Raw genomic sequence first — 72,089 nt, forward strand, 5'->3', positions numbered from 1 at the left:
GCCACAATAAACAAAACCAAAACAGAGGTGCTCCCAAGGGCTCTAGAGAACCCAGATACTATAGGCAAGGTACACAACCCCATAAAATCAGTACCCCACATGTGCACCTTATGATAATCTATTTCCCCAATGTAGCAGTGTTAGACTCCTTCATATTACACTATGCATTTTTCTACCCCTCTTATTTGAACCTACAATTAGCAGTATATTCATTAAATATATATCCCAGAGCCTTAAATCATCAGTCTGTTCACATGCCATTTGAGCCATGAATCTCAGAAAATTTGCAGCCAACACCTACCCTCCAGTTTATTGGATTCACCCAGGTCAACTAATGAAATCAGGATGATGGATAATCCTCATCCCCCCCACCCCAAAAGTATCTAGAACTGCAAGCAAAACAGTTCCTTCCATCTGCCTAATAAGATCTAACACCCCTCTCATTTAAAAGAGAGTTGACATCACCATCCCAAAATTCTCATGTTTTAGAAATTAACAAAATTGAGAGGGCTAGAGCCATGGACCAAAATAGACTATTATTGTTGTAATATAAGAACTTACAACATTGATATAAAGATAGCAGTGACTTGAAGTTCTGTATGGAGAATAATTTGAGTATAGGGCATTTTTGTATATAATAATTTGAGTATAGGGCATTTTTAGGACATTGGTATTGTTGTTCATGATATTGCAGTCATGGATACAGGGCATGGTACATTTCATCAGATCCTACAAAACTGTACAATCAAAAGTGTTAACTGTAATATAAACTATAACCTTAATTATTAGCAATTTTTTAAAGTTTGTCCATCAAGTGTAACAAATATACCACAATAACGTAAGATGCTATGAAAAGGTAAAATTGTGGGAATGTGTGGTAGTGAGGTATATGGGAATCACCTATATATTCAATGTAACTACTGCGCAACCTAAAATTTTTCTATAAAGTTTATTATAAGGGAAAAAGTATGATAGCACCATCATTGATTTTACATTTGATGGATTTTATTTTGTCTGTTAAGCTGCTTTTCAAAAATAAGAAAGAGCACATGAATGGAATAGCCATGCTCAACATCCATATATCAAACTTACCATGATTGCTGGATCCACCAAAGAGGGCACAGAAGCCCAACACAAATGCAAGAATGAGCCAAAACATGAGGACTCACTCTAGAAGATGCCTAGGATAGAGACACTAAGCATTCATGTTATTCCTGAAAATGTATCCAGGCCATACAGCATGGTGTGTTGGGCCATATCAGTTGGGGCTTAGGCCCTGCATGAGTAGCAACTTGACCACATTGGTCTTCATGTCAGTCACGGGTTCCAGTGGTGTCTCACCACTTTAGACACATTCTCCAGCTATGAGACAGCAATTAATGTGCATCATTTGGATGCTAGGACCACTGTTGGAGAAACAACTAGGCTATGTAATCTCAAAAACAAGATTCCAAACAGATAAATGTCTCATTTACCACACATGATACCCAAAAAAGTACATGCTCCTATTGCCTGATATTGGCTGAAATGTTTATGATTTTAAAGTAAACGGGGTGGTAAAACATTGGAGCAGATGAATCAGGGAACAACTCCACAAAGTTCTTCAGGAAAAACAATTTATTGGCTGGGGCCCTTGTATTTAAAGTTATTTGGACATTTGAATACTGCATTCTGGTGGAAGAGAAGTATGGCACTGCAACATATGTGGGCAAATACTGAGCTCTGAGGTGGTGGAGGTGAAGGTGGACGAGGCAATGCCATTGGAAAGGAATCCTAATCTCAGTGTACCAAACTGAGAACACAATCCCTGGTGGTGATTTGTGATTTAGGCAGTAGTTACTGCAAGGACCTCCCAATTCAAATCTGGAGTTGACGTAGGTGCCTCCCTCCTATGGTATACCATTGCCACATGTGAAGCAGCAACAGAATGCCACCACACTTGGTTCCTCTGGATGCATCTGGGACTTCTGGCCTTTTAGTACAGGTGGCAGTATCATTGGTTCTACCAAATTTGTTCAGGAGATGACTCCCCCTGCCCCAGATTTGATGATTAAGGCAGGAAGGTATGGGTTAAACAGAGATAAATGGGTCCCTGAGAAATTGTGGTTCCTGAGCTCTGACTGACATCCTGGGTGTCCATGTATTGCCAATCCTCTCCTCAAATTATTAGGCAAGAGTATGCTGATGCCCAAGAGTTAAGGGGAGAGGTGTTAAATGATATTATCTCTTTCTCTCCCCAGGTTATATCACAGTGATGGACAACACCCTCATCCACTGGCACCAATGATAAGACTTTTCTGGAGTCACAAACCTAAGCAGCTCTGTAAGTTGTCAGCATTTAGTCATCTCTTCAAACTTTCAAGCCAAACTGTCAAATTGGTGGACCACAGTGGCCTACTGATTGTACAAACTAGGGTCTCAAGGAAACCTCCCTCTATAGATAAGCAGGTTAGACTTCACTGGCCATAGATGCCATTTGAAGACAAAGAGATCCCCATACAGAATGCCCCAACCATGGAGGAGAAATGCTTCCTATAGCGAAACCCTGAATTTCACCAGGACATCCCTGGAAGAAGTTCCTAATGACTACTGTAACAAAATGGCATAGTTTGACCATGAGAATTGTTTCTTTTGAGCCCACCCATATTTAAAGTTACTATGGTCAACAAAACTATTGCAGGACATAACAAAGTGGTCCAATATACAATGACTGGTGCCCACAGAAGATGCAGTGGAGAATGTAATATGCTGAAGAAACAAGGACACACCTTAAGGCCATCTCCAGCTCTCAACTACCCATAAACCTACACTGGACCAAACAGTTGTCCTATGTGGAAGATGAGCCATGATGTAATTTTTTCCCATGCTCTTTTGAACCCTTTGTGTTATGCAGATAATAAAGTGTTCATTTACTAAAAGTTACTGTGCTGTGCCTGACCCTGTATTTGGTGAAGCAATGTAAAGCAACTTGCTCCACAGAGTGCATGGGGAAATATGAAGTAAAGTGGGTTTTTTGTCTATTCTTTTCATGGCTCTTGCATTCCTTTTGTACAGGAGCATCTTGGACAAAACAGCACTGGTGTCTTTGTGGGCTACACAGAAGTTTCACCATGCCCTACTAACCTGGGTTAGAGTTAATGGCCTGTAGGTAGAGACCTAGGGCATGCTCTTTACATCCTTTGGAAGAAGGGTGAACATAAATTGCACTTTGAGAATCCCCTCATAAATTCCAGGAAGTTGGCTGGCTGGACTATGCTGAAACCAATGAGGGTGGAATTTCCACTACCTGATGTAAACTCTGCTGGGTCATGACTTCTTATTGTCTCTTCTCTTTCTGGACCCAGGTATATCTTCAATCAGGGCACACAGATTTATTGTGACTAGTGATAGGCTGGCCATTATTCAGCAGATTATTAGAACTGAAGATGGAGATCCAGAGGCAAAAATGAAATAACAAGGTTTTACAGAGGATATGGGATATGAAAATAGGTATGGAGAGAAGCCTAAGGATTTTCCCTCTTATTTTCTTAACTTTACAACAATGGTACCACTACAACCCTTACCAAAGAGACTGAATGGAGGAGCATTGGCTGTTTTGCATCTAAGCCATTCCGCCAACAAACTCTTAGACAGTTGGAGTTAAGGGAGGAAGTAGGGGGTGGGAAGGAAGTCTCTGAGCAGCTGTAGTCCCCACTTAACTGAATACTTTAAGAAGTCAAATTAGCATATTTACCACTCTGGGTGCCCTCCCTCTGAATGCAAACCAATACATGGAATAGTGAGAAGGAAGCTGTTATTGTGATCAGACAACTGGGTTTAGGTCCTAGATATTCAACCCCTGTTTAGTGATTTAGCCCTTCACCAGATTCTCAGTTTGTGATGAGACACTGATTTTATTAGAAAGTACCCTCCTGAGTTTTTGTCAAGATGGTTCTAGTCCACACCTCTGATATTCCCCTCAGAAGCACTAATGAATAGGTCTATCATGCCCTTATTGCTCCACACTGAGAGTGTGGCCACTGAGGTAAGGGAAAAAGATGCTAGATTTGTGGGCAGTAGGATCATGCCTGTTAATCCAGCAAGTCCTGAGGTAAGCAGGATGGGTCAGCAGCAGTCATTTCTTGGGACCTTCAATTACCAACCAATGTTCTTTTAGCTACAAGAGCAAAGGGACTCTATGCCTAACAGTCTAGCATCTTTATCAACTGTCAGTGGTCACATTGTTAGTGTGGAGCAGGGGGTGTGTGATATACCTATTCATTAGTGTTTCCCAAGGGAATCCCTGGGGTGAGAATCATCTTATCACCATATCTGTGATCTCCAACGGAGAACTGTGGGAAAAAAATATTAACTAGAATCAGGGTAATTGGCTCAATGGGAATAATCTTCCCCTCACTGATCCCCTCCTCTCAATCCCTGTATATGGACAGAGAAGGGGGAAAAATTGGAGATCTCCTGCTTCTATCTTGACTGCTGCTGACCCATCCTGCTTATCTCAGGACTTGCTGGGTTAACAGGCATGATCCTACTACCCACAAATCTAGCATCTTTTTCCCTTACCTTAGTGGCCACACTCTTAGTGTGGAGCAGGAAGGGCATGACAGACCCGTTCATTAGTGCTTCTGACTGAGGAGTTTGAACCCTGGGAGAGACCTCTTTGCCAATATATAACCAAATTGAAAATAGCCTACAGTTGGGGTCAAGAGTCCCAATAATCCCACAGGGACTCTAGTCTATATGCCTCAGTGCATGCACTATTTAGGTGCATCAAACAAGCTTTGCAGCGCTTTTGGATACAGGCACCCATGACACTATCATTCCAGGAGATCCAGAAAGGAGGCACTGTGATGTTTTGAGCATTTCACAAGGGTATGGAGATGGAAGGTTACTGCTGTCTTGTGGTTTAGTCCCTCTGGCCTTTGATCACATCTGTGTTGATACTTCCCACTATGAAATACATTGTCACAATCGACATCCTACAACATTGCCCATCCTAATGGTGACTACAAGTATATGTACCCTCATCCTAAATAATTCTGGCCAATGGTTGGGGAAAAGAGATAGATCCTGCATCCAGAGTGTTCCCACAATCTTGCATTGTCCAACAGTGGCAATACAGTCTTGCTGTCGAGAAAAGGACATCAAACAACTCATAAAAAGAACTCCCATCAGCAGTTGTCCTCTACTCCATGATCTCTGCCTATAATAACCTGGTATATGGCCAGTAGAAAAGATGAGTGGAGCACAGTGGCTAATTATAGACTACTGGTGCTTAATGCAGAAGTTCCCCCTTTGGGACCTGTGGTCCCAGACTTTGTGATTCAAATGGAAGACATAATGTCTTCCACTGGTGTTTGGTAAGTAGTTGACCTGGTAAATGCCTTTTTTTGTCATCCAACTCCAGGAAGACATGGATCAAGTTATCTTCCAATGTCAAGGCCTATTTTAATGTCTTCACTCTTGTGTCATATGAGTATTTATACTTGCCCACTATATGTCCTGTTATTAGGGTTCTGTAGGGAACAGAATAAAAAAGAGATATCTGTCAACAGTAAGAGATTTTATCAGGGTGTTATCACACAGACCAGGGGTTGTACAAGTCCAGGTTCCACAGGCGGGGTACAACTAGGGTCTCCAATAAAAGTCAAATGAATGTTCTTGATGAGTTCTGGGAGACACTGGCTGTCCAAATATGAGATGGGAAATTGTCTCTCAATGCTGGAATCACTTCCCCTTTTAAGGCATTCAACTGATTGCGTTAAGCAATACTCAGTGCTGATGGCAATCTCCCTGACTGATGTAATTGTAATCAGCTATCTACGATTTACCACTGCAAAAAAGTTAATGGTTACTAAAGTCCATAAATGCCCTTGCATTACATTCAGCCCAGGGCTTCCTTAACCAAAAAATTGGGCACAATTACCTGGCTGAGATGACACAATAGTCTAATCATCACATGCCCCCAAAGGGTGGGTCAGGATTTGAGAAAGCTACCCATGTCCAAGTAACTCTAAGTGTCCCATCATATTGAGAAAATAATGTTAGTGGGCCTATGTGATGAAGAAATTGCCTAGATATTGCATGTTTCACTAAATGGGCCTCAGAATTTGGTTGGGCCATAAATTCCAACAAGATACAAGGCCCTGCCCAGAAGACACTTTCTTAGGTAGTGGCCAGAGTTCAGCACAGGATCCCTGACCCAATGCAAAAGAAATTACTGTTCCTAAAGTAACTCAACACGAAAAATGAAGCTGTATTAGTCAGCCAAAGAGGTGCTGATGCAAAACACCAGAAATTTGCTGGATGTTATAAAGGGTATTTATTTGGGGTAGGAGCTTACAGATACCAAGCCATAAAGCATAAGTTACTTCCTTTACCAAAGTCTATTTGGAGCAAGATGGCTGCCAACGTCTACGAGGGCTCAGGCTTCCTGGGTTCCTACATTCCTGGGGCTTGCTTTTATTTGGGTTCAAGTTTCCTTTCTTCTTGGGGATGGCTTCTCTTTTTTCTGTGTGCTGACTTCCCGGGGCTTCAGCTTAAGTCTTCAGCATCAAACTCCAATGCTGAAATCAGCTCACTGATAGGTTGGCTCGAAGGGAAGGCAATGAAGAACTTTATGAAATACAGGGACAGAAAGAAAGAAACAAGAGAGGGAACAAAGCTGGGACCAGGGGACTCACAGCTTCTGGAACTAAGAGCATTGATCCTAGTTTCAACCTTGTTATTTAGTGAAAACTACCAAGCAGCTGTTTGCTATTAGAACTGAAACAACATCTACAATAACAGGGAACAACTGCAACATCTACAACAGGTTTAACATTTACAATAAGGAACAGGTAAGCCAGTTTCCCACAACATTTCCCCCTTTTTGTTTTTGCAAAGTCTACACAAATGATGTTTCACTGATTAACAAAGCTTCCTGCATGACATTTTCACTTTTTGAATGTGGTTTGAATAATACTCATTAAATTTTTTTCTCAATATATTCAGTCACAGGATTGTTCAAACTTAGGAGATTTACATCAAGGTACATTTATATATCACTTACAGTTCATCAAATCACTTAAGTACACACTATGTTTCATTATTAAAGTTCTGATTAGTATTATTCAAGCATTTTATACATAATCCATAACTGCAACAACAAACAGTAAGACTTCCAACTAGTAGACATTTAATGAATAGACTTTCATTTCTCATGGGCTTAATACTCCCAACTTGCAAGGCTATATAGGCCAGTAATTGATCAAAAATGATCTCATTTTCCCGAGTTTGTATAATATTCTTAGCATCTTCACTGGACCTGGGGCCACATCCAATTCACAGGCTAAGTCAGTATCCACCTTCTCCCTCTTTTTATTTTTTAAAGCAGGCTGCTTGAGGCCCTCCTACTCCCATGAAGGACCTTTCCTAATTAACACAACTCAGTGAGGGATAAACAATTTTTAGTATTTCAACAATATTACAAATTCTATTAACATGAGAAAACATTGTACTTTATCAAATACAGCAGAGAGTATAGGTTTTGTCTTACCCCACCAAACATTTCAGGGATCTTACAGCTTGTCCCAATTGTTTGCCTCTTCCAGGCCTTAAAATACCATTGTCTCTGATGTTTCTTAGTAGGGTTACTGCCAGAGGTTTCTTCTATGCAGCCAGATTCATTGCCATCAGGCCAGGGTAGAAAGCCTTGAAGAACAGCAAAAGTCCACTGCTGACCTTTTCGCACAGTTTCTGCACTTTTTGTATTCATTTAGCCTTGTTTTACTTTTACAGAACACATTATTTCACTGAATGGCTACCACAATACTTTTACAACTTGCTATATGCATATTAGTTCTGTCTCACATAACTCCATTTCTGAATTTATAAAACTATTTAAAAAATACACCTTATAACATTTCAGTTAGCATTCCCTCAAACTTTTAACCTTTGTCAATATTCACTTAACTTTGACATCTTTCATTTTATCCTTCCTTTCTTTTTTCTTCTTTTCTTTTTCCCTTTTTCTTTTTCCTTCCTTTTTCTTTCTTTTTTCTTTTCTTTTTCTCTTTTCCTTCCTTTTTTGCTTGTCCTTTCTTTTTTCTTCCTTTTTCACACACACTGAAACAATTAAAATATACACAGACACTGAACAGACAAGCAAACACAAAAGCAGTTCCAAATCTGTTAATCTAGAATTTCTTCATTGCTTCCTCTTATAATTCTACATTTCTTTTCCAGTTTTCCTCTTCTCAATTTCTTTCTTAATCTCTTTCTGTCCCCAAGCCATACTTGCTTTATGCCGTGCTTGAACAAGTTCTGTAGTTTAGATAGATTGATGTAAAGCCATTCTAGTCTTCGGAATGAGACCCAGCTGTGCAGTTTCCAGGGTCTGATTCTCCATCTGCATGACCAGAGGTTCTGGGTTCCACAGGAACTTTTGTTGTCTCTTGGTGATCATAGTATGGCTTTATTCGATGAGCTGGTGCCCACAATGGATGTCTCCGTCTCCTAGGGAAATACAAGTAAACCTCAAGGACTTTGAAAGCTTTCCAAACCACTTGGGGCTCTACACCATAATAGGGTGGCTTGAAGGGAGGGCAATGCAGAACTTTACGAAATAAAGGCACAGAGGGAAAGACACAAGACACGACAAAGCTGGGACCAGGGGACTCACAGCTTCTGGAACTGATAGTGTCGACCCTAGTTTCCACCTCGTATTTATTGGAAACTACTGAGAAGCTGTTTCCTATTAGAACTACAAGATCATCTACAATAATAGGGAACAACAGCAACATCTACAACAGAACAGGAATAACATTTACAACATGGAACAGGTAAGCAAGTTTCCCACAACACTCCAACATCAAACCTCCAACATCAGAAACAACAAATTGTGTTCTTTTCCTTGGCTTTTATCTGAGTCCTCAACCCTTGGGTGGGGACTCAATGCCTAATCATAACTCAATCATGCCCAGGTACAGATCAGATTACAAAGATAATCCAATATTTCTTTTTGGAATTCATCAATTTATCAAACTGCTACATACCACCCTCTGAATTCCAAAAAGACATTACAATATTCAAAAAAACATTAAATCAGTTACAATGCAAGTTCTAAATCATATCACAATCAATATAAAGAAATATAGTTTGTCTTGGGGCAAAGTCCATTTGCTATAGAACTCTGAAACTTACAAAACAATTCATCTGCTTCCAATATGCAAATAGACAGAGGATAAACACTTTCACTAAAACAAGGAGAAATTGGGAGGGAAACATGAGTCATGAGTCCTGTCCAGTTCAGGAAACCTGCAGGGTAACCTCCATTCAATTTCAGTCTGAGAGTCATTCTTAAGATGATGGTTTCTTCTCCTCGGGGCCATATGGGGACCCTTTCCACAGCCTTGCCTAATGGCCTTTTTCTTGGTTCCACACTCATCAAGCATTTGGGTGTTAATCAAGTCCCAGACCTCTTCCTCCAAGAGTGTTGGGGTGATTGCAACACCTTACCCAATCTTTGACTTAGAATCTTAACACCCCTAGCACAGTGATGTGGAGACAACATTCCCCCTAACCTTTGGCATACAGGCTCAACCCTCTCAGAGCAATGAGCTGACCACCTGGCTTCCTTAACATTTGGGGGACAGGTCCACCCCTTTCAAACCTGTGGGGTGCAGACCATAACTGCCCTAATCCTTAGGGAATGTACTCCATCTGTACCCTGTACCCTGTACCCTGTGGCAGCAAAACTCTCCCAGAACATCAGGTGGGAACATCACCCTCTTCATGTGCTGGGGCAAACTCACCCTCTCTGTACACATGGGTGGGATTCCTCTAGGCCCAAGGTGACGTCCTAATTCTAGATCTCAGCTTCCATGGTTTTCCTCAAAGCTCTTTCTCCTTCAATCTCTCCTTTCCATGTCCCTTTTATTCCAGGCTGACAGTGGTTTTGTTCATACAGCTTTCTCAAAAAGTCTGTTGGCTTGGCATGCAGGAAGCAGTGGTTCAAGCCATCAGACAGTAAGACTTTCCACAAGTCTTTCTGACATAACTGCATCTTCAATCCTGATTTACAAGTTCCAAATTTAATTAAGTCCTCCAATGGGGCACTTTCATTGGGAAGCTTGATCTCCAGAGGCCTGGAATTTCTAGAATCAGTTTCTGTTTTCTTTGTGCCCAACAGTTCCATCGTCAGCATATCTCTCTCATCTAGCATTTTGCTATAAGCTGCAAGCAGAAACCAAGCCACATTCTCCAGGTTTACTTTGGAAATTTCTTCAGCTAAATGCCCAGGCTCACCATTTTCAAATTGTCTTTCACAAAACATGAGGAGTTAATCTTGCTAAGTTCTCTGCAATTTTAAAACATGGATCGCCTTTCCTCCAGTTTCCAATAATTATTTCATCATTTACTTCTTAGGCATCATAAAAGTCTCTTTAGCACCCATATGCTATCAACAGTCTCTTCAAAGCAGTGTAGGTCTTTTCTTCCAAGCATCTCACAATTCCTCAAAAAAATACTCCTTTACCCATTTATAAAAACCATTCCAGCATTTCAGTAATTACAAAAGCACTTCCCCACTGGTACCAAATTCTGCATTAGTCAGCCAAAGGGGTGCTGATGCAAAACACCAAAAAATCTGCTGGGCATTATAAAGAGTATTTATTTGGAGTAGGAGCTTACAGATACCAGGCCATAATGCATAAGTTACTTCCCTCACCAAAGTCTATTTGGAGCAAGATGGCAGCCAACGTCTGCAAGGGTTCAGGCTTCCTGGGTTCCTATGTTCCTGGGGCTTGCTTTCCTCTGGTTTCAAGTTTCCTTTCTTCCTAGGGCTGGCTTCTCTTTCCTCTGTATGCTGACTTCCTGGGACTCCAGCTTAAGTCTTCAGCATCAAACTCCAACATCAAAACTCCATCAGAAACCCCCAACTCTGTTCTTTGCCATGCCTTTTATCTGAGTCCCCACCCACCAAGGGGTGGGGACTCAACTCCCTAATTATAACTCAATCATGCCCACGTACAGATCAGATTACAGATATAATCCAGTATTTCTTTTTGGAATTCATCAACATCAAACTGCTACAGAAGTCCAGCAGGTTATTGGCTACATACTTATTGGTGCCAATAGTGCCAACATATTCCACATTTTCATATCCTTTTGTCACCTCTATATCAGGTAATTCAGAAAGCAGAGTCATTCCTTTTTGGGTCACAAATTTCCCAGACACATCAAAGTTCTACTCATCAAAAATAAACTTCTGGTGTGCTATCAAACCTTGGTCTAAATAGAAAGGATTACAAAGAGCTCTCAGGTCTTCCTTAGGCTAGGAATCCCCATTATAACCTGAGTGCTGTGTATTCAGAGTACTTCCAAAGGCAGTGCCCAAAGACAGACTAAATTCAGCACTATGATTGCCAAGGAAACCAGGAAATACACATTTGCATGAGTGGGTGACAGAGGTGCTTTAGTTTGATAAGTGCTGCCAAGGAAATTTACAGGAAATATGTTGGCTCTAAAAATGTGAATTTATTAGTTTAAAATTTTATAATTCTGAAGCTGTGAAAATGTCCAAAGCAAACCATCATTGGAGATGATGTCTTAGTAAATTTCAGCTGCGGGTGAACCTGGTGTCCTCCCATGTGGCAAGACAAAATAGAAGCCTTACTGGTCTCGGTCTCTCTGACTTTGCCTCCAGCTTACTTTCACCCCAAGTTCAGCTATGAGCAACCAGGCATATGGCTTGTCTCATCCCTCTCCTTAGGCCCTTGTCTCTTTCAGCCTCTCACTGTCCTCTTTCTATACCTCTGTACTCTTTTGATTCCAGGTTCTTGGGGTTACTCTGTCTCTGAGCTTTTTCTGCATGTACCCTGTTTTCAGTTCTCTATTTATAAAGGGCAACACCAAGGAGGCCAAGATCCTACCTGGGGATGCCTCATGGAAGTATTGGAATCAATGGCCACCCTAACTGAATCCAATACATTCAAAGGTCCCAAACCCACAGGAATGGATTAATCTCAAGAACGTGATCTTTGCTGAGATCAAGAAAAACCTTCACACTGTCACAGCAACCATTAAGGAAGATCCTACTGCAATACTTGATGAAAGGCCTTCCCTTGGCATCCTGAAGACCTGTGATGCTCACTGCAAGCTCACTGATGGATCTACCAAACTTAAAATAAATGGCATTATATATATAATGGAAAGAATTAGAGAAGATATACTCTTCTTGGTCTCTATAGTATAGCACTCTGTCTCTCAATATTACAAAAAAAAATTAGGTAGTGGTGAGAACAGATATACTTCTAGTAGGTCCAATTTTAGTAGGAAAACATTCAGCACACTTCAAATTATGTATGAAAATAGCTATAACATTTTCATATATACCTACACTGGAATTTATATGTCAATAAATAATGTCAAGGACAGGATTTCCAAATTTGGACTATCATAATGGCATTAAGGACCACGTAGATTTTAAAATTTATTACCTGTCTGATTACCAAAAAGACAAAAAGATGATTCTTTCTGTGGGTTCTGGCTGGTACTCCTTACTGTACGATTAGCAATGGGAAATGGAAAAGATCTGGACCTCTGCTTGCTTCATAGAAGTACTGTGTACAGGACCCTCCTGCTCACTGATAACAATTCTTGTCACTGAGAAGTATTCTTTCCTTTCAGTCAGAAAAAAAAACATTGGATAATTTGACAAGTATATGTCTTGGAGTAGGCCTGTTGGGATTCATACTCTTTGGAGTACACTATGCTTCCTGGACATGAACAGCCATCTCTCTCAATAGGGTTGGGAAATTTTCAACCATTATTTCCTCCAACACACCTTACATCTTCTTTCCCTCCTCTTCTCCTTCTGAGATACCTATAATGCACATGGTTATGCATTTTGTGTTGTCATTCAAATCCTTAAGTCTCTACTGGATTTTTTTCTATTTTTTTTAGATAGAAACACTTGGCCTAGTGTTGCAGCATGCCTAAAAGTTACCTCCTGAGAGCATCCATTTTGCTCAAATGTGGCCACTCTAGAAGCCAAACTCAGCATATAAATGTATTTCTTTACCCCCAGCCAGGCATGAGCCTCCCTGGCACTGAGGGACTACAAGCAAGCTCGGAATGGTAATGAAACTAGAAAAAGACCTTGAATACAAGGGGAAAGTAGAAAAGACAAATGAGTTTATAGGGCTAAGAGACTTCAAAATGAGTTGGGAGGTTATCAGAGGGGCCACGCCTATACACCTCAGTAGGATCTGAGAGCCAAAGTCGATACAATTCCAGGGAATGGTGCTCCTGAGGGCTCTGGAGACTCCTAGGTCTTATGGTCATGACAGATGACTCTGGAGTTAAGTGCTTTGCCAGTGGGCCCTACTTTGGAATTTGTGCTCTTGTGTATGAGAAAGTTGGAATCAGATGTGACTTCTCTATACCTCTCTCTTCTGTCCTTTTCATTGAACCCGTGATTGTTGCTAGGGTGGGTGTATGCCCAGGAGACTTGAATCTCTGGGCTGTCCATGTGCCAGTTGGGCCCTGAGCCTCAGTGGTGTTTCAACAACTACTCTCCAGTTCATTGAACTTACCCAGGTTAGCTGACAGGGAGAAGAGGATGGACAACCAACACACCAAGGAACCGAGAGAGTCTATAGCTTGGCCACAAAAGTCCCATCCACTAGTCATGTGGGACTGAAGCTCCCTCTCAATTGAGAGGTGGAGAGGACATTGGCATCCCAGGATTCTCAGGATGGAGGAAGAAAATGTAGATTAGAGTGGACTTACTGGTATTCCACTACAGAATTATTGTGATTTTAGCAATAGAAGAAATTATATCACTGATGTGGAGACAGTGGCCACGGGAATTGCTGAAGGCAGGGAGAAGTGTGCTATAGGGGCATTTTTGAGACTTGGAGCTGTCCTGAATGATACTGCAGGACATTATGTATCCATTATATAATGATATTGCAGGATATTATATATCCATAACCCACTGGACTGGGGGAGAATGTAAATTACAATGCAAACTATAAATCCATGCTGTGTAACAGTGCTCTGAAATGTATTCATCAAATGCAATGAATGTACCACACCAATGAAAGAACTTGTTGATGTAAGAAAAGTGGGGGTTGTCAGGAATGTGGTATATGGGGACCTCCTATATTTTTTAAAGTAACATTTTGTGTGATCTATGTATCTTTTAAAAAGAAATAAAAATGTATTTTAAAAAAGAAACAAAACAAAGTTATACGTTCTTACCCTGCTGATATTTAATCACCAATCAAAAGAAATGTATATAAACTGATTCACTGAACTCAAACACAGAATCATATTCATTTACCCTAGAAAATTCACAAATCAGAATTTGCACATTCTCCTATCCCCAAGCTTATAACATTTTACAAACTGATGTTCATAACAGCCCACAGATATCCAATCCTATGCCCAAATGCCTCAAATATAATCGCTCACAGAAAACACAATAGCTGATTCAAACAAGCTTCCCAATCTCCTAATAAATGATTTTCCATTGAATACATTCTCCAACATACATTTTTCTGGAAATTCCCAAAGGGTTTTCCCTATCATTTCATGTTTTGTGGTTATTCCTAGACTGAGTTGCCTTTAGCATACCAAGACATGTGTCTGTCTGAATGATACTGTACTTTGAACACAGACATAGTATTGCACTCCTTTTATTTAAATATTAAAATGAGGTTCACTCATTTTATTTCAAGGTTAGATTACCAATTAAGGTACTACTTTATTCAGTTCAGATATAGAATAATTCAAATGTGATCTCTCTGGTTTGCTTTCTCAGAGTGACAAATAAGGATTATCCATTTCCATTACATTTATACTGTGAGTTCTCTCATGTGGTATACCAAACATTCTACTACAGTCTTTACTACAAAGATAACATTCATATGGATTCTCTAATGTATGACTTAAATTAACTGAAGTAGTATGAATGACAACAAGAAATTCCATATTGATCATTAAGAGTGTTTCTTCAGTATGTGTGCTCTCTGGGGGAGGTTTAAAGTAAATTCTATGGATGAAGTCTCTTCTATATAAAAAATCTTTATAACCTAAGGTCTCTCATTTGAACTAAGGCCAGAATAATAACTGATGGCTTCTCGCATTGATTAAATTCATAGGAATTCTCTCCAGTATGCGTTTTCTCATGTTATCTAAGGTTAGAAAAACTAAGCTTTTGCCATATAGATAATATTCCTATCGTTTCAGTTGAGCATGTATTCTCTCATGTTTCCTGAGGACAGACCTATGAGTGACAGCTTTCCTACAGAGATAGCATTCATAGGGCTTCTCTTCAGTATGAGTTCTCTCATGTTGTTGAAGATGGGAATGTCAACTGAAAGCTTTTCCACATAGATGACATTAATGCTGTTTCTCTACAGCATGAGTTCTCTCATGTTCTCAGAAAGAACTTTGAAGACTCTCACATAGGTGATATTCCGGGGATTTTTCTCCAATGTGAGTTCTCTCATGTCTTCGAAGACTAGAACTTTCACCGAAGGCTTTCCTACATAGATGACATTCATAGTTTTTTATCCAGTGTGAGTTCTTGCATGTAATCAGAGACTATAATTTCCACTGAAGGCTTTCTCACCTAGGTTACATTCACAGGGTTTTTCTCCAGTGAGTTCTCTCATGTCTTCGAAGACTAAAACTTTCCCTGAAGGCTTTCCCACATAGATGACATATATGGGGTTTCTCTCTAGTGTGAGTTCTTTCATGGTATCGACGATTAGAACTGCGATTGAAGGCTTTCCCACAGAAATGACATCTATAGGGTTTCTCTTCTGTGTGAGTTATCTCATGTTGTCGAAGTTGGGAATGTTGAATGAAAGCTTTACCACATAGATGACATTTATGGGATTTTTCTCCAGTGTGAATTCTCTCATGTCTTTGAAGACAAGAACTTTGACTGAAGCTTTTTCCACATATACTACATCCATGGGGTTTCTCTCCTGTGTGAACTCTCTCATGTCTTTGAAGATAAGACCTGTGACTGAAGGCTTTCCCACAAAGATGGCATCCATAGGGTTTCTCACCAGTGTGAGTTTTTTCATGTGTTTGAAGATGACAAGTTTGACTGAAAGTTTTGCCACACATACGGCATTCATATGGTTTTTCTCCAGTGTGAGTTGCCTCATGTTTTCGAAGATAAGAAATTCGACTGAAGGCTTTCCCACACAGATGACATATGTGGGGTTTCTCTCCAGTATGGGTTGTCTTATGTCGTTGGAGATGGGAATGTTGACTGAAAGCTTTTCCGCATAGATGACATTCATGGGGTTTCTCTCCAGTGTGACCCCTCTCATGTCTTTGAAGATGAGAAATTCGACTAAAGGCTTTCCCACAAAGATGGCATTCATAGGGTTTCTCTCCAGTGTGAGTTCTTTCATGTATTTGAAGATGAGAAGTTTGACGGAAAGCTTTGCCACACAGATGACATTCATAGGGTTTCTCTCCAGTGTGAGCTTTCTCATGTTCTCGAAGATAAGAACTTTGACTGAAGGCTTTCCCACATAGATGACATTCATGGGGTTTCTCTCCAGTGTGAGTTGACTCATGTTGCAGAAGATGGGAATGTTGACTGAAAGCTTTTCCGCATAGATGACATGCATGGAGTCTCTCTTCTATGTGAGTTCCATTGTATGGTCTAAGGCCACAGCATTTTGGATATGATTTACCTTGAGTGTGCTGATTAACAGATGAATAGTCATAGAGGAATTTTTCCAGTGGTATGGTGAAATCTGCCTGCCTTTTCATGGAAATTAATGCATGTTGAGCCACTGTGGCTCTCTGAGTGGAGTCATCTTGCAAATAACATTTAAAGGAATTCTTTTGAATGTAGGATCTCTGCTGCATGGAGTTAGATGAGAGACTGTTAAAGATTTGACCATATATATAAATTTCTTCATTTCCCTACATATAAATTCTAGACTAATCCTCATGATAGTCTCCAATTAAAATATTTCCCATATTAGTTTCATATACACATTACTGTCCTCCAAGAACAGATATTTTCTCTATTATAGGTATCTAATTGCAGAGCTATTTTTGAACTTCACGATGTTTCAAAACATGTTTGTGAAGCATTTTCATGCAATCATCTTTTTATATGAATTTGGGTTAGATTTATGTCCAGGTTATTTTTTCCCTATGGTAAATTTTTGCTGGATTACTTCTTAATTTGAATATTAATTAAAGTTAGGTAATTATACTGAATTCCTAATCATTTCAACCCCACATATGTATTTGGAACTATGGTTCACATAATGAAGCTTACCAAATAAATGGTGTTAGAAGTGTCATTCCTGCAGAAAGGTTGGGTGAATATCATTTCTATCACGTCTTGATTTTTAAAGACATTTTTCCTGCCTATAATAATTGGAAAAAACACAGTAAATAGTTGCAGTAGAAATAGGGGAATGAGAATGTTGAAAAGTTCCAAATTTCACTGTCATGTTTTAAACATTCCCACTTAGCTGGGAAAAACATCAAATTTTTGAATACTCTGGCAAAAGAAAACAGTGTAGACAATTACAATCAGAAAAGATTTTCAGGATTGAAAAAGAGAAAAATAAGAAATTTGGATGTCTGGGAGGTAAAAAGAGGGAAATATTCCAAAAGTAGGATCAGGATCAGGCTAACTATGTAAAAGATTAATTGCATTAGCAAATGAATATCCCTTTTCCCAAGTAAAACACATTTGAATAGAGCTTGAAAGTGTATGGAATAATGACCACATATGATGTAAATTTCCCCAATATGCTTACCTACAGTTCAGAAATCATAACTCACTTGAGGAAACTGGAAGTTGATATTTTCAAGCACTTAACACAGTATCTTATGAGGCCCTTTTCTATTGATGCCCAGGGACTTAGAACTCACTTGGATTCTGGTTTGGGGGAAGAAGTCCTATACCTTCTCTCCATACTTCTTCTCCTTGATCCAATGGGGAAAGCACATCTGATTTGCAGAACTGATAACCTGTTCATAGGAAAAAATATACCTGAATCTTGAATTCTGTTAATAACATTAAACTATCTTCAAGTCCATGACAGGTTACCAAAGAATAAAGTAAGCACGAAAGTCTATAGTTCAACAATACCTTGATCATGGAACACTGACAATATTGCAACAGGGAAGACTTTACCCTTGACCTTGTGCCCATTTCATTGGGGACCACTGGTTGTTACTGCATATGCACAAGTTCAAAGAGAGATTGCAGAATCCTCTATATTCTAAAAGGGGAGAAATTCTGTTATTAATCTATTTTGATAAAAAAGGGAGGATTCTATTACAATGCTAAAAATAATCCAATAATCATAAACTCCACATGATCTAAATTCTATGAGAAAGGATATATGTGTTGTTTTTACTACTGTGTTCTGAAGATTCAGCATAGCAAATGGAGCAAAATATTTCACAATAGCCATTTGTTCATTCAAAAATTATTCATTGAGTTTTCAATGTTGCTCTAAGTGTTGGAAATTGAAATTCAAGAAATAAATTAAGTTCGGGATGAGAAGATTAATTTCTATTGGGGTAAAATAGATGTAAGTTAAAAAGTGAGAAAAATTTCACTTAGGCAGTGGTATGCACTATAAAAATAATATAGAATATTAAAATAAAAATTTAATATTAGAGAACATAAAAATTATAAATTAATATGGAGAAACTGATCTAAATATTTGAATAAATAGAAGATATATAGGCTAAATATACAGGTAGATAGCAAATGAATAATTTAAAAACATGGTAGATAGAAATAGCTATATATATAGATGATAATTTTTGAGAGACTCACCCACTGAGACAAGATGGTTGATATTCTCCACCATCACATCTCGGAAAAGCTTTCTCTGGGATGTGTCTAGGAGGATCCACTCTTCCTCAGTGAAGTCTATAGTCACATCTTTGAAGGAAACTAACTTCTAAAATATCACAGAAATTTGGGTTCACACAGGCCATCCTTATGCATTCTAAGTGTGTCGTTCAAAATATAAGAACTGAGGAAGAAGAAACTACGTATATTAAGCACAAAATTTTTAAGGGAAGTCTTGATCCTGAACTGCAACCTGCCTTTTTGTACACTTACAGACACATACAAACACAGAATACATAAAACTCCATTTGTAAAGGAATATCACATTGCATGTTGTGTGCTACCCACCTGGAAATTTTCAATATCTTTGTAATTATGACTATATGATGTTGATTATACAACTTGAAATTGACTGTTCTTTACTAAAACACTTTTTTTCAACAATTTCAAAGTAATCTACAGACTCTTCATTAAGGTGAGCAATAACATGATGTGTCATTTTTAAAAAAATTGAGTATAGTTAGATTATTCCCCTGTATATATAACCTCATTTCCCTCTTATTTATAAAATCATTAACAATTAGTTATGCATAATTGACAAATCCAATCAGCAAATGTATGAAGTGCTCTCTATCTAAATTCAATTCATAGTGCTATTACGAATGCAGTATTAACACCCAGGATAATGTGGATGAATCTTAAAAAACTTATATTAAGTAAAGTAATCCAGTCCCAGAAGGACAATTATTACATGGCCTCACTGATATGACTTAAGTAAATTGAGTAGACCCCCAGAGCTAAAGTATGGAAAATAGGATAATGACACAGAAGGGGGGTAGATGGTGGTGAGCCCATACCCACATGGGCAAAATCTATGATAAGGTGTAAGGGTGTGGTTGGACCGTGGATGGGTGTGGTTGGGCAGTGGATGGGCATGAGAGTGGTGCAGTGATGTGATTGGGTTTGGCAGTGCTGATCTGTGAGGGAGTATTGGTAGTTGGGTTGGACTATACTTGGAACTGCAGGGAAGGTTAAAGGAATGAGCAGGTGAACTCTGGGGAAATGTAGGTATGGCAATTTGTGATTATTTATGAATTCCAAAAATAGATTATGTTTGTACATAGGTCTGTTCCACTGGGTGTAATAACACTTTGTATTAGCTTTAGCTGAGATGTCTTTGATTAAAGTTTGTTAAGATTATGGTGTAAAAGGTTGAATCCCTACCTCCTTCATTGGCTGATAAAACAGACTCTCACACAGAAGTAGACACACAAGGAAGATACATAGAGGATCCTGTACCTGCAGAAGAGAGATGAGCCTGACAGTTCAAAGCTGACCTTGTGAAAAGAATGGAGCAGCTGAGTCCAGAAAGAAATGAGCCTTGGGAAGAGAGATGAGCCTTATGCCAGCCTACAGCTGAAACTGGAAGAAGCTGAGGCAAAAGAGCATTAAGAAGGTAGAAGGAAGGCTGAACCCTCACAGATACTGCCCACCATCTTGCTTCAATACATGGCAAATCACTTTGCATTAGAAAGTACATCTTATCGTACCTTAATTTGGATTATTAAGGGTCTTGTGATATAAGCTTCTACCCCAAATAAATACCCTTTATGAAAGCCAACAGAGTTGATACTTTGCATCAACACCCCTTTGGCAGACTAACGCAGACTGTGGTATGAAAAGAGTGGGGTCATGCTTTTTTAAAAAATACAATGAAAAAAAAACTACAATGGGGAGATGTTCTTTTGACAAATATGGCAGGGAAGGGCTATTGGTGTAGGGCATCAGGTGTGGGTTTTATGTGCGATAGGGCACACTTGCAGCATGACCTCTATGGAATATGTAAGTGTTAATCTTGTCATAGTGTTTAATCTGAGAGGGTGGAGATCCACACAATAATCCAGAAAATATCCAACTCCCATCCTGGGAAGTCCTGCTCAATTAGAGGGACAAGAATTCCTTGAGAACATAGGCAGAGCATAATAAAAGGAAACAGACAAATATGTCAAGTCCTCAATATTATTGAAAGTAACTATGAATCTTACTCTTCAAACACTGAAAAATAGTTACCATAGGTTCAGAAGAGGGGGATTAAAATACTTGGAACATAGGGCAATTTTAGGGCATTAGAATTGTTCTGTATAATCTTGCAGTAACAGGTACAGGCTACTTTAAATTTCACCAAAACCTATAAAAGTAAATGTGCAAACTACAAACCATAATGCAAACAACTGACCATGTTATCTAGCAATGCTTCAATATTTGTATATCACTTTTAAGAAATATAACGTACACATGCAAAACGTTATTAGTACGGGAGAGTGGAAAACTGGGAAGGTGTTGGATATATGGAAATCTCCTATATTTTCTTTCTGACATTTTTGTAACCTAAAGCTTCTTTGAAGATAAAACATAAAAAATAAGACACTGGGGAAACATACAAAAGAAAATCTCACTGCACATACAAGATAACAAACCTTACAGTGATGAAAGGCACAATGTATTAAAATTTTTTATTTTCTTTCTTTCTTATTTTTGTATTTTGTTATAATTAAGTAATTGTTGTTTTATTTTGTTTCCTTAATAACTTTATTTGACTATGATTTTTTGGCTTTTGTTTTTGAGAGGTTTTGGATCACAGAAGGCTCACAACTGTGGAAAGGGAGGATCACTGGTGTGAGTGTCAGTGACGGGGGAAAGCGTGTGGAGGGGTGCAACTGGGGCATGCCTCTCAGACATATGAATATATTCAAGTGTTCATGGGGAATTGTCTCAGTGGATGAAGACCCACACAATAACCAAAAGAATATTGTATTCCCATCCTGGGGAGTCCTCCTATATTCTCAAATAGAATGGCAGGAATCCCCCGCTGAGTACATGGGCAGTACCTTGTGAAGGAAGACAGACCATTATGCCAGGTCCTTTATCAATGATTGTACATATGAACATTTTCTTGTGAAACTGGAACTTAGCCTAGTATTAGACATTGCCTAAGAGTTACCTCCTGAAAACCTCAATGTTGCTCAAATGTGGCTGCTCTCTAAGCCAAACTTAGCATAAAAATGCACTACCTTCCCTGCAGTGAGGATAAGCATCCCTGGCACCAAGGGATTATTAACATGCACCAACTAACAATGCTTTTGAAATAAAACATTCACAAATGAGGCGATTTTAAATACAAATGAGTTTTTATGGCTAAGAGATTTCAAAGTGAGTCAAGAGAGCACTCCAGAGATTATACTAGTGCATGTCTCAGCAGGATCTCATTGAGTGCAACAGTAAACTGCTTCAAACAGTGGGGATATTGAAGGCTAGAGAGACATCCAGTATCTAGACACTATAAGCAGAGCAGACAAGCTCAGGAATTCAGCACCCTTTCAGTGGTCCTTGCTCTGGAATTTAGGCTTCCCAGGGTAACAGAGTTAGGCTCATTATTTGAACCTATAATCAGCACTTTACTTTTTAACTATATGTCCCAAAGACTTAAATCTTTGGTCTGTTCACATTCTGCTTGAGCCATGAATTCTCATCAGAGTTAAAACACCTACTCTCCATTTCATTGGACTCACCCAAGAAAACTAAATATGTGATGATGATGGACAAAGAGAATCACAAGAAAACACAGTGTCTGCAACTGTAAGCAAGACAGTTCCATCCATCTGACCCATAGGATCTAAGACCCCTCTCAATTAGAATCAGAATGGGCATCATCATACTTAAATCCTCAAGACAAGGGGGGAATGAAAAGTGGATGAAAGTAGACTTATTATTATTCTATTATAGACTTACTTGTCTAGCAATGGAAGAACTTTTATCAGTGATGTAAAGGCAGTGACCTCCAGAGTTCTGAGGGGAGGAAGAGAGAAGAATAGATGCAACATGGGGGCATTTTTGGGACACTGGAATTGTCATGCATGACACAGCAATGAAGGATACAGGCCATTATACATTTTGTAATAACATTTAAAATTATGTGAGCAGAGTAAAAATTATAATGGGAACTATAGTCCATGTATAGTAGCAATGCTTCAGTATGTTTTCATCAATTATAAGAAATGTACCTCACTAATAAAAGATATTAATGTGGAAAAGGTGGGAGAGGGAGGGGTGGGACATATGGGAATCTCCTATATTTTTTATATCATATTTATGCAATCTGAATCTTCTTTAAAATAAAATAAATTTTAAAAAGAACTATTATTCATTAAAATTATAGGGAACTTGGAAGAAATATCCAATATTCTGCAGAACTGACAGGTTGCATACAGAACCAAGGGCCAGTTCTGCCTCTCTCAACTCTATATAACAAGGCATCCATTATCAGGTAGAAATATAGATGGTTCAGGATCACAGGCTAAGGGCCCCTGCATCTGCTGTATTGAAAAATATCCTTAGTATTCCTGTGGTAGGATACCTCCTATTATCAACATTTTGTGGGGTCCACACACACATTTTCATTGTATCTCTTTTATCTTCATCTTATCTGTCTATTAAAAAATGAAAGAAGTCCCTTGAGGGCTTCTAGTCTATCCAAATCTTCAAAACTTTTACTGAGACATATTTTATTCTACCTGGTATTCTCCTTCTGGATGCACAAGCACAATTAAGAAAAAAATAAGTCCTATTCATTGCATCCATTTATAAAATGCCAATAAAGTTAATTTACAAAAATTGAAGTTGCCAAATGGGAACAAAAGTTGTTAGGAGAATTTCAGATTTTTTTAATATTTCAAAATTTGCAAACATATTCCATAAAAACTATAAGAAAATTAAAATTGGGGAAAATAAATTATTCTCCATTTCCTTTCATTCATGAACCTTCTTTTTTGCTTCTGGTAACAATGCACAATCCTATACCCTGGTACCTGTAATATGCAATTCATTGAATGCACCTGCTGAAACCTCAATATCCCTCCTATAAACTTCTATTCTTACTCATCTCTATCACCTCTGTTCACTGCATGCCTAAGCCAATTTTAGGCACTAACATGATCCAGGAGTGCATTAGTTCACCAATGAAGCCATGGGTTGCATGAGAAAAAGAAAACATCTCATCTTTTCAGAGAATACACAGCCTTAATAGAGGCTTGAACAATCTAATGTAATGGTTGAAGAGAATACTTGTGGATGAGTCCCTACATTACCATACATTTTCTACAGTCCTGTAAGAGCAATTGAAGCTTAGATCTTTGAATAGCTCCAGAATCCTCTTGGAATATCCTTTTCAATAAAAGAAACCTGACTGTTTAATGCCAAAATGGTGCAATTTCACTTAAAGAATTCCCTACTAACCTGTGCTTCCATGGTCAATAGCTCAGATGACAATGTTTTTCCTCTGGAGGTTCCCTCACAACCAGAGAACAGTAGATGACCAAAGTTGAGAATGTAGAAAGAAGCCTCAGACACAAGTACTGACCTTGAATTCCAGACCCACTTGTCATGAATCCCAAATCCTTCAAACTAGCCAATCAACAGAAAGATAAAGTATGAGAGACGGGAAGAAGATTCTCCTCTCCCAGGGTCAAATGTCAGAGGTCTTGGCATTTCTGACTCATAAAGATGATATGGATATCTTCATTTTACAAAAGAATATGAAAATCATCTAATTGTATTAATTAATTAGACCATGATTTGCAGTGATTTTCAATTCTGCACCTTACTCAAAATTGTAAGGATTCCTGACCTATGTCACATCTGGAATTAGGTCTCCACCACCAGGGAAAGGAGTCTGGACGTTCCCAGATGTAATTATTCATGATTCTGCACTGGCACTCATCTCCAACATCTATCCTTATCTTTTGGATTCCCACTCTCATCTGACTTTACCCTGAAACTGCCCTTCTGTATACAATTATTCTATATACATTCTATATATATTCATGTTTCTTCCACATGTGATGTCTAAACAATTTAACTCAATCAACACTGAGTTATAAATATCACTCCCGTGAATCTGGATAGCAATCAAGAAATATAAGAATATATTTTCTCATGTGGTTGATCAACCAGAAGGGAGCAATAGCTCCCAAAATGCCACTTGACATGCAAATCCCCTGCATCAAAAATATCGGAATTATATGGGTCATCATGGCATTGTCATGTCCTACAATCCTTATAGTATTAGGAGGCTCAGAAGATATATAATGAAGGTAGTTTGGGATAAATCCTATTTAAACATTCTGATATTTTAGTGTGGCAATTTGAGGTGATTTTATGAAACCCAAAAAGTTAAAGATTATGTTTGTAAACTAATCTATTCCTCTGGGTGTGATATCATTTCATTGCATTAAATTTAGCTGAGATGTCTTTGATTTCATTACTTGGTAATATTAGGGTTTTGATTTGACTACATCAGAAACCATGACTCAAAGTGAGACAATGCCCCCTTGCTGGGTCTGATATAAGTAGACACTCAAGGAGACACAAGGAAGAGAGAGCTCTGCCACTTTTTTATCTGGCCATGTGACAGAAAGAAGGCACAAACAAGTCCCAAGGACTGATAAACCATTGTACCTCACAACTTACAGCTTATCTTAGGAAGAGAGCAAAGATTGATATAGGAAGCCTTGAAAGACAAGTCCTATGTCAGGAGAGAGAGGACTTCAAAGGATGAAGCCTCAAGAGGTTGGGACAATGGAGACTCAAGAGGAGGATGAAGCCCACAGGGGAAGAAGAGACCAGCCAGATATCAGCGACCATCTTGATTCAACATGGGGCACCTGACTCTGGTGAGAAAGCAGTTTGGAGTTGGGTTTTTTAGAGCCTTATAACTTTAAACTTTTACCCCAAATAAATACCTTTTATAAAAGCCCACAATCCTGGTGTTCTGTAGCAGCAGCTCTTTAACAGACTAATACAGAAATTGGTACTAAGAGAATGTAGTTGTGTTGTTGCATTTACCAAATGTGCTGGAATGGTTTTATAATAAAATGTTCAAGAGGTGAGTTGCTTGAAGGAAAATACCTACATTGCTTTGAAGAGTCTGTTGGTAAGAATAAGAAGCCTATAATCATTTCTGAAAGGTCTTAGAAGGAAATGGTGAAACTACTATTGGAAACTGGGGGAAGGGTGATCTGTGCTTTAAAGTTTCAGAGAACTTAGCAAGATTGAATCCTGATACATGGAAAGCAGAATTTGAAAAAGATGAGCTTAGACATTTAGCCAAGGAGATTTCCAACTGAAATGTAGAAAAAAGTGACCTTGCTTCTCCTTGCTGCTTATAACAAAATATGAGCAGAAAAAGAGAAGTTGAGAACTGAATTATGGAGAACAATGGAACCGGAGATTGATTTTAGAAATTCCAAGTTTCCAGAAAACAAGTCCCAGAAGACAGTGGCCCATTTGGGGAATTAACTAAACTTGGAACTTGTAAGTCAGGATTGAAAATGCAGTTATCCAGGAAAGACTTGTGGAAAGTCTTACTGTCGGATGGCTTGGACACCTACTTCCTGTATGTTATATCAACAAGCTTTTGGAGGGAAGTGTATGAATGAAACCACTGTCAGTCTGGACTAAAATGGACAGGGAGGAGAATGATGGAAGGGAGAATGGCTTAAAGAGGAAAACCATGGAAACTGAGATCTGGATAAAGACATCTCCTTGGTCCAAGAGAGGGAGCACACCCATGTGTATGGAGAACCCCAACGTAAGATAGCCTTTGCCCTTCCTGTAGATTTTATAACAACTCTATTCTTTCTTCAGGTCACTCACTTAATTTGTCATCATATATTCAGTTATTCTCCCACTGGTCTTATTGAATAAAACAGCCCTGAATGGTAATATTAGGTGAATTTCCCTTTTGAGATTACTGAAGAATTCTAAATCCAGAGAAACTGTAATATATGTAATAACATAATCTGACCTCAGATGGCCAAGGTTCAACTGACTACAGTCAAATTAAGTACCTTCTGTTAAAAAAAATTTTACCAAATAAATGTGGACTCTCCTGCCTGGTTAAAATTCTCTCCCTTACCAGAAGCCACATAGACTGAGAATGCAAAAATCAATGTCTTCATGAGGCTGCTTTCACCACACTGGGGGCTTCTGAGTTTCTTTCCCTCTATAAAAGGCACCATTTCAATTGTTAAGTCTCTTTTTTCCCCACCTCATCAGTTGTATAATTAAACAACCACACCTTTATTAACTCAGATAGGACTTCGTTTCTTTCACACAATATATTTCCTCAAATTTGGTAATCATGGAGATGTAATTAAGGAAAACAATTTGTGTCACTGAATTCCTTCTAAAAGTCTCAAAATCAACCTGTCTTTTCTAAGAGGTCTTACCATTTTATGGAATTTGGTTGTGCTGGGTAAGTAGTCTAGAATATAAAATAACACTCCTACTAATCTGTATTTCTAAGAGGAATTATAATCTACCAACATTTTCAGGCTCTAGGCATCAGTATGACTCTACATATATAGCAATCTTTGTGTTGAAAAAATATATTCAAGGAAAAATAGTTTCATTGTTCTAGACTGTGTATAATTTACTAACAAGCGAGGGAAAGATCATCCCATATATTTTTTTTCATGTTGGATCTAGCTTATGTTCTCAGTACAGTAAAACTGTCCAACTTTCAAAATATTAGGGGTTCCAAAAGTAAATGATCAAAATTCATTGTTATTTTCCTATGAATAAGATGGATTTTAACTAAATTTTCATATTGAAATTATAAAAATCTTCAGACATATTTTGGGATATAAGGAATAAATTATTTCCATAGAAAAATCAAGCAATGTATTTCCATTTTAGGGACAGATATTTATATACAAAGAAATATTTGTCTTTTTCTTCTTTAATTGACTCTTCTGAAATTCAAAAATGTTGCAATCTTTACTATTTCTGTAGAACATATTTAAGGAAATCAATTATTCCATTTTCATGGTTTTCTTGTGTAGCCCAGTGTGTTTGCAGCCCTATTTGCCCTACAATATTCTTGAGGCAATTAATAATCATCTTTTTTTCATACATATGTTTATGGTGAAAGCCAACTTTTTGTTAGACCTGTCCAAAGTCATGGAGTTACACTTCCAGGTAAAACATAGGGTCTGGCCTTATGGACTTAAGAGCCACTTTAGAAGAGCCAATTTAAAGGAAAAAATGCAAAGTTACTTTGCATACATGATCTACATTTATTACATTTTTAGACACAGAAAATCTCTATTATAAATACCAATATTTAGAATTAAGAATAGCTCCAATGCTTCTTTAGTGAGCCACTGGACAGGTATGTTTATTCAAACAGGTTGGGATTTTTAAAGAAGAGAAATGTTTTCAAATGATGTGATTCCATTTAAGATACTGATAAGAGAACTCTGAAATCTCAGTTTAGAATTTTTGTTCATGTCTGGAATTTATATATTAGGTTTGGACTGGAAAGTCTAAGTTCTATAAGCATAGATGATAAGAAACCACAAAAGAGCCAGGAAAAAAATATATAAGCAATTAAAGTAAATAAGCTTTTAAAAAAAGGAATAAGAATATAAAAGGAAAAAAATAATAAAAAGGTGGACTAAATATATAAAAAAGAAATGGGAAAAAAAAATGAACTTGGAAAGATTATAAAAGAAGAAAGAAAATGAAGATGAAACAAGAGAAGGTGGAATGAAAGAATACCAAAAGAAGAGGGAAAAATAAAAGACAGAAAAGAAAGAAAATAAGGAAAAAACAAAGAACAGAACAAAGGAAAAAAAAAAAAAAACAGACAAAACAGGCCTCTCTCAGACCACCAGCAACCATCTCATGCTGACCATACTCAACCTGCAGTCTGCTCTCTGCAGGTAAGGTATCCAGGTGCAGAGAAAAAAATAAACAAGGATAAAAATAAAAATAAAAAAAGTCTCATTCTACATTTCCTGTCATGAGTCTGCTTGACGCATTCCTCCCCCACCCCCAGGGAGCTAGCTGGTTGCCTGACAACCCACTGAATTGCTCCCTGGATCCCTCCTCTTCCAGGCTGGTTGGGCAGCTTATAGCAAGAGGGATGCCTCTTCCTGTGCCCCTTTCCCTCAGGCTGGTTGAGCTTCTAACGGCTTGCCTTCTGCTCTCCTGGTCCCGCTTTCCCTCAGGTTATTATCACTTCTGGCAGATTGTTGGCTGCTTCTCCTGGCTCCTGTCTCTTCTGGGCTGTTAGGTACCTGTGAGTCCATGCCCTAACAGATCCAGTTCCTCTCTGTCCCAGGGTAGGTAGGTACAAGATCCCACCTGATCAGCTGCCCTGTTCCCTCTCCCTGGAGCCACTTCAGCACCTGCTGGCATTTCTCCTTTACCCAGAAATCATGTGGGATATGGCCTATCCATGCTACCTTCCCTCGCCTCTACTGTTCTTTTCTCCTAAGACAACAGGGTGTCAGTCCCTGCAACTGTTTGCCCCACAGCTCCACCACCTCCAAAGACTAAGGATACTGGGTACTGGGATGCACCCCTGGTGGTCTGGTGGATATCCTCACTCATAGAGCAGGCTAAGTGCTGGTCTTCAAGCCAAATCACTTTCCCAGCTTACCTCTCCCTCTGAACTGGCTGTGTCCTGGCTTGCCTGCCCTATCTCTCTCAGCTTCCCTCTCTCCCAGAAACTAGTTCCCCCTTCCAGCTACCCTCTGATTGACCCATAGTTCTACCGCTTCCTTTCTGCCAGGTAAACCTGTGTACCTTACTCCTGTTTCTGGAGGAGCAGTACAGGCTGCTCTTCCCTATTCTGCCATCTTGGATCTTTCCTCTATAAATATAGATGATAAATGAGGTCAGAAGAATGGAATATATATCCTAGGAAGAAAGACAGAAGTAATGGGACTGAGTTCTGAGGAATTTTAACATTTAATGCTTTGGGAAGAGCTTACCTAGAAAATGAAGCCAGAAATAATCCAAGAGAATGTTGTGACCTAGGAGACCAGGACACAGAGGGATTACAGGAAGAGGAAATCAAGGAATTTTGGGGGGAATCTTGTAAGATGAAGAGGCTTTCAGATGATTCACTGAGGTGGAGGCAATGAGCCAGTCATGAGTAGTGAATGTATGTGGAGAAGATGTAAATCATACCAGAATCACTGAGGAATGAGTGGGAAGTGTGGATAAACCCATTAATTACACTTCTTTGAAGAAGCTTGGCCTCAATTGGCAAGAAATAAAGTAAGTGGGAAAGTAAAACTCATACCCATAAAATGTATATATTTTAAGACAGTACTCTGATATAAACAATGTATGGATATTCACAGCATTAATAACTGGTAAGGGGGTAAGGCCAACTCAAATCTCACCTACTGGAGAACTCCCATGAATCTTAAAAATAAGAAGGGACACTGAGGTGAACTCAATTCTGAGGCAAGTTCAATAGAAAAGCAGCAATTTGCTTTTCTGCCAAAGTATGGAACTGTTAATCTTTTGTTTCTATGAGAAAATTCAACCTCTGTTTGTACTCACTTTGGGAAAACACTTAATAAATCTAATGAGTGATCCATTCTAGGGAACAAACCCTGATTACAAAGATAGCACAGTTATTGAACATTATCATGGTGTCAATGAGATGCAATTTGTTGACTGGGTTTACAAAATAATTAAAAAGTTAAATTCTTCCTAAAATGTTGGAAATCAGAGATAAAGCCATTGAGTGGGATGGCTGAAAGGCTACATAATTAATTCAGAAATACTTTGCAGCTCATTCTATGTAACAGGAAATATTCAAAGTCTGGAAATACAATAGGAACTAGATACTGTCTCTATGAGGACAAAGAACAGAATTTCCTAGAGGAAGGCTGAAATCAAAAACTAAAGTGAAGGTAAAGAAATATGAAAATTTGGGATTTGCACTAACGTGACAAAAGAAAACAAGTTTATTGAGATGGAGCATTGGGGAGGGGTGTGTTGGGGGGAGTACAAATAGTAGTCTCTAATAATTCTCCTAAGATAAAGTGAGGAGCCCATTTTATAACTTTGTTTTTGTAGGGCAAAAATTAATATTTAGATAACTGTCATAAAGCAATACAGAACTTTATGGTTTTCTTACTAATAATTTGAATTTATATTTGAGTAGAATTGAAGGATTTTACTTTTTTAATTTCATAATTTTACTGGATTTTTTTGTCTGAATATGGCTGCAAATATCGCTAGAAAACATTATAAGATATATAAACCTATACTGTACATGTAAGTACTTTTCCTTTAATTAAAATATAAGTAATTTTTTTTTGCTTTTGACTATTTGCACATTTAATGAAGACATTTCTAGAATTGCATTCTGTACTCTAAGGGAATGGATTTCAAGAGTCCACACAATGAAATTTCCTGAAAACTTCAACACATTCTAATGACTGAGCTCTGTCAACTTAGCTCCTGATTTAATTGTTCCTGGGTATTCTGTGGCTATTTTAAGTTTGAAAACTCAACGTGTAATTTCAAAAGGCATCAAAGTTTGAGAACAAGATTTCTTAGTAACAAGAGACACCATACAGAGCCTTGGCACACATGCTTCTGTGGTAGATGGATCTTCAGAATGCACATGTGTTAGTGCTTTGCAGAGAAGCAAAATCAAAGGACTTGTCCCAGACTATGGAAGTAGGGTTTATATTTTAACAAGATGCCAGGGGATTCATACATACATTGAATAATGGCCAGCACTGGATCCCGATTTATTTAAACATTCCATGTCACATTTCATAAAACCTGTGTCTAACAATGAGGATACTGCCACTGCCTCATACCATTCTTAGCCAAATGAATCTCTGAAGAGAAAACATAGACATTTTAAAGAAAGATTATCCCAGGGATTTTGACTACATTATGATATCCTGAGTTTGGTACTAAGCTCCTAGTTTTCCAAAGTTTTTCCACTGCTTTGGATTTTGGCTCAAAATAAAGTATTATTTGTTGAAAATACTGAATAATAGAGTCATTTAGGGTGACAGATAGGAGCCTGCTCTGTTTTTCACCTTTTCAAATGTAATGGTTCCTAAATATTTTAAGTCTTTTTGTGTGTATCTCCAAGTTTTTACTACATGCATTCATTTTTCAATTAACTTATCAACAAATACTTACCATATTTACATTTTTGGAACATATACAGTAAATCAGGTAAGCCTAAATACTTTGAAATAATTATATCACAATTTTAGTTAAATTATTTCATTGTTTGCATCATTGTCCAAATATTATTTATTGCTAAATTTGGCAGTATACAAATTTCTTCCTTGTAAAATTATTTTTCTTTCCTTATTCTATATTTTCTCACATTTTCTTTGAATCTAACATTTATGATCACTTCCATACCCTGACACTCTAAATAATGCTGAAGTTAACACTTGTGTACAAATATCTGTCCTGGACCATGCTTTCAATTGTTTTGGTATATACCTAGAATTGGGATTGTTATGTTAATTAGTATTCCATACCCAACTTCCTTAGGAACCACCAATCTATTTCCAAACAGCACCTGCATGGTATCTTACTATGGCTATGATTTGCATCTCTGTAATGGCCAATGGTATTGAACATTATTTCACATGTGCACATGGCCATCTGTATGTCCTTTATGGATAAATGTCTATTCAAGTTCTTTGCTCATTTTAATAGTGAATACATTAGAAATCCTTCTCATTTCCCTCTATGATTTTTTTCCTCTATTTTCTTTTGGGTTAACAGAGAACTAAAATTTACCATCCTAAATAGAGAAAAATCTCATCTTTTTCAAGTCAACTTAATTTCAATTATCATATGCATGCTATGTCCCTCTATCCCTACACTATTAGGCAATTATAGTCACAATTTACCTATTTATATTTTATAAGTCTGAATCCATTGATTTGTCATCACTTTTCATATATTTGCATTTTAGATACTGTAGTAAGTAAATTGTGAAACTATAACTCACATCCCCTGAAAAACAACAGCAATGGCATTTATTTTTATGTTTGTTATTTCCTTTACTGGAGACTTTTATTTCTTCATGCAACTTCAATATATTTTCTACTGTCCTTTCAACCTGAAGATCTTCCTTTAGCCTTTCTTGTCAGTGTGGTAAAGGGTGACAAACTCATACTTTTATTTTTAGTGGAAATGTATTAATTCTCCCACAATTCTTGCCCAATTCTAATTTTTGTAAATTTATTTTTCTTATTAGAGAAGTTGTGGGTTTAGAAAACAACCATGCATAAAATACAGAGTTCCCATGTATCACCCTATTATCAACACCTTGCATTACTATTGTAGAATTGTTACAATTCATGAAAGGACATTTTAAATCTGTCCTATTACCTATAGGCCATCATTTACATAGGTTTCACAGGTTTTGTTGTACAGAGCAACATACATAAAAACTATAATTTCCCCTTTTAACATCATACAAATATAAAATTCAGTGTTCATTACATTCACAATGTTTTAATATCTTTACCACTAACAATTACTAAAACTTCACACACAACCCTAATAGAAATGCTGTACAATTTGAGCCTTAACACCCACCCCATTCCCTATCATTACACTAACCCATGGTAAACTATTTTCTAGATTCTGACTAATGAGGTTCCTTTTTCTAATTATTTCATACCACTGAGATCATTAAAATATTTGTCCTTTTTTGTCTGACTTTCATCCTGATGTTTTCAATATTCATCCAATCCATGTTAATGCATGTATCATAACTTCACTCCTTTTTATGTCTGTATAATATTACCATGTATATATTTATTGCATTTTATTGATCCATTCATTGGTTGATAGAAACTTGGATTGCCTCCATATTTTGGCACTTGAGAATAATGCTGCTATGACTGCTGGTATGTAAATGTCTCTTCAATCCCTGATTTTAATTTTTTATATATGCTCAGAAATGGCATTGCTGGTCATATAGTAATTCTATGCTTAAATTTCTGAGAAACTGCCAAACTCTCTTCTAGAGAAGCGGGACAATTTCACATTCCCACAAATAATGCAGGAGTTTTCCTATTTCTCCACATCCTTCCCAATACTTTCAATTTTCTGGATTTTCTTAACAGTACCCATTCTAGTGAATGTGAAATGGGATCACACGGTGGTTTTTATTTGATTATCTTAATTGTTAATGTTGTTGAGAATATTTTCATGGCCTTTTTGGTCATTTGTACATATTCTTTAGAGAAATGTTTGTTGTGATATTTTTTCCATATTTCAATTGGGTTGCTTTTCTTTTTCTTAATAAGCTGAAGAATTTAAAAACTATATTCTGGATATTAAACATTCATTAGTGTGGAAGTTTGAGATTAGTTTATGAATCCCAAAAAGAGAAATTTTATGTTTTTAAACTAATCAATTCCAGTGGGTGTGAAACTCCTGGACTGCAATAAATTCTGTTGAGGGGACTTTGGCTGAATTACTTGATAAGATCAGCATAAGGCTTTTGATTGGACTATGTCAGTGAGGCACCAACACAGGTTTAATCTCTTCCCTCGTACTGGGTCTGATATAAACAGAAACACAGGGAGAAATGGACAGAGACACAAATAAAGAAACCACATATTTGATCCTGAATCATGAAAGGACTCCAATCTCATCTAAAACTGAGCTGCAATGGGAGAATCTCCTGAGAGACTCAAAGAGCAGAGGCCCAGGGAGAAAGGATCCATATGCTTGATTGCTTACAGCTAAGCTTGGGAAGAGAGCAGAGACACTGAGACTGAGAGGGGAGGCCTGGTAAAAGACAAGCCTATGCCAGGTTCACCTACATCTGCAGACATGTGGACACCTTGGCGGATATTGGTGGCCATCTTGCTTCACCACGTGAAACTGACTTTGGTGAGAAAGGACCTCTTATGGTGCCTTGAGTTGGACTTTTCACAGTCTTGAAACTGTAGCTTTTATCCCAAATAAATTCCTTTAGCAAAAGCAAACCCATTTCTGGTACTCTGTATCAGAATGCTTTGGTAAACTAAAACAGTTGGTTATGTTGTTTCCAAATATTTTCTTTCTTGGATAGGCTGTCTTTCTACTTTCATGATAAAGTCCTTTGATGCATTGAAGTATATAATTTTGATGAGTTCTATTGTGTCTCTTTTTATTTAATTGCAAGGAAATTAGGCTTTTTGAATTTATTTTTGTTTAAGGAATGAGATTTAGTTTCCCCAACACCATTTGTTGAACAGACTATTCTTTCCCCAAGAGTGGGCTTGGCCTTCTTGTCAAAAATCAATTGGTCATAATTCTGTGGATTGATTTCTGATCTCTCAATTGAATTCCATTGGTCTATATGTCTGTCAGTGTGCCAGGGCCATGCTGTTTTCATTATTCTGCCTTTGTAAAAATGTTTCTAATCAGGAAGTATAACTCTTACCAAATTCAGTCTTTTTCAAGATGACTTTGACTATTAGGGGCCCCTCATCTTTTCATATAAATCTGATTATTGATTTTTCCATATCAGCAATATTTTGATGGAATTTTGATTGGGATTGCAGTGAATCTGTAAACCACTTTGGATAGAAATGACATCATAACAATAATCAGTCTTCCAGTCTATATGCATGGAATGCCTTTATTTATTTAGGTCTTCTTTGATTTTCTTAAGCAATATTTTATATTTTTCTATGTACAAACTGATTAGATTTATTCCCAAATATTTGATTCTTTTAGTTGCTATCATAAATGTAATTTTTTTTTTTATATCTACTTGTAATTGTTCACTGCTTGTGTATAGAAATACTACTGAATTTTGGATGTGGATCTTTTATCCTGCCACATTGCAGAATCCATTTATTAGTTCTAGGTATTTTGTCATGGAAATTTTCAGGATTTTCTTTATATAGCATCATGTCATTTGAAAATAGGGAAGATTTTACTTCTTCCTTTCCAACATGGACACATTTTTTTTTTTCTTGCCTAATTCTCCAGGCATGAATTTCCAGTACAATGTTGAATAGCACTGGTGAGAGTGGGCATCCTTGTCTTGATCCTGATAGTAGAGGGAAAGCTTTCAGTTTATATGTTAGTTGTGGTTGTTTCACACATGTTCCTTATCATATTTAGGATATTTCCTTCTATTCCTAGATTCCTAAGCATTTTTACCTAGAAGGGGTGCTGAGTTATGCCAGATATCTTTTCTGGATTCATTATTTCCTTCTTCTGTTAATGTACTGCATTGCAATAATTGATGTTTTTATGTTGAAACATCCTTGGATACCTGGAACAAATCCTACTTGGTCAGGATTTATAATTCTTTTATTGTGTATTGCATTTGGTCTACTAATATTTTTCTTGAGAATTTCTGCGACTATATTCAGAAGGGATAATGTTCTGTAATTTTCTTTTAACATTCTATGCTTATCAGGCCTTGGTATTAGGGTGATATTGGCCTCTTAGAATGAATTCAGGAGTTTTGCCTCCTCTTTAGTTTTTAAGAACAGTTCCAGCAGGACTGGTATTCTTCTTTAAATGTTTGTTAAAATTATCCTGTGAAGTCAAGTAGTCCTAGGCTTTTCTTTGTTGAGAGGTTTTTGATAACTGACTCAATCCTTGTACTAATTATGATTTTTCAATTCTCCTGTTCTTTTGGAGTCTGTGTAAGGAGTTTGTGTGTTTGTAAGAATAATTTGTCCATTTCATCTAGGCTCACTTATTTGGGGCATAGAGTTAATCACAGTATACTTACTGTCCTTTTTTAATGAAATCAGTAACCATGGTACTCTTTTCATTTCTAATTTTAGTAAATATGTCTTCTTTATTTTTTCATCAGGCTAGCTGAAATTACCTCTATCTTTTGAAAGAAACAATTTATGGTTGTGTTGATTTCCTATTTTTGTTTTTTCTATCCTCTATTTTATTTATCTCTTTTCTAATCTTTGTTTTCCTTCAATCTGTTCACAATGTGTTTAATTTTCTCTTCTTTACCTAGTTCTTTCAATGTTGAAGTTATCTTATTATAAATCTTTTTCTAATACAAACATACAGAGTTATAAATTTCCTTTCGAACATTGCCCTTGTTGCATCACACAAATTGTAAAATGTTGTGTTTTCAAATTCATTCACATCCAGATATTTTCTAATTTCCCTTGTGATTCTCTTTAATGCATTGGTTGTTTACGAGTGCAATGTTTTGTTTTTACATATTTTGAATTTTCTAATTCTCCGTATGTTATTGCTTTCTAGGCTTCATTTCATTATGGTTATAGATAAATTGTATGACTTAGATATTTTTTAAGTTAATTGAGATTTGTTTTGTGACCCAACATAAGGTCAATCCTGTAGGATGATCTATGTACATTTCAGAAGAATATGTTTTCTGCCATGGGGTGAACTGTGCTACACAGCTCTTAGGTCTAGTTTGTTTAAAGTATATTATTCAAGTCTAATATTTCCTGATTGATCTGTCCAGATATTCTATCCATTACTGAAAATGGTATATTAAGGTCTTCTACTATTAATACAGAAGGATCAATTTCTTCCTTCCTATCTGTCAGCATTTGCTTCATATACTTTGGGCCTTGGCTTTTAGGCAGATATATGTATTTTACTTTTGTTTTGGGGACATATATTTTTAATTGTTACATCTTCTTGTTGAATTGATAAATTGTCAGTATTTACTGGCCCAATTTGTCCCTTTAATAGTTTTTGACTTAGTCTGTTTTATCTGATATTATTTTAGCTATCCTAGCTCTAATGTGGAGAGTAAGTTCATGGCCTTTTTTCCCCATCTTTTCACTTTCAAGCTGCATATGTCTTTGAATGAACGGTGAATTTTTTATAGAAAGCATAATACAGTTGGGTCATGCTTTCTTTCTGTTGTACCAATTCCTACTTTTGCCTGGAGATTTTAATCCATTTACATTTTTAAATATATTTTTAAGGACACTTTAGATTAGAGAAAATATACATCAAAAACATAGGGAATTCCCAGATACATCACCTCTTCCCATTCTCACATTTTCCCCTATTAATAACTATTAATAACATTTTACACATGTATGGTATATTTGTTATAATTGGTGAACAAATATTGAAGTATGGCTAATCATGGTCTATAGTTTACATTATGGTTTACAATTTGCACCATGCAATTATACAGGTTTTGACAAAATCTATAATGACCATACCTATCATTGCCAAATCATACAGAACAATTCTAATGCCCTAAAAATGCCCTATATGATAATTGGAAAAATGTGTATTAAGAATTGTTCCCACAAAAGCAGGATAAAATCTCCAGTGCCCCTTCCTAGAATTAGCTGAGCTGTAAAACAAGATCAGATGGCATCACATGGAACACTGTAGCTCATTAAATCAATGACATCTCCCTTAGGACTAAAGGCTGTACATATCTGAGTGGTCAGCAGAAATGGGATTTATGAAAAGCCTGACCTTAGAGAATGCACATGAAGATCTAACTCTGAGACACGATTAACTACTGAAAGTGGGATAATAAGAATAAGGCTGAAGTGCTGGAGGAAAAACAAAATCAAGGAGTGTATCCTGTTCCTCATAATAAGAAATCCTGCATCTTTCCTGATCTGGCAAAATTGCCACATAGCCTTCACTTATTTTATTTTTCTGTCTTTTTCTTTCCTTCCATATAAAAATCACCACTCACATACTTACAGAGAACTGGTTTTGGGAAGATTCCCCCAGTCACTTGCTTGTGCACTCAAAATAAATCACCTTCTCTCTGAGAAACCTGGTTCTCCTTTGTTGCACTGGATTAAAGGGGCCCTTCTATTGTAAAGAGCCATGCTTATAGTCTCAATTTGGGCAAGCAACCTAGGATCCACGCTGTTCTGGAAATCCATGATCTGTGTAGTATCATCTGTGGGGCTTCCCCAGACCCCTTGGCTCCATGCCTAATAGTTGCCTGGGATTTCCCTGGAGAATCTGGGCTGGAGATTCTGTGTGAGGTTTCTGCACACTTTGTGGGGTGTGCACAGTAACCTCCTGAACCATGGCAAACTTTACAGCTTGATGCAGAACATCACAAGTAGTAACCTCAGCCCAAAGGCAAGGTTGACAACCCTGCATTACTAAGTTCAGTTTCTTTAAGAAATATGCCATCAGGAAGGGGACTTGGCACAGTGGTTAGGGCATCCGTCTACCACATGGGAGGTCCGCGGTTCCCGGGCCTCCTTGACCCGTGTGGAGCTGGCCCACGCACAGTGCTGATGTATGCAAGGAGTGCCGTGCCACGCAGGGGTGTACCCACGTAGGGGAGCCCCACACACAAGGAGTGCGCCCCGTAAGGAGAGCCGCCCAGCACGAAAGAAAGTTCAGCCTGCCCAGGAATGGCGCCGCACACACGGAGAGCTGACACAACAAGATGATGCAACAAAAAGAAATACAGATTCCCGTGCCACTGACAACAACAGAAGCGGACAAAGAAAAACACGCAGCAAAATAGACACAGAGAACAGACAACTGGGGTGGGGGGAGGGACAGGAAAGAGAGAGAGAAATAAATAAATAGATAGATAGATAGATAGATAGAAAAAATAAACATGCCATGGATCTTTGGCACCCTCCCAAGGTTTGTGTGAGGACAGCAAGCCCTACTCCTTGTCATTCATGAATAAAGAAGTCAAAAGTTCCTGGTGTACTCCTTGTATTTTATTCAGAGATTACTGCTCTGGAGACAATTTTTAAACCCAAACAAAATGCTTACCTTATAATGATTCAACTGGGTGTCCTCCCCAGGCTTATTTGAGTCCTTGTAGGGATCCAGCTCTGGAACAGTGTCTCCTAGAGCAGAAAAGATAGGGTCCTGGGAGGCCCCTTCTTTCAAGTACTCAACTTCTTGTCTAGCCTTATCTGAAATCATCCAAGAAAGATATGGGACTCTCTTCTCTCCCACAAAAAAAAAAAAACAACAGCTAAAAGACTGGGACTAATTGTTAATGATGTTAGAGGGCTGTCAAAAAGCCTCGTCTTCTGGCTCACCCAGGATTTGTACATTAGAAAATAAAAAGTAAATGAGAGATGCTTTTTTTCTGGCCTTTATAGCATCCCTCCCCAAAGTCCTAGGAAGAGGGTCTGAAACCCAAAATTTGTTTGAGGGACCAGTTTTGAGAAACTAAGAGGAACAATCCTAGAGTACCAGAAGAGGTTGAACCAAGAATCAAGGAACAGCAGGAACACACTGCCTACTGCCAGTAAAATCCTACAAAAGAAACAGAATTTGAGCATCTGAATAAACTCAACATCCTAATCAGATACCTAGGCAGGAGCAGAAAATTACAAGCCATACTGAGAAAATGGAAGACATGGCCCAAGAAAAGGAAAAAAACGAACCTCCAAGATAGACACAGGATTACAGACAACTCAAAGAGATGCATGCAAATTCCAAAATCAAATTAATAAGTTGAAAGACAATATGGCTAAAGAGATAAACAACATCAAGAGACATTGAACAAGCACAAAGAAGTATCTGAAACCTGAATAGAAAAGTAACAGAGGTCATGGGAATAAAAGACATGATAGGTGAGATCAAAAACACGTTACAGGTATAAAACAGCAGGACTCAAGTTACTAGAAGAAAATATAAGTGATATTGAAGAGAGAAAAGAACAGAGAGATTAAAAGAATAAAAAAACTTGAGCAGGGACTCAGGATGTTGAATGATGAAATGAAACACAACAACATGCATATCATAGGAGTCTCAGAAGAAAAGAAGGGAAAAGGGACAGAAAGAATATTTGAAGAAATAATCACCGAAAACTTCCCAATTCTCATGAAAGAAATGAACTTACATGTCCGAGTAGTACAGCATACCCCAATCAGAATAAATGCAAACAGACCTATACCAAGACACATACTACTCAAAATGTCAAATGTCATATATAAAGAAAAACTTCTGAGAGTAGCAAGGGAGAAAAAAATCATCACAATCAAATGACATGTGGATTTCTCATCAGAAACCATAGAGGCAAGAAGAAAGTGGTATGATAATTAGGAGAGTGAAAGAGAAAAACTGACAGCTTAGCATTCTGTACTCAGCAAAATAGTCCTTAAAATACGAAGGTGAGTTTAAAATATTCACAAACGAAGAGAAACAAGAGTGTGTAAAAAGGAATCCAACTTTGCAGGAAACCATAAATAAAGCCTCAGAGTCTAAAAAAGTAAGATAGGAGAGAGAGGCTAGCAGGAGAGAGTACAGAAGAAAGAATAGGAGAAAGGATAACCAAAAGAATAAAAAGACAAAAATATAATATAAAATGAAAACAAAGAATAAAATAGTATAAGAAAATAATGCATTTACAGTAATATCATTGAAAGTGAATGGATTAAACTCCCCAATCAAGACATATAGGCTGATAGAATCAGTAAAAAAAAAAACATGAGCCATCCATACGCTGCTTATAAGAGACTCAGAAGGTCATTATATATTAACAAAAGGGACAATCATCAGGAAAAAAAAGAGCCATAAATATCTCTGCACCTAACCAGGGTGCCCCAAAATACGTGAAGCAAAATTTGGCAAAAATGAAGGAAGAAATTGACATAGCCACAATAATAGTTGGTAACTTCAACACACCATTCGCAGCATTAGATACAACAACTAGTCAGAAGATCAACAAGGAAACAGAGAATTTGAATAACATGATAACCAAGTTAGACCTAAGAGACAAAACACTGCACCCAAACTCAGTGGGTTATACATTGAACAGATATATTAAAAAAGGAGAGAGAGCTAAAATCAAAAAGCTAATTGAAGAACTGGAGAAACTAGAAAAAGAACAAGCCACTCCCAAAGCAAGAAAAAAGAAAGAAATAATGATTAGCCAAGAAATGAAAAAGAACAACAACAAAAAAACAATAGAGATAATCAACAACATCAAAAGCTGGTACTTTGAGAAGATCTATCAAACATGTATCTAGAATAACAAAGAAAAAAAGAGAGAAGATGCAAATAAATAAAATCAGAAATGAAAGGGGTGAAATAAAATAATAGGTCATAAGAGGATATTATGAGAAACTATATGTCACCAAACCAGACAACCAAGATTAAATGGACAAATTCCTAGAAATGAGCCAACAACCTACAACAAGAAATAGAAGAACTTACCAAACCAATCACATTTAAAGAGATCGAATCAATCATCAAAAAACCCCCAACTAAGAAAATCCTGGACCAGATGCCTTCATATCTGAATTCTAACAAATATTTTGAAAAAAATTAACACCATCCTGTTTAAACTCTTCCAAAAATTTGGACGGGAGGTAAAATTACCCAGCACACTTTATGAAGCCAACATCACCTTAATACCAGAGATAGTAAAGACACTACAAGAAAAGAAAATTAAAGAACAATCTGTAATGAACAAAGAGGCAAAAATTCTAAACAAAATACTTGCAAATAGAATCCAACAGCTTATCAAAAGTCTTATACATCATGACAAACTGGGAGTTAGTCCCGATATGCAAGGCCGGTTCAGTGTTATAAAAACAATTAATGTAATATATCACATTGAAAAATGGAAGGAATAAAACCCCATGATTGTCTCGATCGATGCATTCAGTGAAATCCACCATCTTATCTTGATAAAAACACTTCGAAACATCAGAATCGAAGGAAAATTATTCAACATGATAAAAGGCATATATGGAAATCCAACAGCCAACATCATACTCAATGGACAAAGGCTGAAAACTTTCCCTCTAAGATCTGGAACAAGACGAAGATGTCCACTGTCACCACTGCTATTCAAGACCATGTGAAAAGTTCCAGCTACAGCAATTATACAAGAAAAGAATAGTAAAAGACAGCCAAATAGGAAAAGAAGTAAAACTCTATTTGCAGATGACATGATCCTGTATTTAGAAAATTCCCAAATGTCTACAACAAAGCTACTTGAACTAATGAACAACATCAGCAAAGTGGCAGGATACAAGCTCAACATGCAAAAATCAGTAACGTTCCTGCACACTAGTACAGAACAATCTGAGGAGGAAATCAGAGGGAAAATTACATTTTTAATAGTAACAAAAACACTCAGATACATAGAAATTAATTCAACCACAGAAGTACAGGAGCTATGTGCAGAAAACTATAAAACAATGCTAAAAAAATTTTAAAAACCTAAACAAATGGAAAGACATTCCATGTTTATGAACTAGAAGAATAAATATCTTGAAGATGTCAATCCTATCTAAACTAATTTATAAATTTAATGCAATACCAATCAAAATTCCAACAGCCTACTTTACAGAACTACAAAAAGCAATTTCCAAATTTATTTGGAAGGGAAAGTGTACCCAAAAGCCAAAAACATTCTAAAAAATAAGAGTGACATGGGAGGAATTTCTCTGCATGACCTTGAAATATATTTCAAAGCTATGGTGGTCAAAACAACATAGTACTTGCAATAAAGACAGACACATGAATCAGTGGAACAGAACTGAGAGTCCAGAAATAAGCCCTTATCTCTATGTCCAATTGGATTTTGACAAACCCACCAAGTCCATCTTAACAGGACAAAAAATTTCTTCAAAAAATGGTGCTGGGAGACCTGGATATCTCTAACCAAAAGAATGAAAGAGGACCCGTATCTCACTCCCTATACAAGAATCAACTCAAAATGGATCAAAGACCTAGAGATAATTTGAAGCCAGGACCATAAAACTAACAGAAGAAAATGTAGTGAAATATCCTCAGACCTTGGAGTAGGTGGTGGTTTCTTGGACCTTATACCCAAAGCATACATAACAAAAGAAAAAATAGATAAATGTGACTTCCTCAAAATTAAACACTTCTGCACCTCACAGGACTTTGTCAAAAAGGTGAAAAGGGAGCAAACTTAAAGGGAGAAAGTATTAGAAAATGACATGTCTAATATAACCAGTATATAAAAAGTAATGTTAAAACTCAACAATGAAAAGATGATTAATCTAAAAATGGCAAAAGACTTGAGTAGACATTTGTCCAAAGAAGAAATACAAACGGCAAAAAACACATGAAAAAATGCTCAACAATGAATGCACAAGGTGTGGCAGAGTGGCAGAGGAGGGAAGAGAATATCATCTAAGTGGTCCATCACCTCAGCTGCGAGACACCTTCTTTTCTCTCTTTAAAATTAGTAATTTACATTTTTTAAGGCATCATCATAGTCATTGTACAACTCTAAGAAAATTTGAACATTCCTTTCAAATTCTGAGGAATTGAAAATTCCTCAACACATTTGTGACTTTTTCTTCACAAAACAAATTTAATTGCAAATAGTATTAACACTTCAACTACCATTCTTAGGCCATATTTCCACGTCATCCAATATATACTGTGGCCAAGTAGCATTACAATAGAAAATCCTTTTCTTTAGGGATCTCCTCCAATTTTTGACCTATTGTCTAAAACATACCTTCAGGGAGACCCAGGCAGCACATTCTAGATTTTCCCATGGCTAGGCAACACCAACAGAAGTCACAAACAGAATATCAAGAACAGGAGCTCCACAAAATGAACAGGTTTCCAATTTCAGAGAAAAAACTGTGAAATCAACAGGGGAACCCAAACTCTAAGATCACAGATAATTGGACTCAAATCCATGAGGTCTGTATTCATGATCTTAGATCAATTCAAATTTCAGCAGTCTTCTCAGGATGAATGGACTGACAAAATCAATCCAGATGCCCTATGTTCATGAGCAGACTGATCAAGTTAAAGCAAGCACAGATCAGAGTATAAAAAAGCAAGCACAGATCAGAATATAAAAAAGAATTTGACACACTCACCTAGCATAGGTGAAAACTCAACTTCAGAATCACATTCATGGAATGGATATAGCTCAAGCGGTTGACAGCCTGCCTTCCAGGTACAAGTTCCTAGGTTCAATCCATGGGACCTCCTGAAACAAAGGAAAAAAAGAGCCACCTTAACCCAAAACACCTAGTGTTCACCCATGGCAGAAATTTTGCCCAGAACCTCCAGCTTTGATCCTCTGGGGAAATCACTTGGCAATTGCTAGGCACAGAGCTGAGTGTTCTGGGGAAGCCCCATGGCTGATTAGACCCAGATCAGGGCTGTTTGAGGCACAGGGCCCATCCCTAGAGCAGCAGGGCTCCTGCTGGCTCACCAAAATCTTTTATCATAAGGATGGCTATGTCTAATAGATGGGCATACATGATCTGGCACTACAAAAGAGAAAGAAGTCTAGGTATGAAGGTGATATATTGTGGGTGCACACACAAGGAACTGGGGTAATGTTCCCAAAATCAATTCAAAGTGAGAAGGTAGGCTAAGGTTTTTATAGGAAAAATAGAGGTTGAGGATCAAGTGATGCCTGCCATGTGGATAATGACTCTAGAATGTTTCTACAGGTCTCATCAGAGGGATGTGAGAAAATTTCTTAATCCTGTGTTATCTCCTCTATGCAAAACTCTTGATTGATGTCCCAGTTCACCACCTTTTGTCCCAGGGAAGTTATAGATATCCAGGGCTATACGGTGCTCCTGGCACCATTCTGTGGTTTTGCTGAGATGCCATCTTATTCCTGACATTCCAGGAAGTAGAACTGGGAAGGTCTGGTCATTGTTCTTCTAGTAACTAAGAACAAAGAGTGAATTTCTAAGATTAGGCTAATTGAGGGGGTGGATTACCTCAGTGGCTGAGCACCTCCTCATCCTGTATGAAGACTTGGGTTCAATCTCTGGGACCTCCTAAAAAAATTAAGTTATAGAAAACCAGTTCAACTAGATCTAGTAAATGTATTTGAATCTTTCAGGTCTGCTAAAGAAAAGAAATTTTGAATAAGTCCATTTTCCAGCTATCAAAAACACTCAGGGTCTACCCATGGAAGAAATGTTACCTGTAACCTGAGCCCTAGTCCTCTAGGGAAATTCCAAGCATGGAACTCAGGGATCCAGGGAAGCCCCATGACTGATAAGGCATGGATTGGGCTGCTCTGGAGGGCTGAGTCCCAGGGTGGCATGGCTCCTACTGGCACACTCAAAATTGTTACTCTAAGTATGGTTATTTCCAACAGAGGGTCTGCTCAATCCAGTGCTACAAAGGAGAACCAGGTCTCTCAGTAAAAAGGTGATTTACTCTGAGTGCACAAACAAGGAATTGGAGGAATCTTCCCAAAACTAGCTCCATGTAGGAATGTTAGGTTGGAATTTTATATGCAGGGAAAGAAATATAAGGAAAAAAGAATTGAAGGCTCCATGGCACAGTTTTGCCAGATCAGCAAAGATGTATGATTTCTTCAAGGGTCTTGTAATGAGGAACAGAATACTCTCCTTAATTTTGCTTTTCCTCCAGCACATCAGCCTTATCCTTGTGGTTAATTAATCACAGTTCAGAGTTAGATCTTGATGTGTAGCCTCCTAAATTCAGGGCTTACATAACTCCCCTTGCTGCTGGAGACTCTGGCATGTCTGGTCTTTGGTCCTTAAGTGGGAAGACACTGATTTAGTGAACTACAGGGTGTCACCTAATGCTTGCTGGTCTGCTTTACAATGAGATATTGTCTTTTTCATGTCAGTTGAACTGAGAAGTTCTGGCTAATGTCTTAAGTACAAGAGGCTAACAAGCTACTGAGAGAAAGTTAATGGACAGTGTGGTCTGCTACTTCCAGTAAGGGGTATTATTAATTTTATAGCTGCCTATGTGGGGAAAAGCCTTAATATATAATTCTTACACTATCAAGGACATAGTGCCAATTATAGGTTCAAAAAAAGGAGCAAAAGAATCTTGTGTAGTGCAATTGTCATCATTTGCACTACAAGATAAGGCTCACCACAGGTCCTGATACCATGAGTTGTTTGCCTTGCCTATAGTTCTACATTTCTCTAGTGCCATCTCTTCTGGCATTTTGTTATCTAGTCTTTGTGAATGTTATATCCTTGTTTGACCCTCAATTCTTCAATTAATTCCTACTTATACTCATATATATATATATATCAAAGTAAAAATCAATTCCAGAAGGATCTGGAAACCTCATAACTTTGTGGAAATTAACACATTTAGAGCAACCAGTGGGTCAAAGAAAATGAATCACAAAGAAAGTAGAGAATACTTGAGATGAATAAAAACCATAACACAATATAACAAAACATGGGATGAATGGAGTGCACAGAGAAAAATATATAGTTGTAAAATGTAATTTACTAAAGATGGAAAACCTTAAACTGGTAACAAAAAACCTAACTCCACATCTAAAGAAACTATAAAAAGAGCAAACTAAAGCCAAAGTTAGAGAAGTAAATAATTAGGATTAAAGTGAATATACATGGAATAGAGAAGAGAGAAAGCAATAGAGAATATCAACAATGAAACAAAAAGATGGTTCTTTCAAATGATATAAAAATACTCCAAACTAGTAGCTCAAGTGAAAAGGAGAAAAATATAGAAAGCATGAATAATTAAAGTCAGAAATGAAAGTGTGAACATTACTGACTATGAACAATTAAAAGATTGTAAGATGATACTATGAACAACTGAACACCAAAAACTAGATAAGTAAGATTAAATAGCAACTTTCTTAAAAATACATAAAATGAAAAACTGACTAAGGAAATAGAACACCTTAACAGAAAATAAGCAAAACATGTGAGGCAGAAATAAAAAACCTCCACAAACAGAAGTTCAGGAAAAGAAGGCTCCACCTTTGAAATCTATGAAACATTTAAGGAATAATTAGCACCAATCCTTCTCAAACTCTTCCAAAACTAGAAGAGAAGGGAATACTTCCTAACTAAATCTTTGAGTCCGGCATTGTCCTAGTATGAATCTCAAATAAAACAAACTACAGATAATTATCCCTCATGAACACAGATATCAAAATCCTCAAGAAAATACTAGCAAACCAAATCTAGTAAAATGTTAATAGGATTACACCACATGACCATGTAGGATATAACTTAAGCTTGCAAGAGATTTGTTAACATATATAGAAGACGACCAATGTAATATTCCATAGTAGTAGACTGAAAAAGGAGATCATATCATTTGATTCAGAAAAAGCATGATATAACCCCAAATCCTGTCATGATAAAAACAATCAACAAGTTAGAAATGGAAGGAAACTTCCTCAAGATGATGAAGAGGATTTATGAAAAATCTATAGCTAGAATCAACAATGGAGAACGTCTGATACTTTCCTCATAGAATCAGAAACAAGCCAACTTTTGAATTCTTCTCAAATATTTGTACAATTTAATTGTAAATGAAATAGCAATAAAATTGGCCTGCACTGTTATGTATAATACTTTAATTTTTACATAATTTACCCTTATTAAAACAAGCATAAAATTGGCTTCCAAAGTTCTTTCAGATAATTATTAACATTTTATCTTATCCTAGAGAATACTATGTAGCTTTTATCCTACCAATCCCACGCTCCATTTTTTATTCCAGGAAAACTGTAAATTTTTGTCACATCATTAGAACTGTTGAAATGTTTATATTTATTCATCTTCCATTTATTTTATTTTCCCAATTTATTTCAGAACATGCCAGGCTTTTATCTATAGAGAACTAGTGTGATAGGATCCCTAATTAATCTCCAGGACCTGGAATCTTTCTTAGTACACATAATGCAACTGAAAGAAATAATGCCTAAAGAAATGAATGAATCTTCATAATTTCTCTTCTCAATAGCCTTACATATCCAACATCATTTGACAGTTATAATTTTGAACTTATCTGGTAACTCCAATAAACAGAAACAGTGCCCCAAAGAATGAAGCACTAATTACGTTTATTATCTGTTAAATCTGGGTGTGACTCCTGGAATATAGTCCTAATGTAGACTAACTCTTTTAAAAGGATATGCAAAAATAGAAGTTATAGTCAACTGAGAAGAATAAACTGGACAGGGCAGTATTTTGGGAAAGAGGAAAGTGCTGCTTTTTTTGGAACCTGTCTCAGAACCTGGTTGACCTCACCATTTCTCCCAATTTTGGGGTTCTGGCAAGTTTTCCAAACAATAGATGTGAGCAGGCACTTTTATAAATCTTGACTATATTCAGACTGTTTTTTATACCAAAGAATTATCTTTCATTTTATTGTATCAAATTTTTTCTCACCATTCTCATTTCCTATTTTGACTATTTGTGTCCTTTACTGAACTTTTATTTAAATCTATTTCATTACTTTTAATTGTACTGTACAAAATTCTGGGTCTTTTCTGTTCAATAATGTAAGCAATAAACATAAATGACTATTAAATATAAATTAGTAAAACTTAAATAACACTAAAAACTCAGTGTTTTATTTGCATTAAATAAATTTCAAATGCCCAGGAGCTATATAGTGGCTTTTCTAATGGCATGTGGAGCAATAGAACACTATCTTCATTGCAGAAAGAACTTTTAGGAATCTTGATCTGAAACTTAGGTATTTCTTCCATTTATAAATGATTTATTTTTCGCTTCTTCATTAATTTCCTTCTATTTCTGCACCGTAATAATATTTAGCTTTATTTCTTTTAACTTTTTAAGAAAGGTGCTTTCATAATTTCATTATTTACTGTAATTTATATAAGTATTTTACACACTAATAGACCTACACTTGTCTCAGGAATATTGGTTTAATTTATGAATCTTGTGATTGTATGAAATTTATTCAGCTCTTACTGTTTTTCTTCATAACATACATTTTTTAGGTTCCAAGATTATATAGAACAGTTTTCCTCCTCAATTTTCAGTTCATAGATTATTTTTCGATGTTTTGTCATAATTTTGTCACTTTATTTCCTTTTTAATAGGGTATGTTGGTTATTCATTTTAAATTTTTGAGGTTTTCCTTCATCCTATAGTATGAAACATTTGTATTATGGGTCCACGAATCTTTAAAGGCAGAAGATTTTCAGGAAACAGTACTTTAATAATATATACTTTGTTGAATAACTGGAAATTACTCAAACTTCTTTTGACAAATTTTATTGTCAAAACAAGAAGAGAAACAAGCCTATGAGACGATAGATAAGTTACACAGGCCTGAGATGGAGTCCCTCATACTAAGCCCATGGCAGCAAACCAAAGCTTAACTAAATTCCTGTCACTGTAAATGCTCCCCAAAACCTGAATCCTGAGAACAAACAATCATAACTCAATAGATCTTTTTTCTTCTGTATCTTAGTTCCTCTAAGCCAAGGCTAAGCCAAGTAAGGAAAACCATCCTGTGTCAATCAATAAGATTATTTTCTTGAAGATTACCTTATTCTGCCTACAACTTTCTTGCTCTCACACTTCTGAGGTTCCTTCCATGTTATGGATTGTATATTGTCCAATTCATGAATTGCTTAAAAAAGATGTGAGATCCAGAAAATTAATTTCTTTTGGATTTTTTCAGTTTTTTGGCACTTTTGTCTATAAAGATAGGTTGCAAAAGTGACTGCTGATGATGGAAACAAGAAGACAGACAGACAAAAGTGCCTACTGAACCTTTGTGTTTTATTTTTTTTTTCTCCCCCACTACCTCCAAGGATCATGGATGAGTCCCTCACAGATCTGAGCCCCACTATTTCTGTGTTTGAGCTCTCTGATCTCACTAGCTCTCAGTCCAAAGGTTAGTGGGTTAATCTTACTGATGAAAAAGTTCAAATTTTGAGCCCAGGGCACTAGGCTTTTGATTTCTGCTACTGCCGGTGGTTTCTTTCCCATTGCACAAGGTAAGAAGTGAAATGATGAAGATGGGATCCTCACCTTTATGTCAAAATTTTGATTCTCTACACTGTGGCACTCTGTCATATTACAAGTTTAAAATTTATGGGGTTGGAAGCTATATCAATCTAACAAAATGGCAAAATCTCACCAAAGACAACCTAGAATTTCCATATTCATTTAGGGTAATGTCCAATTACACAAAATTACCTATCAATCTAGAAAAAAACTTTCAAACTAAACAACTGAATGGATTACATACTTTAATTAGCACTCAAAATTTACAAAGATATCGCAAGACTCCACTTATCACTTATTGTCACACCATAATATGACTCAATTTGTAATTCCTTAGTGCATATGCAAACATCATCTTCAAAAGGTGAAGGACACCTTTCCTGTCCCACATGACAGACACCCCATTAATCATAATCTGACAGCAGGATAATGGATCTACTGGAAACGACACAGGTAAAGACAGCCCGAGAACCTCATTAAAATGAACCCTGCCAAGTACTCGTGACTTCTGGCACTGCAGCATAATTACAGGTATTGATCCATGGGTCTATATCACTCAACTAAAAAAGTTCCATCACATTTCTGGACTTAACCATAACTCTGAAGAGTTAAAAATCAAACTAGCCAAGAAGTGAAGTAGACCATATCACACAATAGACTGTATATTCCCAAGGTGTTGAATCAAGTCATCATATAAAGAAGTCCTCACGTACAATTTACCTTAATAACACTTAAAATGATATTTCCCTACGCTCTGTCCTTGCACTGGCCTGGAAACACAATGCCATTGTCTGTTTCTCCCAGGACATTTAAAAGTGAGGTAACCTCATCCACTGTTAATTTGTCACCATAGTCCCTGTTCTATGATACTGCAGTAGAACCCTTTGTTCTGCTGAAAACAAATTTCTTTCCTGTCCCAAGTGCTTCAGTTACTTTGGCTCAAACTGCAAATGTATTTCATATTAAATATGAATAATTAAGCCAAGGTCCTCTTTACTCTGCTTTAAACTTTCTTAAACCTGTAACACTGTAACCAAGAATTAGAATTAACAAGTAGTGGGTGCAGCTCAGTGGTTGAGCATCTGCTCCACAAGTACAAGGTCCAGGTTCAATTCCTGGTATCTTCTAAAAAATTTTAAGGAAAGTTTATGAACTCAATTGTTTTATTGATAATATTTCTCTTAGTTTTTCAGGATATTATAGAAAAGTCAAGAGCTAATACCTGAACTTAATGAAACTGGCTAGATCAACCTCACCCTTCTTTACAGTTATTTCAAACTAGGCTCACCCTTTTGTATACTTACTGTTCTGATGGTTGTTCTACTCTGATCTTACATTTGTTTATGATTATTTCAATTCAAGGTTTACACTTGTGTATATGTAGTATTGTGATGGTAACTACTCCACCCTCCCATTTGAATCCATAAAAACCCTAATCTTCTCATAGTCAGGGAGGCAGATTTTGGGGCCTTTGGGCCCCATGACCTAATTGCTAGACTAGCAAATAAACTCTTTCTCTCTTGAAATCACAGTATCTCAGCCACTGGTCTTTGAAGTGCATTGGGAGAAAAACACCTGCCTTTGCGGTTTCAACCACAATGTAGGCACTAGTCTACAGTTATCATAGAAGAGCTTGGAAACTTTTCTATAATAGTCCATATGCCTCCATGAACTACAAGTTACCTTAAAAATGCATGTCCATTTTCAGGTTAAAGACACTGGATCAGTAAGATATTCACAACACAAATAAATCTTGGTCGGCTCTTCATTTGTATGCTCAATACCACAGACACTAGGATACTAAGGACAAATGACAGTATTCCTAGCAATAAATCTCTAAAAACATCACCTTATCTGTAGTTACACTGTTCTCCAGGCAATATTTTTATTGTGGAAATTATATAAAATAATTTCCTGGGCAGTAAATTGCCTTAATAGCTGGTATATGTATGGGCAATGTGCACTTCATCTCTTCACAGCCCATTAGGAGCTTATAATCAGCCTAAACCTTCTCACTGGACTAGTCCAGTATTTTAATAATTCTGCAGAATTATTTTTCCCAGTTTCTATGGTGCGTTTAAATTCTCTTCTTCACTCAGTGCCGCATTTTCCTTACATTTTTCATTTCTGGGATTCTGCAGTCTTAGAGCAGTTCAGTTTAATCCTCTCCAGGTTTTTTTTTTTGTTTGTTTTTTTTTTGAGGTTTTCTGCCTCAAGTTTCTTCCCTGCTAGGTTACCCTGCCTCTAGAGTCCTACGGGGTCATTCCAAGAAAGTGAATCCATCCACAAGTCCTTTCTGCATTTAGGGAGTCCCACTGACAGTAACTGGATTAAGTGCGTGCACCACTCAGCCACTGCCATTCTGCAGCAGTTTTACTCCCCATCCCTTCTGCAGGAGCCCTTTTGTTTTCCGCATTCCTCAGCAGATTTTTTTCCACCCTGGATCTCCGTGCATTTGGCTCTCTGTGCCTGGAAATGCGTGTGGTTCTAATTCACTCATGTGAGTTAGTCTAAAATAGGTTTCTATGGTGAGACTGTCCCAGGCTGCTTGCAGAACTCCCAAGCTCTGCACAAGACCCATTGAGAGGGAAGGGAAGAGGACTAGCAGGTTCTGGATAGAAGTTTCTAACCTTCTATTTTTCTTTCTTAATTCAGCATTTGTGGAGACCTTCTCGAGTCTCCAGCATCCTCCATAGTTCTGGAATCTCCCCTTATATTATTCCCAGTGGGAGCCAAGCCCGGGCTCCCCCCACTTAACTGAAACAAAGCCTTTAACACGTGGCTGCCTGCGTCACCTACACAGAAGTTAAAGATTAACCACCCTCCCCAGAGGGAAAAGAACATACAGATGGTATCATAACCTATAATCTTCTCCAGGCGGAAACTTCCTTCCTACCATAACATCACCAGACCCCATCTGTGTGCTTCATGTGACCCTAGCTGAGACCCTTCATATTTCCCCTCATTTTTTCCTACCTCTTTTGCAAAGCGCGACGACCATTCTTCAGACCGCCTTCTCCCGACACTCTCTCCTGTTAGTAAGTCCAAATAAAGCTCATTTTTTTCTGATTCACTGTTTGGTGCAGTTCTTCGGTCTCCTGGCAACCGGCTTGGTGCCGTGCAAGAAATTCGCCGATTAACTGGGGAGGTTTCTTTTTCAGGGATTTCTTCGGTCGCTCTGTTGATGACGTCATCCATCGACTTTTTTTTTTTTTTACACTTTATTTCAACTTCAAAAAACAAAATAATAGACAAATGGCAGCTTAACCAATTATGGAGCATTACTCTAAAAATTCTGTGCAGGCACATTTATCTTCTTTTATCCTAAAAACTAACCCAATTATTTCTCTACTGTTCTTCTAAAAAGATAAATAGATTAAACACAGATTGCTTAAATGACATGATCAATGTCTCCTTGCTAATGAAGAAAACGAAGAAAAATGCTTACTTATTTTTATATCTCATAAATCTAAACCCCATAAAGTTTTTTTTTTACCTTTAGTATTGATTTAGTACCACCTTTGCTGTTGCTACAAAAATACTGCAATATCATGGGCAGGTAACTAAAGAGCCTAGAAGTAACATTAGTTATATTTTCCCCATGTATCACCATATTCTTAACACCTGCTGGTAGAAGAACATTCTTCTATTATATTAACCAAAATCCTCATCTATCACCAAAATCACTGTTAAAATGTTGTAGAAGATGAGAGAGATTCAATTATTTGCATATAGAAAGGCTAGGACTCAGGAATGATTTTGAGAAGGAAAAAATGATTTATTGACGGCTGGCTGGACTTGGGAACTTTGTTTCAAACCCGAGCCTGGAACAAGATTTTTGAGTTTCTTTTATATAGAGAGGAAGGGCCAAATGGTTCTGTTGTTTCAGTGCTCAATAGGCTTGAATTAGTCTATATCTTTCACATTTTAGGTAAGCTTTTAGCATGGACTTTTGTTGGCGAAAAACGGTGCTTACTGGGACACAGAGACTGATTGACTATAGACAAAGAAAAATTTATTGAGAGGCTTTCCCAATGGAGTGGGTCTGAAGAACAGACTTCAGCACCCCCTTGGAAGGAGGGAACCTGAATTCATACAGAACTTTCCTAGGCAGGGGAATGATAATTGGTGGGAGGGGGTTGAGGGTCCGAGTGAAGTGCAGGGGCCAATGGGAAGCCCTTAGAGGTAGAACTTTCCCTGATAGTGACTAGCAGAAAGATGGTTAGGGAGTTACGGTTTTTTGGAATGCTGCAGGAACAGATATTTCTTCGTTTTCTGGGAATTTTATCTCCCTCTGATAGGTAGGTAGGGAAGGTTTCTATTTCCCTTTACTTCTGTCTCTGTGTGGTTTCTTTAACCTGTGGGGAAGAGCCATGTGCTTGGACAGGTAGGTTTATGCGGGATGGGGTTAACCTTTCCCCAGTGCATTTCAGGGGGAACTGAGCTACAGTTTATTAATTATTGCAAACCTCTAACAACTTTATACATTTTAGATAAGGTTTTAGCACATTTGGTTTGCATTTTTGTAGAATTTGCATTGCTAAATTGTTTTTCCAGGACTGGAGTTGTTGTTATAGTTACCAAGGGCAGGGCTGCAGTTCTTCCTGTTCCAAACACATTGCACAGAAAACACTCTGCTCAGGTTATTTATGAATATATGAACAGCCCCTCACTCATAGCCTATATTATTTCTCCCCTTGTGCTGAAGCTTAACTTCCTAAGCTTTGGCATAATTATTGTTGGAGGTATGAGGTGGGTGGCTGTTTTGATTGATTACTTTATCAATTTTTAGTGAGGATCTAAAGACAAACTTCTTGTTAAAGCATCAAGGATTTATTCTGTTTTCAGAAGTTTTTATTCTGGACAGTAGAATCCTGGGGGTGGGCCTCTCTGCAGTTATCTTGGGGCCACCGGTGCTCATGTGGATTTCCAGTCAGGCTCCAGATCCATTTATTAATTTTATTTTACTCTTAAAGAGTTCACACCTTTACTCTTAAAGGGGTGCTGAAGGGAGATGATTTCTGTAACTGTTTCTTGCTGGCCATGGGCTGTAGCCATTGCCTAACAAGATGTAAAACTTTTATTTTATTTTAACTGAAGGAAGATGGATCTGGCATTTTGTACGAAGCTGGATGAAGTTCTCACATGGTTAATAAGATATTCATTCTGAAAGAAACAAATTTAATTAAAATTTTGGAATACCAGTTTTTAAAAGAGGACATTGGATTACAGAGGTAGACAAGGTTAGGTGCTTATAAAGATGGCACTCTTTTTTAAAAGCTGGTGGAAACAGTAAATATATATATATATATATTTTTTTAAGTTATTTATTTTTAGAGAGAAATTGCAACTGATACTTCCATTGTTTTGAAGACGCATTTCAGGTTGTTTAATGATTAGCACTTATGTGCTCTGTATGCTCCTGGTGAACTGGCACCTTTTGGGCAGTTGGCTTCATTCAGGATTAGTACACCAAGTTGGAAATTTTCTTAGTTTTAGCTGTGGGAGTGATCAGAACTACAGAATAAAGTTGTTTTTTTTTTTTTAATTTTGGTTTTAATTGTACAAGTTCCAGTAATTTTGACTGTTTAATAGGTGACCCATTATTAGCAAGCTTTTTGCTACACAGCAGAGTACAGTAGAATAGTAATTTGGCTGAGCCTGGCTAAGACCACTACCTTATTTTATAGATATGCTTATTAATTATTTAGAAAATGAAGTTACCAGGAATTTAACAGGTCTAATATACTTTTGCACTTGATCTAGAATAGAAAAGATAATGTTATAATTATTAGGCATATATTTAGTACAGGATAAAAGTACAGCACTTAATATTAATTAATGTATTATTTAATGCATAAGGATTCTGAGTTGCAATTAATAGTTTTAAGTTTTAGGTTTGTAATACTTTACATGTTATCTCTCCATGGGAGCAGGCCATAATGCCAATTGTGTTTATATTTTACTTACAGTATCCTGGTAATCATGGCTTTATTTAGCATATTCTTCACACAGTGAGTAAGTTGCAGCATCGTTGATCCTAGAGAAAGTTTTCAGTATTTTACTAGCTTGGTGCATAGTGCTCTCTGGCACTATGGAACAATGCCAGTCTGGAGGTGATAGCCATTGTACACTTGGCTGTAGGGAGTCATCATTGGCTGCTGCAGGAGCTTGAAACTGCAACATAGTTTCCTTGACATCAGGAGCATAGCTAGAGGCTGATGTAGCAAATATTTCTATCTGAGGGGTCAGTGACCAGCCTAGCCAATAACTCACAGGAAGAGGCAACCTGTAATGTATTCAAGGCCTAGTTTGAATGTATAAGAAAGTTTGACAATGTTAAAGTTTATTCCTTGTTTTTATATATATATTTTAAACATTTTAATGCAACACATCATATATTAAATGACTTTACTTATACAATTTTACCATGGAGATAATAGTAGGTATTTTACTTTAGTAATAGAGGAAAAAAACTATTTTTCATTGTTAAAATGAAAATGAAAGATTCCTAATAGAATCAAGATAAATTTCATTACTATTTACTTAAATATGCACTTTGCAGAGGCCTTCAGACAGGTTTTATTATTACAAAGTTATTTTTTGCTACTAATGACTTCTAGAACTAGAACCATTTAAATGTTTTCAGTTTGGAAGATGTTTTTACAACTTTTTTGTAATTAACTACAACCACATAGACTAGTTACTTTACATTTAAATAAACTTATTAAATTATAATTATCAACTAAAGAAGTTTCCTTTACTTATTTTAGAGAGCATATCTACGAAATTTTTAGCTTAATTTCATTAACATGAACTTACAATTTTTATTACTCCAAAGATTTTGTATGTATAATGCTAATTTATTTAATGGGTAATTTATAAACTAAGGGAAATTACACTCAAGCTAAATAAAACTGAAACCATTATAGTCTATGCAAGGAACGCTCTCCTCCTTTCCCCCACAGGAAGCCAAAACTTCATTTTTTTGTTTAAGTTCTGAAACTGTGAATGATTTTAAAAGCATACTGATTACTAGGTTCCAAAATATATTACAATCGCATAATTTAATCGTAATCCAGGAAAGATTTTTCCATAGCTTTTATGGACCTTCCTTTACTTACTGAAATTCGGCAACAGAACCACTAACCACTCTTATTTTAATGCTGTCAAAAGGTTTAAACTGGGAAATTACAGGGCAAACTGATTCTTAATTCCCCAGCCTAGTAGATAGGTGTAATCTGCCATACTTAGTCCCACCTTCAAAGCTCTTGCAAAGAGAAGGCCCTTTTCCAATAGTTTCTATAATCAGATTTTTATTTGACCTTTCTATCCTGCTTAGTTTAATTTGGGCTCCAGGAATATTTATTTACATATATAACTGCATATTTAATTTTTAACAATTTGAATAGAGCTCTTCTAAGAATTTTCATTTGTTAATTTGATATTTTCATCCTGATGTATAAAGATATACACTGAGAAAATAGGCAGACATAAACAGAGTTAGACATAGAAACACAACTCATTGATGTTACTTATAATTTGCATACTTTATATACTGTTTAGCTTAACAGGGTTCTAGAAATATATATTACTTATATAACTGCATATTTCACCTTAACAATTTGAGTAAATAGGCAGACATGAGTAGTTTGACACAGAAACATAACTTAAGTAACTTGGTTACTTAAAACTTTCATTTTTACAAAATAAGTGTGACTGCTAAACATTCCAAAGACTCCTGAAACTTTCTTTAATTTGCAGTATGACCATGCAGTTTTGCACAAGAATTTTGTTTCTTAAATAATGTCTTGTAACCAAAATGTTCCCAATGCTTTAACACAATTTTATTTTGCTTCAGAACCTTTTATTTTGAATTTCATGAGAGAAAGCAGGGTTACTAATACTAATAGGACAAGAGATAGGGATGTTTCATGCCTGCTTTTCCCTGGACAATAGGGGCAGAAGCAGTTATGAAATAACAATAAACAAAGGCAAGGGGTGAGGCTAGGCTTGAAGTGACCATAAGTGAAGGTAAGGTTAGCCCAGAATTTACATTTATAACAATAGGTTCAGGCCAAACTCACCCAGTTATAATTTCAGTTATTATCCTTCTGCTGTTTTATAATATAAATGCATTTATAAATGATCTTAACTTTTAGTTACAGGTTTCATTAAGTTTTAAACTTAAGGTGAATTGGATACTTTAATTAATTAAGCTACAAGAATTTTGTTAGTAATAATCCTGTGAGGTTCTGCCTTTTCCTAGTAACAGAACAAATTCTCATCTGCGAGTTATGCATTTAATTCACCAGCAAGAGAGTATTGGCATTTAAAGATTCATTTTCAAATTACTTTTTACCATGAATTCTTAGGCACCAGTAGCTGAGAAAAGCCAAACACAGATTTTTTTTTCCTGTAGTTTTACAACCCTGAAGTTCCCAGCCAGACCATTAAAAAGTTTATTGAGTGATTAGAGGTGTATTGTTTCAAGCACTAGCCTCCTTTCTTTAGACAAGTTTACAGTTCTAAAACATTTCAAAGCATTTCTACATAGTCTCAGAGAGAGAGAGATTCAGAAAAGCAGAAGAAGTTGGGCAGAATGCAAATTTATTTTGGCCTTTGACACCCTAGGGAGGGAACTTTACTGCATTTATTTTGATCCTGCTTTTCATTCCATTTACTTTTCCCATTCCAGGCAGGCGGGTGCACAGAGATCAAATAGGAGCATGGTTTACGAATAGAAGGTGTGGACTCACTGGAAAGGGGCAAGCCGATCTCCCCTTTCCAACATTCTGCCAAAATGGGTGGAAAGGACCTGCTCAAATTTGGCGCCCTTCCTGGGGATCCAGCCACCCTGACTGGGGCAGCCCCCCAAAACCTGGGTGTGTGGCATGGACATGGATGGCCCCCATGCCTCGGCAAAGGGATGGACCAGAGAGGAGACAGCAGAGCATGTGCAAAAATCCAGACTCAGCAGTTTTCCCCATGTTCAAGTCACTCCCTTGCCATTGGCAAGGGAGGGTTCCAGCTCAACTAAATTCCACTACTTTACATAACCACACAACTCCAACACTAGCATTGAGCTAACACACATAGAAGCACAAAGGTCATTCATCTGACCCACAAGTTCAATATATATCTTTTTCAGCACAGCTGCCCCTGCAGCCATCACAAACCTTAGAAAGAGAGAACACTTAACATTAATATCTGATATAAAGTGAATTCATTCACAATTCAGCACCACAACAAAAGATTCCAGCTAGACATTTTTCACTGTTTAACTTTACACCCAGACCAAACTTCACTAGAAAAGCTGATTCATTTTCCTGTAACCAAGTTTTTCAAAATCCAGACCAATTTCCAGGACGTTAGGACTCAAACCTATAAACATCTTTCCTTATTACATCAAGCCTCCACTCTTTTTAGCGGAGACGAGCCCAGTCACCAGATTCTAACATGCAGTTAGACAAACCCAAAACATCAGGCTTTTCCCTTTTTTTTTTTTTTTTTCTTTTTCCAGACCTAAAGAGAATGGCTTACCCCCAAATTTCTGGAGGTACTAGGGCTCTCTCTTGGGAGTTGATCAGGCTCCCTCCCCAGCAATTAAAGCTACAGTTTTTCCCTACTATGCTCCCCCAGGGAGTCTTACCTTCCTCTGGGTCTGGAGTTCTTTATTGTTTTCAGAATCTTTCTCTCCAGACCTTCCATTGCTCTCGATTTTCATCGGGAAGACTACAGTGGAGCCCACATCTTTTCTGGATTAAATTTAATCCAGGGGTGCCCCAATGATTGGGGTTCACCCAAGTCCTCCTGACTTTCTTGGGGATCTGGAAGGGACAGCAAAAATGCTACCATCTCTGGCCTTCATTTGCAATCCAAGACAAGACTCCAAAAATATTGTAGAAGATGAGAGAGGTTCAGTTATTTGCGTATAGAAAGGCTAGGACTCAGGAATGATTTTGAGAAGGAAAAAATGATTCATTGATGGCAACTAGACTCAAGAGCTTTCTGTTTCAAACCCAAGCCTTGAATAAGATTTTTGAGTTTCTTTTATATGGAGAGGAAGGGTCAAGTGGTTCTTTTGTTTCAGTGCTCAATAGGCTTGAATTAGCATGTATCTTCCACATCCTAGATAAGTATTTAGCATGGACTTCATACATTTTAGATAAGCTTTGAGCACATTTGGTCTGCATTTTTATAGAGTTTGCATTGCTAAATTGTTTTTCCAGAACTGGAGTTGTTGTTGTAGTTACCAAGGGCAGGGCTGCAGTTCTCACTGTTCCAAACACATTGCACAGAAAACATACTGCTCAGGTTATCTATGAATATATGAACAGCCCCTCACTCATAGCCTATATCAATACAATCCCCTAGATTATCCTTTAGCTGTCTTTCAATTAATATTAACCTCTCTAGACTACCCCTTTCAACCACAATCCCATTTGTAAATCAGCAGTTTTTGTTATACCCATTAAAATGTGATACCATAAACTCTATTCATTATAACATATTTAGTCATCCTTATTAAACATTTTATATATATTCAGTATCATCTTCCCGTTCATAATCAGCACTCTTTCTCCTAACCTATATTCCATAGTTTAATTCTATAAGCTTATTTAATCATATTTAGTAGATGTCAATGAGAACATACAATATTTTTTCCTTTTTTGTGGCTGTATTATTTCACTAAATGTAATATTTTCCAGGTTCAACCATGTTGGCATGTGTTTCTCTGGGTCTTTCTTCCTACAGTTAAATAGTATTCCATCATATGTATATACCACATGTTGTTTATCCATTCATCAGACAATGGGCACTTAGGTAGTTTCCATATTTTAACAATTGTGAATATTGCCACTATGAACATTGGTCTGCAAATATTTGTTAACATCCTTGCTTACAGTCCATTTGAATATATTCCTAGAAGCAGGATTGCTGGATCATAGGGCAGTTCTATATTTAGCTTTCTGAACAAGTACCAAACCACCCTCCACAGAGATTACACCATTTTACACTCCCACCAACAGTGAACATGTGTTCCTATTTCTCCAGAACCTCTCTGCCCACATAGTTTTCTATTTTTTTTTTTTCAAATAATTGCCATTCTGTAAGACATGAAATGGTATCTCATTGTAGCTTTTATCTACATTTCCCTAAAAGCTAGTGAGGCTTTTAGGCCATTTATCTTTCCTCTCTGGAAAAAATGTTCATTCAAATCTTTTGCTGATTATTAATTAGGTGGCTTGTCTTTCTCTTGTTGAGTTATGTGACTTCTTTATATAACATAGAAATAAAACCTCTGTTGGAGATGTGGTTTCTGAATATTTTTTCCCATTGAGTAGGATGATTTTTCACCTTCTTAACAAAGGCTGATGAAAAACAAAATTGTTTAATTTTGAAGAAGCCCCATTTATCTATTTTTTCTTTCATTACTTGTGCTTTGGGTATAAGGTCCAAGAAATCACCACCTACCACAAGATGGTGAAGTGATTTCCCAAAATTTTCTTCTAGGAATTTTATAGTACTAATTATTATATTTAGGTCTTTGACCTAGTTTGAGTTAACTTTTCTGTAAGATGTGAGATAAGAATCTTCTTTCTTTCTTTTAGACTGGAATTGCAGTTTTCTCAGCATCATTTATTGAATAGACTGTTGGGAGGAAGTTCTCCAGGGCATATATACAGGTACATAGAAAGGTTTGGATATTTTCATAGTGGTTTCAGTTGGAAACAACAGATGAGACAGTGCTGAATTCCTGACCAGGGGAGCGCTATCACATTCCCCAATGGAACAACAACAATCCCCCAAATGCAATGGCAAAGACCAATAAAGATGGATGGTCCACTGATGAGCCCTTGATACTGACAACATGGATTATGAGCCTGTGTGCCTGAAATATAAATATAGCTGTGGGGTGTCTAAGAGTTACCTCCTGAGAGCCTCGATGTTGCTCAAATGTGGCCACTCTCTAAACCAAACTCAGCTTGTAGAGGCATTGCCCTCCCTCCAGCATGGGTCATGACACCCAGGAATGAGTCTCACTGGACCCGAGGGATTACTACCAAGCACCAGCTGATGCTGTAACTACAAAAAGACCATGAACAAAGAAGTCAACTCAGACTGGCAGAATATCTCAGCCTACATGTAATATCTGGTGTTAAAAACTGCCTTTTGACTTTGGATAAAAAGGGGGAAATGGAAAGGACAAGTGAGTTTATATGGCTAAGAGTCTCCAAAAAAGAGTCGAGAGGTCATCAGAGGTGATGCTTATGCATGCCTCAGCAGGGTACCAGAGATAGCCAAGGTAGATGGAAACCCAGGTGCTGGTTCTCCTGAGGGCTGCAGCGACCCACAGGTTCTATGGTCAAGGCAGATGGCTCTGGAGTTCAGGGCCATGTCAGTTGGCCCTGCTTTGGAGTTTGTGTTCCTGGGTGTGATGGAGTTGGACTCAGATATAACCTTTTTACACATGCCTCTTCTGTTACTTTTACTGGACCTGTGGTTGGCATTTGGGTGGTGTATACTCAGGAGACCTGAATCTCTGAACTGTCCATGTAATAGCCAGGCCCTGGGCCCCAGCAGACTTGCGACTCCTATCCTCGGGTTTCTTGGACTTACCCTGGCCAGCTGACAGGGAGGTGAAGAGGGGCCAACCACCACACCAGGGAGCCAAGAGTGCCTACAGCTGCAAGCAGGAGAATTGTATCCATCATCCATGTGGAATCTTGGTGTAGAGGGAGACTGGACATAGCCATCCCAGGTCCACAAGATGGAGGAATAGAGTATGGATTAGAGTGGACTTACTGGTGTTCTGCTGGGGAACTATTGTGATTAGTAAGGGAAGAAATTGTAGTAGTGATGTGGAGAGGGTGGCCACAGTGGCTCCTGATGGTCGGGAGAGGGAAGAAGAGATATGATGTGGGGGCATTTTCAGGAGTTGGAGCTATCCTAGTAAGTGTTGTAGTTTGGATGCTGGATGTTGTGTGTCCTGTCATGGCCCACTGGGTGGACTAGGGGAGAGTGTGGACTACAATGTGGACCACTGTCAATGGGCTTCAGCAGTTCTCCAGAACGTATTTGCCGGGTGTAGTGGATGTGCCACAATGATGGAAGAGTTTGTTGATGTGGGAGGGGTGGGGGGTATGTGGGGACCTCATATTTTTTAATGTAAAATTTAAAAGAAAATAAAGAAGAAGAAAAAATAAAAAAATAAAATAAAATAAATCACTTGACCATATATGTGAGAGTATTTCTGAACTCTTGATTTTATTTCACTCATTAGTCTGTCTATATTCATGCCAGTACAGGCTCTTTTACCACTGTGGCTAAATAATATTCTTTATAGTCCTGGATAGTCCTACAAATTCATTCTTCTTTTTAAAGACGTTTTCCGCCCTCAGACACAAGTGCCCATCAAGATATATTTGATAATTTTCTTTTAAAAAATTCTACAAAGAAGGCTGCTAGAAATTTTACCGGAGTTGCATTAAACCTATAGATCAATTGTGTACAATTGACATCTTAATGATATTTAGTGTTCCTAACCATGGACACAGAGAGTCCTTCCATTTTTTAAAATCTTCTTTGGTTTCCCTTAGCAACACAATGTAGTCCTCTAAATACAGGCCCTTTATCTCTTTGGTTAAGTTTATTCCTATATACTTGTTTCCTTTAATCACTATTTATTCCAATCCAACTTTGAAGGGCACAAGTTGGAGGAACCATAATACCAAAGAATACACAGCAATTTGTCCACATCATTAACATTGTCGTTTGTTGACATACAGTTGTTAATAGTAGCCTCGTATGATCACATTTTTTTCCATTTTATTATTTTTTTCTTCTTTATTTTCTTTTAGATGTTACATTCAAAAAATATGAGGACCCCATATACCCCCCACCACACCCACCCCACCCCTCCCTCATCAACAACCTCTTCCATCATTGCGGCACATCCACTGCACCTGGCGAATACGTTCTGGAGCACTGCTGCACCACATGGACCGTGGTCCACATTGTAGTCCACACTCTCCCCCAGTCCACCCAGTGGGCCACGACAGGACACACAACGTCCAGCATCCGTCCCTGCAGCACTACCTAGGACAACTCCAACTCCTGAAAATGCCCCCACACCATATCTTTTCTTCCCTCTCCCGACCATCAGGAGCCACTGTGGCCACCCTCTCCACATCACTACTACAATTTCTTCCCTTACTAATCACAATAGTTCCCCAGCAGAACACCAGTAAGTCCACTCTAATCCATACTCTATTCCTCCATCTGTGGACCTGGGATAGCTATGTCCGGTCCTCCTCTACACCAAGGGGGATTTAGATTCCACATGGATGATGTATGCAATTCTCCTGCTTGCAGCTGTAGGCACTCTTGGCTCCCTGGTGTGGTGGTTGCCCCTCTTCACCTCCCTGTCTGCTGGCCAGGTTAAGTCCAAGAAACCAGATAGTAGGAGCTGCAAGTCTGCTGAGGCCCAGTGTGTGGTCATTACGTGGACAGTTCAGAGACCCAGTTCTCCCGAGTATAAACCACCCAAATGCCAACCACAGGTCCAGTAAAAGTAACAGAAAAGGCATGTGTAGAAAGGTGACATCTGAGTCCAACTCCATCACACACAGGAACACAAACTCCAAAGCAGGGCCAACTGACATGGCCCTGAACTCCAGAGCCATCTGCCTTGACCATAGAACCTGTGGGTCACTGCAGCCCTCAGGAGAACCAGCACCTGGGTTTCCATCTACCTTGGCTATCTCTGGTACCCTGCTGAGGCATGCATAAGCATCACCTCTGATGACCTCTCGACTCTTTTTTGGAGACTTTAGCCATATAAACTCACTTGTCCTTTCCATTTCCTCCTTTTTATCTGAAGTCAAAAAGAGGTTTTTAAAACCTGATATTACATGTAGGCTGAGATATTCTGCTGGTTTGAGTTGACTCTTTGTTCATGGTCTTTTTGTAGTTACATCATCAGCTGGTGCTTGGTAGTAATCCTACAGTATCAGGGAGGCTCATCCCCAGGAGTCATGTCCCACACTGGGGGCAAGGCAATGCATCTACATGCTGAGTTTGGTTTAGAGAGTGGCCACATTTGAGCAACATCAAGGCTCTCAGGAGGTAGCTCTTAGGCACCCCACAGCTATAGGCCTAGTTCATATTTCAGGCACACAGTCTCATAATCAGAGCCATCAGTATCAAGGGCTCTTTGTTGGGCCATCCATCTTTATTGGTCTTTGCCATTGCACTTGGGGGATTGTTGTTTTTCCATTGGGGAATATAATAGCGCTCCCCTGGTCAGGAATTCAGCACTCTCTCAACTGTCATTTCCAAGTGAAACCACTATGAAAATATCCAAACCTTTCTATGTACACTGTGCACATGCCCTGGAGAACTGCCTCCGAACCGTGTGCCCCCCACTAATGACACCCCACACAAGTGCTCCTCCCCTGCCTTAGTTGAACCTCTCTGTAGTCCAAAACTTCTTCAAAAAGGAAGCCCAATATATTGCCAGGTTCCATTGATAGAAAAATGGAATTAGTGATGAGTTTAAAGGTTAGATATAGGATATATAGAAATTTAGAAAAATTAAATAAAGGCAAAATAAATTGGGGTATCAAAGAAATGAAAAAATGAAAAACCTTTGTTTTTGACATTTTGCCTTTCATCACTGCTACAGGTGTTGCCCTGTATGTACAGTGGCAAGGCACTTTCTTCCATTTCTTCCTCAGTGTCTACCTCCTTTCTTTTCTTTTTTTCCCTGACTATTAAGTTTCTCTTGACATACATTTTAGGTCACAGTAATTCACATATACTATATATGTGTCGCAGTGTGGGCTCGCCCAGAGGGCCGCTGCAGGGGCGGTGTGGGCTTGGGCGGAGGGCTGCAACACACGGAGGGGCCTTCTGAGAAGGCGCTCCGGGGCCGGCAAGGTGCGGAGGATGCGCGGTAGGAAGAAGACTACCGAGGAGACCAGGATCTGTGCGCAAGTCTGATTTATTCAGGAAGTACAGCGGTTAATATAGGGCGAAGATGGGGAGGAGCAGGGGGCGTGGCCGGGGGGCGGCAGACGGCTGATAGGCTCGTGCAGGGGTGCCTCACTGGTTGTGGGCAGAAGACGGGGTAGCCAGGGTTCTCGGCGGCAGAGGCGGGGCTGTCATGGCGCGGCGGTGGCCCTCGGGGGAGAGGCGGGGTTAGGCCACTGAGGGGGAAGTGGGTGCAGCTGGGCAGAGGGGTGGGCAGTACGCCCGAACCCCAAGCGGAGGGCCTTAACGCCCGTTCCCGCCACCCGGGTCCGACTCGCACCAGAGCCTGGAGACGAGCCGACCCTTGCTGTCGCCGCGCTCCCACACGGTGCCACCCTACATATATGGTACTCCCACATATCCAACATCAAACCCTTTGTCCCTTCCCCAACAGTGACTTTTTACATGTTCATATTATATTTGCTGCTGCTAATGTACAGATATTGAAATGATAGCTTTCAAACATGGTTCCATTTGGGTTTACATTATGGTTTATATTTTAGACTATATAGTTTTCTAAATTTTTATTTATCTTAGTTTTACATTATGGTTTACATTTTAGCTTATAGATTTTTATACATTTTTGGTGTAATTTAACATGACCTATATCCATCATGGCATGATCTTGTGGAAGACTTCCATTATCCCACAGTTACCCTGATTCCATGTATTCAACACCTCCTTCCCCCTTCTCTCAGGGTCCACCATGACAATCAATCTTTATTACTTGAGGGACCATATTCAGTTATGATCTCTTTTAATTCTTCTGGGTCAGTAAAAATGTTCTCCTTCTAATTTCTGAATTTATTTATTTGCATCTTCTCTCTTTGTTCCTTTGTTAGTCTTTGTTGATTTTGTTGATCTTTTCAAAGAAACTACTTCTAGTTCTGTTGATTTTCTCTTTGTTTTTTTTAAATTCTTCATTTCATTTATTTCTGCTCTAATCTTTATTGTTTCTTTCCTTCTGCTTACGGGATTGGTGTGCTGTTCTTTTTCTATTTCCTCCCCATGTACAGTTAGGTCTTTGATTTTATTAATAGCTCTTTTTTCTTTATTAATGTAAGCACTGAGAGCTATAATTACCTTCTCAGCACTGCCTTAGCTGTATCTCATGAGTTCTGATATGCTGTCTCCTCATTTTTATTTGTCTTGAAGTATTTATTGATTTCTCTTGTAATTTATTATTTGAACCAGTGATAAATTAAGAACGTATGCTTTAATCTTCATATATTTGTAATTTTTTTCATTTTCTGCCTTATTAATTTCTAACTTTATTTTTTTATCAGAGACAGTGCTTTCTATAATTTCAACCGCTTAAAATTTATTGAGCTTTGATTTATGTCCAAAAATAAGGTCTATCCTGAAGAAAGATCCATGATTACTTGAGTAGAATGTATATTCTGCTGTTTGTGTTGTAATAGTTTATAAATGTCTCATAGGTCTAGTTCATTCATATTATTCAAACTCTCTATTTACTTATTTAGCCTATGTCCAACTGTTCTATCCAAAGCTGAGAGTAGTGTGTTGAAGTCTCCAACTATTATTGTACAGACTTCTAATTCTCCCTTCAATTTCACTAGTATGTGCCTCATGTATTTTGGGGATTCTAAGTTAGGTGAATAATAAATATTTCCTCTTGGTGAATTTTCCTTTTTATTAATATATAATGCCTTCTTCAACTTGTGTAATAGTTTTGCATTTAAAATCTTTTTTTTTTTTTAACTTTAGTATCACTACTCCAGATTTTTAAAAATACTATTTGCATGGAATATCTTTTACCAGAATTTCACTTTCAGCCTGATATTGTCCTTGTGGCTGAGGTGAGTCTCTTGTATACAACAAACATATGGCTCATTTTTTAACTCCATTCTGTCATTTGACATGTTTTGATTGTAGAATAAAGTCATTCAATGTTATTACTAGATGCATTACCAACTTTGTCCATTTTATCCCTTGGCTTTCCATTGTCATAGCTTACTATTTTCTGTACTTTAATGATTCCAGTTATCCTTATTTATAATTTTCCTTTCTATAGTCTTCTCCAAGCCTTTTGCCCTTGTCTTTTTCTTTCAGCTTGTAACTCACACTTTAGTAGATTTTATAGATCCATTCAAATGGTGACATATTCTCTCAGTTTTCATCTGTGAAGACTTTAAACTCACTTTTATTTCTGAAGGATAGATTTTCTGGATAAAGAATTCTTTGCTGGAAGTATTTTTTCTTTAAATGTCTTAAATATATTTACCAATGTCTTCTTGCCTCCATGGTTTCTGATGAGACATAGGCACTTAAACTTATTGAGACTCCTTTATAATTGAAACATTTCTTTTCTCATTCTGCCCTCAGTAACCACTCTTTATCTCTGACATTTGACATTCTGATTAGTGGATGTCTCAGAGTAAGTGTATTGAGCTTTATTTTGTTTGGGTTATGTTGTTCTTAAATATTGATATTGCTGTCATTCATAGGAATTGGAATATTTTCTGTCATAATTTCCTCAAATATTCTTTCTGCTCCTTTCCCATTCTCTTCTCCTTTTTTTGGGACACCTGTAATGCATATGACTGTGTGTTTCATATTATCATTCAATACTCTGAGACCCTGTTCCATTTGTTCCATTCTTTCTCTTTTTGTTCTCCTGTATTTTCCACTTCAGATGTTCTGTCCTTGAAATCACTCATTATGTCTTTGACTAATTCAAATCTGCTGTTATGAACCTCTAATGCATTTCTGAGGTCATCCATTGTGGCTCTCATTCACATAAGCTCTGTTTCTTTCCTTTGCAGGCTTTCAAACTGTTCTTTATGCAAACACAGTGTCATCCTACTATTTTTTAAATCTCATTAATCATATTTTCCTTCAACTTCTTGAATTGATTAAGGAGGTTTGTGTAAACATCATTGAACCGAAAACTGAGGCAAATCATCCATAATACTTGTATAAACTGGAGGGGCTGACTACAGGCTAATATTGGAAGTCCATCCTCAGTCACAAATATTTTAAATACCAAACAAACTGACATGTTATTTGCAACATGCACTCAAATCAGGCCATATAATTTAAAACCCATTTGCAAAAGATTCCTTCTCATCACCTAACTGGGAAAAAAACTTGGACCACTGGGAGCTTTTACATTCTGCAACCATGAATTGGGGCTTTAATTATGCTAATCACATCTTGACTCTTTGGTCATATTATAGCAGTATCAACCTTGCTAGCTGTGGACCCACAAACCCCTTGATTTGCAAGTCAAACCCTTAATCTAATGTTACTTTCAAATTCTACTAACAGCTCAGCCTCATTTTAATGCCATTGAGGCAAAAACCGTGACCCTCATAAATCTAAATGGGTCTCATTTTGGGAAGGAAACCCCTGCCCTATATCTCAGATGACATTATCCCAGCCCAGGAGCTCAGTGCTACAGATGGCATCACCTCAGAAAACAATTCTTTAGCCCAATGATCTCCCTACTGGAGATCAGTCACTCCTGCTTCCTGTGAAATTGAATGATAAGTGATTTTAGTAAACTTCTTGATATGCTTGAGTTTCCATTTTATCCAGGAAATTATAAAGAAGAAACAGACATTAAATGAAGCAGGTTGACATACGTTTACCAATAATCCTTTGTGCTGCTTATAAAAACCCCTACCTCAGCGTGGAAGGAAGAACTGTAACAATGATTTCAGGCTAACACCATCAAAGCCTGCTGATCTTCACCAGAAGACCACAACCTTACACCAACATCCTGCTTGCTGATTAATGAACTGGTCCTTAAGCACACCACAGCCCCTGTAATCCATGTAGTTCATGGAGCATATGTACTAACTATAATTCATGTCTTCTTTATCTTTCCCCATTCTCCCACACCTTTCCTCTGATTCAAGCCATCATATAAGTTGCTCCCCCGCCTCACCCCTTTAAGCACAAACCTCTTTTGTGCAGCTCCAGAGTTAATACAACTTTAGCTCAATAAACATGCTCTGCACCCTCATTTTAAGTCTGTTTATTTTCTTTTCAGCATAACAGTACTTGGTGTACGGAAGTGGATTTCAAAAGTTCCTCCCAGGATGATGTCTCAGATGACTAGGAGAAAAGCATGGTACATGCAGGAATCCTTTGCATTCCATTCTCTCTGGGGTGGTCTTCAGGCTCACTTGGCTCACCCCTCCCAGATTTTTGAGCTCCCACCAAGTTGCAATTTAGGTCAAAATCTGTTTGTTGAGCTAAAGTCTGGTCAGGCTTTCTGTCATGGCTTTTATTTTCACCATTAGGTAAGAGAATTCTCTTCTCTTTCTGTCTCTTTACTGTTTCTCTACAGTTACTGTAGGAAACAGTAAGTTCTTTATTTCCTGTGCTTCTATGTTTCTGTGGTTTGTGTCTGTCTGTCTGTTTTATGTATATTTTCCTAACTCCACGAGGTTTACTAAGTTAACAAATAAAAATTATTAAGAAAGCTATATTCAATTTGTTTAAAGATGCATTAAGACTCCTAGAGTCCCAGAAATTGGAAAAGCTGAATTTCTAGTGGTCTTTAAAATCCTTCTTCTTCTCTCTCTGGGTTCTAACTTAGTTTAACTCTGCTTCTATAATAATAAGATTGCCTAAATCCTAATGAAGATTCAGTGGGCCTTGTGAAGAATTCAATCTTATCATTAGATTTATAAGAGTGGATTCTCAAACTTTTCCAATTAATTTACAGGAATGCTGGTAAGAGTCATGTAAAGATTTAAGTATATTATTTGAAAAACAAAAGCAAAGGCGCTTTTCAATACACTGCAGTCTCAGAATCTTTCAATGAAAAGAGTGTAATTTAAAGAAAATATTTTAAATGCTTATTATGTCCTAATAAATAAAAGTAATTCATTTAAGGGAATAAAACTCTTCAAGTTTTGCATGCATTAAATTTGTATATTTACAAATTTTAAGTGTTACAAAGGACTTAACAAAACTGTAAAGATAAAATACCTTCATAAGTTTCAAAATTCATATAGAATTAGATTGTATACACTGTGTTGTTTTTCTTGCAGTGTTATTCCAATATGTGACATTAATCCTTGTTTAAAAAATTATGTGTACTGTTTTTAATGTAAGTTAAATAAGGTGTTTTAAAGTACATTTAAAAAGTATTTTAATATTTCAAAAAATCTAATAGTACAAAATGTGCTTTTGAGGTAGGAGAAGAGGGAACCTGGGGCATGTGGAGAATCATGTATTTAGAAACCTGGAGCAGGTGGAGAGTCACATATCTAGACACTGAGGCATGCGGAAAGTTACATCTTTAGAGACCACTACATGAGGGAAGACCAGCAGCTGAAAACAGGTTGAAAGATTTTGGGGAAAGACACCTGCTTGCAAAAGATAGAAGCCTAAGGTTATGCAAACAATGACCTCACTTATATACTAACCTGCCCCTTGCCCAGTGATTTATAGGAGGTCAGCTAACAACCCTTCAAGGTAGCACTCCACTCAGAGGCTACCATGAACCCCACACATTAGCTTCCACTTTCTTTCTTTTAACACTGTTATTCAATAAACCAACTTGTTGCCTAGTTGTTCCTTGAATTCTTTCCTGCAATCAAACAAAAACCCTCTCCATCAACAGAAGTTTTGTCAACCATGAAGGGAGCTGAACATAAGGAACCAAAACA

At 37.6% G+C, this 72,089-nt stretch overlaps 1 protein-coding gene across 11 annotated transcripts; it reads right to left on the bottom strand.

Moving 5' to 3' along the window:
- Window positions 1-6,300: 6,300 nt before the first annotated feature.
- On the bottom strand, window positions 6,301-53,607 carry LOC101434139 (zinc finger protein 596-like). Of its 11 annotated transcripts, none has more exons than XM_058277307.2 (9): window positions 53,380-53,598; window positions 45,376-45,435; window positions 44,512-44,624; window positions 39,449-39,525; window positions 22,637-22,693; window positions 18,830-18,956; window positions 17,911-18,009; window positions 17,306-17,397; window positions 6,301-8,493 (listed from the first exon to the last, which is right to left on the bottom strand). In XM_058277307.2, the coding sequence occupies exons 3-9, from the start codon at window positions 44,516-44,518 to the stop codon at window positions 8,440-8,442; spliced, it is 513 nt and encodes a 170-aa protein (XP_058133290.1). In that variant the 5' UTR covers window positions 44,519-44,624; window positions 45,376-45,435; window positions 53,380-53,598; the 3' UTR covers window positions 6,301-8,439. The 11 variants fall into 11 exon arrangements, with proteins under 11 accessions (XP_058133290.1, XP_058133280.1, XP_058133282.1 ...); XM_058277297.2 differs by lacking the exons at window positions 6,301-8,493; window positions 45,376-45,435 and adding exons at window positions 14,234-16,878; window positions 20,072-20,146 and having other exon boundaries at window positions 53,380-53,607; XM_058277299.2 differs by lacking the exons at window positions 6,301-8,493; window positions 22,637-22,693 and adding exons at window positions 14,234-16,878; window positions 20,072-20,146.
- Between the last annotated feature and the right edge of the window lie 18,482 nt (window positions 53,608-72,089).

The sequence above is a fragment of the Dasypus novemcinctus genome, chromosome 16, assembly GCF_030445035.2.
Source record: "Dasypus novemcinctus isolate mDasNov1 chromosome 16, mDasNov1.1.hap2, whole genome shotgun sequence".
NCBI lineage: Eukaryota > Metazoa > Chordata > Mammalia > Cingulata > Dasypodidae > Dasypus > Dasypus novemcinctus.

Excerpts from the sequence above, each read along its gene's own strand:
- LOC101434139 (XM_058277297.2), bottom strand. Across the intron at positions 18,957-20,071 it reads TTTATCAGCCAATGAAGGAG|AAGTTAGTTTCCTTCAAAGA; the intron begins GTAGGGATTCAA and ends GTGATATTTTAG. Across the intron at positions 18,010-18,829 it reads CAACCATCTTGTCTCAGTGG|GTTATCAGTTCTGCAAATCA; the intron begins GTGAGTCTCTCA and ends TCCTATGAACAG.